Source organism: Pangasianodon hypophthalmus, chromosome 11 (assembly GCF_027358585.1).
Source record: "Pangasianodon hypophthalmus isolate fPanHyp1 chromosome 11, fPanHyp1.pri, whole genome shotgun sequence".
Lineage (NCBI taxonomy): Eukaryota > Metazoa > Chordata > Actinopteri > Siluriformes > Pangasiidae > Pangasianodon > Pangasianodon hypophthalmus.
In genome coordinates this window covers 3641229-3713000 of record NC_069720.1, presented here as the reverse complement: position 1 = coordinate 3713000, position 71772 = coordinate 3641229, and the positions used below count along the sequence as shown (strand labels likewise).

Below are 71772 nucleotides of genomic sequence, written 5' to 3'. Positions count from 1 at the left end.
TATTATTATTATTATTATTATTGTTGTTATTATTATTATTATTATTGTTATTAATTTACCATTAAGTGTATTTACTTTATACTTTTACTTCATAGCTTATGCAATATCCATAGAGTTGCATTTCTCATTCATTATAAATATGGAAAGTGAGCTGTAAGAATTCTCCTCATGAAATTCTACAATTTAATACAAAACTATTTGGGATAGAAAACAAACTTCCCCTTATACAATACTTTTACCTGGTAAAATACAACAATTGCAGCAATTGTTGGGATAATATGATATTAGGATAGTACAGCTTTTGCCCCAGGCCCATTCTTTTCTCTCATTTTTATGGAGAAGCTGATAATTCATTGTAGGGTGGTGTGGTTTCTGTTACACCAAACAAATGCCGGGGGCCTCCTGATATACTGTACATGATAAATGATATAGCATTAATGTGTTAGCTCATTCTTTAAAAAAATGGGTGTGGTTGCTAATTTAACCTGGGTTTTTGGCTCACTATAACAGGTTTTGTTTGTCCAGTTTATCAGCAGCATCATTATTGGATTAAATGTAATAATGGAATGCTTAGCAAAAAAAAAACAAGACATAGTTACGTATTAAAGCTTTCTACTGGGCATTAAAGTGTTGTCCCAGTAGGAGTGAGTCATGTTCTAAAGACTATAAGGGCAACTAAGGATGACAAAAGGGGACTAGAAAAGCAACATAAAAAAGACTTGTTAATTAAAAAGTAACCACTATCACCAAATTATTGTAACTGGAAACTAGGCATTAGGTTTAACAACTAATGTTCATTGAGACCTTTACAACAATGATTTAAGATGCTGGTGCTTCTGAACCTTCTCCAAGACCAAACATGTTGACCTGATGGTATTTCCCCTGCTGGCATTACCTGCCTTTCTCCTCTGGTCACACATCTGTGAGCTCAGACAAAACATCCAGAGCAAACAGCTTAAAAAAAACCCTGTTCATACCTGACATACCTCTCTGTTCCCATGTTAGTGTGCAAGTGGCTGAAATTTCCTCAACAAGATCTGGGTCACTAAGGGTCACCTAGAGGGCTACTGCAATTCAACAAGCTTTAGCTCTTCATTCATCACCTGGCTTAAAGCTGTGTTTGCTTTTTAGTGCAGTGGAAACCTCCTAAATGCTAATCGAGTAAGAGATCAGTGAGAGTTCTACAAAAGATAATGACTACATGCGGCTTTAATGAATGCCATCTAAAGTCATCTAAAGTTATACAGTACAAAGGTAACTGAATAGAAAAAGATGGCTGAGATGAAAATTTGTAATTAGAGGTAGCAGCAAGTATCAAAATACTTTCTGAAAGTTAAAAAGTGCCCACTTAAATTCGTTCAGGTATTTAAAAATAATATTTTAATATTTTAATAAAAATATTTTGCCTAAATCACAAGTCATTTTTTCTTTCCTTTTCAATTTCAATTTAATCAAGTTTTATCTGTATAGAGCTTTTAACAAAAGATATTGTCATAAAGCTGCTTTACAGAAATCTAGATGTGGATTTAGATTTAGATCCCTAAAGAGCAAGACTGTGGTGACAGTGGTGGGGAAAATCTTCCTGAGATGACATGAGGAAGAAATCTTGATAGGAACCTGACTCAAAAAAGGGACCCATCCACTTCTGGGTGACACCATATAATGGGATTATAAATCATTATTCTTCCACATAGAATACTGTAAAGTCAAACAGTACTATGTTGAACGGATGTTCATTACAAACTAGGGGTGTAACGATCGGACAATTTGGATTGATTCATTGTTTTAAAAGGCAATGATTGCAATGAATCAAGGTATTAATCGTAAATTGATTGTCACTGATTGTAAATTGATTATTATTAATTATCATCAATATTAAAGGACAGACAACTGATGTGTAAAAAAGCATCCATATTTGTAAACTGATGTGCAAATAGGCTAGCAAGGTGAGAATAGCAGATACATCAGTATTGTCAAATATTGAATCACTGCCTTAATCTCATTGTATTGTATTGTACAATAGCAGATTCAAATATTAAATTGTTCCCTTATGAATAAAAATAGGAGCTGGGTTAGTGGTGTTAGTATTTGTACCATTTCTTATAATTTTATTAGATTGTCCTCAAACCCAATCCAGCTTCATTTGTTTGAATTGGTACACATTTGTACACATCAGAGTTATTTTGATGTATGAAGAGCAAGTGAGACTAATAGACAGTCTCTGTGCAAAGGTGATTGTGGTATCCATATGAACAAATTAGTATTGGTAATTTATAAGGAATAAAACAATTCGGGGGCATGTTGTTATAAGGAAGTAATCAGTGATGTGGTGGAGTGGTGTGAGCCAATGCCACCTGGAATTATTGTAATCACTCAGAAGTTTTTTTTCCCCAATCATTAAATCCCCAAGTGTTTTATTCCTCTTATACTACAGGAGGTACATAGTTTTTTTTTAATGACTAAGAATTCAACAATGCTATGGTATAAATAAGATTTGACTGTTTGAACTGGTAGCTGGGCAAAAGGAAAAGTAGTTGCTCTTTGTATACAGACTAAATGACTTAAATTAGCACTTTCACAAAAACAAAACAAAACAAAACAAAACAAAAAAAACAAACAAAAAAAAAAAACCCTCCCCAACAGAGTTTTGGACTGATGGTATTCCTAGTTTGTGACCTACCGAGCCAATATCAGAAAGCACTATTGTAAGTCGCTCTGGAAAAGGGCGTCTGCCAAATGCCATAAATGTAAATGTAAATGTAAATGAATGTGTAAGGAACATATTTCATGGAAATCTAATTAAATATTAGAATATAATTAAATATTACAAGTACTAATTTACTGTTATACTCATGTACAGTCTCTATTCTTTAAAATGATACTTTTGAAGTACAATTACTTAAATATTTTCCACCACTGTTGTTGTTGCTTAATGCTCTATTGTAGTAGGACTCCAAAATTCTGTCCAGGAATTTACTGCATATGATATGGTTTATATTCCAGATTCATAGTAGTGTTTCGAGAAGAGTTGCAATCCCACATGCCTGATAAGATAGCATTTCAAGTGCTTTTCTTATCGCGACGTCTGTGTTTCTGTCATTTTTCGAGCTGTTTGAGAGTTCAGAGGTGGAGCAGCTGGTTAATAGAGGGCCCATAAAGCCACTCTGTCTCCAGTGAGCTGAGCAGTCAGTAGCATCTGGCCTTCCAGGGAAGAACTCTGCAGATGCTCCTTTTTTGTGGTAGCCTGCCTGAGATTCATCCATAAAAAGAATAGGTCTGTGCTCACTAAATGCCCATACATGTTTGCCTTGTGATGCTGCCTGGTGTTGATCATAAACCAAACTGTGTGAGTGAATCATCCTTGACAAGTGACGCAGTGCTTTGATTTTGACTGGGCCTGCATTTGTTATGACTTGTGATTTGTCAGTAAGAAAACCACCGGTTTTGAAATATGTAGTGCAAATTAATGAAACCCGTGAGCATTAGTCAGAAAACAAGTGGCATAGTGACTCAGTCACTCGGGGAAAATCCTTTTAAGTGTGCGATTCCAGAAGAATTCTTAGTTTCTGTTACCTCAGGCATAATAGCATGATAAACTAATAAATTAATGTAATGTAATATAATTCAGGATCCATGAAGCTCTAACTTATCAGACCAGATGGATTTCTGATTGAATACATTTCACCAGTGAAGATCTTTAAAGTAGCTGCCAACTGCAGAAACCTGGGCGTTTTTATGGCACAGGACCAGGTTCATTAAGTATTAGATATTTATTTTGGCAGAAATCATTTCCAAGGTTCACTGAAGTCTCCCAAGGGCTTTAGAGATCTGTATTCCAAACTCTGAGTAATGCTTGGAAAAAAGGATAACATTGTTTTTACGAGTAGCTACTCAAAAATTAAACACACAGTCGACCAGAATTTTTGGCACCTTTCAGATTACAAGATGGCAGCATGGATACACACAGCATCCCACCAAGCTGTGTGAGGTTTTTGCTGTTTTCTGTTTTGTTCATCATCTTGCTTGAGAATACTGAAGCTAGTTTTATTACCTTTGATCAATAATCACTTTGCATTTATATGTTTTGCTTTGTTTACTCTTGTGTTTTTTTTTTATTTAAAGTGTGTAATATAGCACTAAAGGGCTCACTACCTCATTTCATTGTGCACTATGCATAATGATAATAAAGCTGACTTTGAGTTTGAAAGAATAGGTAAATATTGTATAATTGTATAAAATGAAATACACTGACTTCAATTTTCTACTCAAACAACCCCACTTTTCCTCAAAAAAAATTCTCGAGAATAAAAAAAAAATTATTTTCTCTGAAAAACATACGCTTACACCTCTGAATATTGAAAAAATTGAAAAAAGTAATTTCATTCATCCTAAGTAATTGCTTTATCCTGGTCAGGGTCATGATGGATTTGGAGTATTAATAAGATGGACATTCATATGTATCTCTGAGGCTGTTAATGTGTAATATGTGCTTAATTATTTCCAAAAGCACTGGAAAGGGAGGCTGCCAAGAGACCAACGGCATCATTAAAGGAGCTGCAGGAATATCTGACAACTACTGATTACTCTCTGCATGTGACAACAATCTCTCATATTCTTCATGTTGGGGCCATGGGGTAAGGTGGCTAGATGGAAGCACTTTCTCACAAAAAACATACATACCCAACTAAATCACCCCCAACCATGGGGGAAAATGTGTTATGGTCTAATGAGATCAATTCCAAAAGATATGTTTGGTGCAAAAAAAAAAAAAGGACATCACCAAAAGAACACCATACCCACGGTGAAGCATGGTGGTGGCAGCATCATGCTTTACAGCAGCTTTTCTTCAGCCAGACCTAGGGCTTTTCTCAAGGTGGAGGGAATCATGAATAGCTACAAATACCATTTGAATTTAGTGCAAAACCTTCAGGTGTCTGCTAGTAAGCTGAAGATGAAAATGAATTTCCCCTTTTAGCATGACAATGACCCAAAGCATACATCCAAATCAACAAAGGAATGTCTTCACCAAGATCAATGTTTCTGAATCACCTAGCCAGAGCCCAGACCTGAATCCAACTGAAAATCTGTGGGGTGACCTGAAGCGGGCTGTGCACAGCAGATGCCCTCACAATATAATGGATCTAAAATGTTTTTGCAAGAAAGAGTGAGAAAATATTGCCAAATCAAGACGTGCCATGCTGATAGACTCTTACTCAAAAAGACTGAGTGGTGTAATATAATCAAAAGGTGCTTCAACAAAGTATTAGTTTAGAGCTGTGCACACTTATGCAACTAGGTTATTGTAAGTTTTTTGGGTTTTTTCATTTTATTTGTATACTTTGCAATTGCATATTAAAGTTGAGAAAAGATCTGACATGATTTATCTTAGTGTCATTCTTTTACTTCACAAAAACCTGAAAAAAATTTTAAGAGAGGTGTGTAGACTTTTTATAACCATTGATATATGCTTATTTGTGGACATTATAGTAAAGGGTTACAAAATATTTAGTCTGATTTGCAGTCTGTATTGAACTACTTGCTGACATAAACTCTAGTGAATCCTGTACTCAAACAGGTCATGTGAATATTAACACTATTCATACGCACCCTTTGATGGCCTATTGTAATCTTTTAGGTGAACTGTTTTACAATACCACACCTCTCTTGCTGTGCATTAATGATTCTCAGAGCAAGGGGCCTTCTTTTGGCCGCCTTCAAGCCTGTCCATGAACAGGATCAAAGTCTGTATTGGCGTTCTGCTGATCACCAAAGCTGTGACTACAAATTCATAAATAGTCACAAAATCTAAGGAAAAGTTACAAACAACAAACAAGACAACAACAGCACCAAGCTTTTGTACCTTTTATTACAAATTCATCCCAACTCCTGCTTGCTTTGTGAGAAATCATGTTGAATGAGCCCTTAGCGTCCATGCTCTAATGAGATGGGGACTTGCTTTAATTCCAACAGACACTCCATCGAGCCCCTTGTCTCTCCGGACTCTCGCACCCCGTGCAGGGAATGTGTCCCCGAGGCTCAGCAGCCCCCATTACAGCCACTGATTTAGGTGAAGTGCACTTGAGTGGGTCAGAACACTGCCATGGCTGATTGGCACCCTGCAGGACTGTGGACGTTTTGGTGAGTTTTTAATGAAAGTCTGTCTCAAGGCCCTGCCTTCATTAGTGACCGAGCAGCCAAGCTTGTGAACAACGAGACACAGCAACACAAAGTGACACATTCCAGGGATTAGCAGAGGGTGAAAGATTACGCTACAAGGAAAAAGGCGATATTACCAAGGGGAGTCAAGTTACACTGAGAATAACAACTTGAAATGGTGCCAAACATGGCCATAGCTGTTCAGATAAACTCTTAAACTAATCATTTGAAAATTCCTGCATTTCTGGTTTGAGATTGCGTCTGTCTTTTGTGGACCTTTATTTTTTCAATCCCCATTTAAGAAAATGTCTGAGCTACTGAAAGAAGACTCTTTTTTACTAAAAATCTAGTTAGCCTAGCTGTACCTCAGAGAAATTTAGCTAGCAACACTACATGCTAAATAGCAAGAGCATTTAATCTACTTACTACTTACTTCTGCTTACTGCAATTTTTTTTTTACAGAACCTGAAATGAACAAGAATTTAGTCTGTTGTTCCTTAGGACTAATTCTGCATAACTGCTATGGAGCTGTTTTCATAAGAAACAGCTTGTTTGTGTTGATTTAGCATCAGTGTTTGTGGTTTTGATGAGGAAAAATGGGTGGCTAACACCAAAATATGCCCATTTTGCGGTTTTTGTTTTTTCTCAGCTCTAGAATCAGAGCAGACATGTTAGTAGCTATTAACCATGTGCTTAGCCAAGTTTCAAGAAGTAGCTTGCATAATTTGGTTTATGAACATATATTATAAATATTTTGTGCATATTAAGGAAAATTGATTATAAATGATAAACTAGTGTGAATGAATCTAGTTGGTTTAAACAGCAGCGATGCCACAATCTTACTTCTGAGCTAACCAATAGTTTTGTTACTTTTAACAAGTTTCATTTGTTCGTTTGTTGGATTTTCTCACATATGACACCTAGTACTGTGCAGTCCTGTGACTTGATGTTTTTACCATAACAAGCATACATAAAATCCACACATACTTAAATTTGTTGGTTTTTATCAGGCACTTCTAGCATATAGATTACACAAGCAATAAAATACACACAGTGTTCTGTTATAGGAAAATAATCAACAACAGGATGGTGTAATGCAGCCCCCAACGTGAAGCAGATTATTTTCCATTAAAATGATGTCCCAAAGTGTTGTATTCTTATACCTTATACCACAGCAATTTGCCATTAAAGAATGACACATCATGCTTTTTATCCATTTGTTGTTACATTTAATGTTGTGGAACAACATGTTTCTGTTATTACTTATGTTATAGCATCTATACACAGTCATTCCCTCGCCAGCCTCTCTTTCCTCTCTCTTGAAATTAATAAGATGTTAAGTTAATAAAAAAAAAAAAAAAAAAAAAAAAAAAAAAAACACAGCGTGCCATATACCAAGAAACCACAAAAAAAACCCTTCTGTACTGAAACCTTAGATTTAGGGCTTTTCCTCTGACAAGTGCCGACACTGGAGACTCCTTCCAAAAATGTTGAATAAAAGGCTTATCTCAGAAAACCTAACAATATCAACAATTACACTTTAAAAAACTATTTATGTTGAGCATCCACAATACACATCCCGGTGTAAATTGTTACTATAGAAATGATAATACATTAGAACAAGCACATTAATATAAACCTTGCAGATGGACCTATTACCAGAACAATCCGACCAATCAGAATCAAGCATTCAACAGCTCTGTGATAAATAAATATGTACATTTCAATGTGAAACAAAAGAATGGGCAAGTTTAGGGAGGCAAGTAGTGCATATTACAACTGACGTTATCACATTCAGGAAGAGGAGTTTAAACCTCCGGACTGCTATTAGGATTATTTTCCCACTGTTAATATCTTAACATATAATATTTGTCCATTTGTGTTACTTGTTAAATCTAAGATGCCAAATGTCTTCTTTAGTTCACCCTTAGTGTATGCAAACTGCTGTATTCAATGATTTAATATATAAAATTATATTCTGCGCTTGAGCGAGTGTATATTTGAGGTCATTTGTGCATTCGGTCTGCAGATTTTCTTTGTTAGGTTAATGTTGTAGAGTTTCAGTAACCCTGTGTATTCCTGCAAGCCCACTAGAGAAGATCTGCTGGAATGTGAAGGGTCCTTTCTGACAAATTCCTCACTGGCTGATTTAATGAGTCTGTCTCCTGGCAGTAACAAGGAAGTATACTCTCTTTTCCAGTTCTGCACCTAACAGCCGTCTCAGCACAGAATTAGTTGCCACTGTATCGGGTGTATATAGCTTGTATTTAGTCTTTTTTTCAGCTACACCTATCATACAGACCTCTTTGTGCATATACAATTACAGCTGCTTTCTACTCCAGCAATCAGTGGACAGGAACCACTAGAGGAACAATGCTGATCACTCTCAATGCTGATCACGCTGATTAACTCTCATATAGTCTCAAAAGTCATATACTGTGTGTGTGTGTGTATGTATATGTATATATATGTATACCCATTTATTTGAGAGTTGATATGTGTAGTGATATCACTGTCAACACTTAAGTATATTTCCTTAAATGAGACATAGTTAAAGAATAAGATTTATGGCTTATTGCCTACACCAATTTTGATGATTTATTGATTCAGATTGCTCAGAAGGCTTTCCTATAACAACAGCTCGAATATTACTGCTGACTGTAATTCAGATCACAGGTTTATATTAATGTGCTTATTATTGTTTCTATATCACCAGCTCATTCACAGGGATTTAATAAAAAATGGGTTAGAAATATGTTGTTTTTAACAAAAAAAAAGTATAATCATGGATACGTTTAAGCTTTTTGTAAGGAGGTGTTTATTTAACATTTATGGGAGGACTCTCGGGCGTCAGTGCTTTGTAACAGTCAGGGACTTTTCCATTATGGGAGAGTCCTCAGGACAGAGGACTTCCTGCTTTCCTGATTTTGTTTATTAATATCAGATAAATATTACTATTATCACTTACAGTGACAGTTAACGTATTGAAAAAATTCTTTATCTTCTGTTATATAACCTACAATGCTTATTACATCACTTCATTTTCTTTATTCGTTGATAATTAGTGTAACGTCAACTGTCTTTATAAAGGATTAAGTAAAATCTGCAGCTATTTGTCAGTAACGAACTGTACGTTTAGCAGAACATAAGACAACAAAACAATATTTCCTGAACGCACAAAGAGTTTTTATTCTTTTCTTAACTGGAAATCCTACTAAATGTCACAGACACATTTGTAACGGCAAAAGCAGCCATAAAAAGCAATCAGTCCCCCTCAGCCTTTCAAAGCACTGTATTGTGAAACATCCTGCTATAACTCATTTTATGCCAAACACACCCTTTATACTCGGCTGCACACACAGAACCCTCCTCTGGCACAAAGACCTGTGTCACACTACCTGACTTCCTCCTGTAACCACATAGTTTTCATTCAGTCCTCCTGTAAGGTGAGAATGTGATGTATAAGCTATCCGGTTTATTCTTGAGGACAGCTTTTCTCTTCCACCTTGTCTATTTTAAATATGTCAGGTATGCTGTGTACACTGTGTGGACTAATCAAGCATTTTTTTTTTCATATACAGTAGACATACACTTGTAGTTTGTTAATAATGAAGTGGCAATCATTCCAAAAATTGGTGACCAATACTGTGTGTAGTTTAAAAGTCTTTCAGGTTTTCAATTTATTATCTAGGATTTTTTTTTAATTAAGTGGAATTTATTCTGATGAGTGCTTTCACATTAAATTAAATTATTAAATAAACCTACATGTGCATTTCCTAATACTATGCCTACAAGGAGCTTAAAGGGCTAGGAAGAAAAAAGAAGGATTTCAAGCTTAAAAAAAGATATGTTGAAAAAAATTTTTTTTCTAAAAACCTGAAAAACCCTATCAGGACTGTCAAAAAACAAGCAATCAACAAGAAAGAAAGCATAGACTTCTAGGCATGGACTTCTTAGGTGAAGCTGCTGTAGCAGTCGTTATGACAGCATCATCTGGCAGTTGGAAATACAATTCTCAAAAATTCAGGAAAGAAAGAAAGAAAGAAAGAAACAAACAAACAAACAAACAAACAAACAAACAAACAAAGGTAGTGTGCAGTTCTACAGGGTGTAAGTTCATGTGAAGCTTCTGATTGGTCAGTTGATGTAACGCTCATTATGATGTCATCTTCTGGCAGATGGAAATACAAATTTTCAGGAAAGAAAGAGAGAAAGAAAGAAAGAATAGGTTGCACTTCTAGGTGTAAACTTGGGTGAAGTTCCTGATTGGTCAGCTTCTGTAACCCTCGTTATGACATCATCATCATCTAGTTGTTGGTAATTCAAATTTCCTGAACTTCTCTCAACGTATTTCATTGTATTTTATTCTGAAAAGTCTAAAAGTTTCAAGTTTACCAGAACTTTAAATACATAACACACCACTCACTGAGTGCCAAATGCAGATTGTAGATGAAGCGAATCAGGTTGTATTAGAAACATTTTGGAAAAGTAAAGGTAAAATATGCTTGCACATAGTTGCATATAGTTCGGTAAGCAAGAAAGCAAATATTTTCTACTGTGCATGTAAGATGAGCATGGTATTGTAATTCCTCATACTTTCTTTTTATCAACACTCTTCTGAAAACTGGAACCAGTGTCAGTTCATTTCTCAAAAGAGTGAGACTTCTCACTTGCACTATTTATTCAGCCGACATGATCTTAGTCTTACTTTTGCAAATTTTAATGAAAGGTTATAAAGGTTAAGGTTACAGTTATGATTTAAAGATAGGTTTAGAGGCAGGGGTAGCATTAAGATCTTTTTTTTTTCAGATTGTTCATGAAATTAGATTCAATCAACTCAGGGTACAATGAAATTAAAACCTGATATATAAATATAATTATGCAATACAAATAGAGATGGGTACTAGGATTTACTCTCAGAGCACATGAGCATGATCATATCATTTCACGAGATCTCTGAAGAGAGAGAGTTGCATTGTAAAAGTCTTATATTATGTCTAGCAATAGATTGGTTTGCTTTACTGGTTCCTGAATTAGTCAGTGTGGCTGTTCTGTGTGACTCATGTGTTTGGCCTTGTCATTCTGAGCTCCTCTATGGCCCACCTCATTCAGATGTATATTTGTTTGGCCCTGCTCTCCTTGTGTTACTAGGCCAGGGAAAAAAACTCACTTTTTGTGTTTGTTTCCCGTAAAAGGAGCTGTGAGTTGTCCAGTCCAAGGATGAAACACACAACACCTCACCAATACCCAGCAATCACAGTCTTACTGAGCTCCACACATGAGCCAGTAGCAAACTTTTAAATTATTATTTTATCAGAAATCAGTAAAGTTCTTTCCTACCATTACTATGGATATAATCCGGGTTTTCACAAAACCCTTGCAGTCATTTGGCCATTGTAGAACAAAGAAAGCTTAGGTCATAGCTAAGAAACTACTAAATGAATAATCAATCATCTGTTCTTTTCTTTTTTTAAATCATATACTGCATTAAAGACTTTAATACAGTGAAGGTAATCATAAAGACAGCACCATAAGTCAAATTATGTTATGTAATTCACTGTGATGCATGTGTGAGTATAGCCACACGTATACCATCTGTGTGATAAATGGTGCAGAGAGATAAAGGGGCCTTTGGGATGTGAGGTTTTGTGTTTGCTCTGTTTAATAGAAGTCTGGACATTGTTCCTGGGGGTCTGCATTAGGCTGTAATGCAGAAAAGAGCACAAAAAGGTCCACACTTACACAATTTTTTTACCTTTAGATCTGAGCTGTATCCTTTGTGTTTTGTGCTTTCTGTACTTTTACCACTGTGAAATGACTGTTAACTCCTAGAGCACTATTATCCAGTTTTCTAGATAATAAAGGGAATAATGTAGGGAGTAACGGCTATTTCTTGGAAATATACACTATTTTCTTTTCCTGTGTTAAATGGCAGAGAATAATGTAGGTAATAATGATTGTTTCTAGGAAATATGGATGTGCTAATCTTTTTCCTGTGATAGGAAGATGAGAATAATGTAAAAGAATGGCCCTTTGCCCTTTTCTCTGTCATACTTTAATGCAGAAACAGTGTCCAGACCTCGCTCAAATGATTAAATCATGTCAAACATGAATGCATGGATTCTGCAGACCTCTTTATCTCACTGTGCTTTTTTTCATTTACAGTATATAGTACATGCATATACACATACATCATGGTAAACTAGTGTGTTCTGTAGACTGGTGTGTGTGTGTGTGTGTGTGTGGGTGTGAGTGTAGTCGAAATATTATTTGATAAGATTTTGAAATGCTGCTTTTCTGATTAATTAGGGAAGAACACAACAGCAGCTAAAGGTCTGGCTGTTTTTTTGTCTTTGACTGGGTTCCTTTCACCAGTGGAGATGTTTATTGTATACTGTGTGTGTGTGTGTGTGTATAGCTGCAGAGCAATGCATAAAATCATGCAGATACAGGTCAAGAGCTAATGTTCACATCAAACATCAGAAAAGGAGAAAAAATGTGATCTCTGTGACGTTAACGATGGCATGGATATTGGTGTCAGATGGGCTGGTTTGAGTATTTGAGAAACTGCTGATCTCCTGGGATTTTCAAACCCAACAGTGTCTAGAGTTTATACAGCTCATCTGGTACCAACAACCATGCCACGGTTAAAGTCACAGAGATCACATTTTTTCTTCATTCTGATGTTTGATGTGAAGATTAACTTTAGCTCTTGACCTGTATCTGCATGATTTTTTGCATTGCGCTGCTGCCAAATGATTGGCTGATTAGATAACATGAGCAGGCATGAATGAGCAGGTGTACAGGTGTTCCTAGTAAAGTGGACAGTGAGTGTATATGGAGATATCGTGCACAGGAGGCGTGGGAATGAGAAAAAAAAATGGGGAAATCCAAACAAATGACTGTTATTATACAAGATACAGAGAGTGTACCTGAAGATCTTATACAACAAAGTCATTCCACTGTTCACCAGGATCTAGTGTCACTGCCTTAACTGTGTATTATATGCCATAGTATAACACCGTATTAAATATAAACTGCTTGGTAATAAGGACTGACCACAGGGGCTCCTCGGGAAGGTGAGGATAATTCCCAAGGTCCGGAGTATACAGGGGAAAAAGCATTAACCTGTCAAGGATATGTACAGTCGAGGATTTTTCCAAATTTCTCCAAGCTATTTCCTAACTACTCTTGGTGTGTTATTTATTGCCTTGATTGAGTATAGAAATTGCAGTTCAGGAACCTGATCAGGGATTATTGGACAGTAAGGCATCTTTCTATTTGGCATGTCGCTCTGCTGCCCCCATGTGGTGGAATATTGAACATTCATCAGTTTTTAAAAAATACTGTCAATTATTGTATTTTAGTATTTTAGAATGCAATTCATTCCTTCAGTCATACTACCCCAGTGAGTGTACCCTAGGGACACTGGGTGTGAGGATGGAATACACCCTGGTTGGGATGCCAGTCCAGCACAGGGCACCACACACACACACACGTTCACGTATCCATTCACTCCTAAGGGCAATTTAGTGTAGCCAATCCACCAGGCAAGTTTTTGAGAGGTAGGAGAAAATCAGGGAACCTGGAGGAAACTCATGGGGACATGGGGAAAGATGTAAAACTGTACACAGACAGTAACCCAAACTCAGGTTTAACCCAGGGATTATAAAATATATCAAATTATATCAAAGAACCAAAAAAGTTACAGCTAACTCCATGGGTATCATACTGCGTTTATCATGCAGTAAAGAACTCTTATGTAGGTGTACAGTTTTTGCACCAGATGAATCACTTTCTTTGCTAAAAACCTATTCTTACATGGGTGCATAAATATTGGGCACCAAATGACACAAATATACCTTTCCTTTGAATAACACAAAAGTATTTTTCAACAAGGAAACCATTTTTCAAGCAAGTGATGTGTCTTTTATGCATTATTAAATATGTGAAATAGTTGTATAGGTAACACTGTTACCAAAATCTGATATGCTAGTTAATCAGCTTAGCTTTGTCAACTATCAACAAGAGGTCCTTACTGCAGCCTATAGCGTGATGACGTATCGGATTAGATCCACTACGTACTGGATGTTGTAAAACGCATGCGCCGTATTAGATTTCGATAACGTCATGAACGTTTAATCACGCATGCGCTTGATCGACAGCAGAGACAGTATGTCAGTAAGTAATTCATCTAGGGTTAGGATTAGGATTAGGGTTACAACATCCAGTACGCAGTGGATCTAATCCAATACGTCACCACGCTACAGGCTGCAGTGAGGACACACTCACTATCAGTCATGGTAACTGGTATAGTCAACTAGACAGTGAACAGATTTCATTTGCATACAAAAATGAATACATTTGAAACTTCAAATCAATTCTCCAGATGAGGAAATTTACTTTCACACCTCAGAATCTGAGTGTAAAAACTACAGTGATTAAGTTGCTGTTCTTTTGCAGGCAGGCAGGGGGTGCTACTGAGCATGTGCAGAGTGAGTGTCACAGCTGGAGATGGTCACTGATTGGAGCAATTGATACACTGGTACAACTGACCCCACTCTCCCCTAGGAGCTATGGAGCAGCTATGACGCAAACACAGTAATATCAGTAATATGTAGACAACTGACTTTTCACCAGTGAACAGTAATTAGGTGGTGTTTTTGCATCTTCTGTGCTACGCCATATCACTGACTCCACTCATTGTTGTGAACTTTAACCGCTTTTTATTTATTCTGTTCCTTTAAACCTTTTTTTTTCCCCTCCATCAACATGTTACCTAAACACTTTCACTTTCCACTGTTCAGCTCTCGCGCCTGTTTGTATTTATGTTATGACTCGGTAACGATGAGAGCCACGAAAACACACTGGACGCGTCCCTGATCCTCGCGACGCCATTGGCTGCCGCGCTCATAACCCGCTCTCTGATTGGTCAGTCAAGCCAAGGCTCGCTCTGTGCTGGCACCGGATTGGTCCGTAAGTAGGTTAGTGGCGCGCTGGTTATTCAAGGCGAATGAGGAAAAGTAGGTCAGTGTAAATATGTCCTGTCCTCTGCCGTCCATGTTACAGTGACTGTACATTCTGCCTTCTTCATGTGAGTACGACTTAAAAAACAACAATAACAACAATAACAACAACGCATCAGTTTTAGCTGTAAATATACATTGATGCTTTTTAGCCATTTGTGCTCGTTTGGTTATGATAAGAAGCTGTAGAGTCGACTTTAAGTAATGTTATGTGTGTAACTTTTCAAACCCGAACAGGTGTGATTGGGATTTAATACAGAGAAATAGCTGTAATGGATAAACAGGGGAATAATGAGTCACATCCTGTCAGCTATGCATCCTAATGCGCAGTGGTTTTTTTTTTTTTTTTTTTGAGATATGCGCATTTTGGACGGAGCCACTGCCACATGACTGTTCACATTACTGATGTGTTTTATCCAGCATTTTAGATCCTCCAGGAATTAAAACGACAGTTGTTCCTGTCCTGTTGTCAGTTGTTCCTGTCCTGTTGTTGTTGTTGTTGTTGTGTTTGTTGTTGTTTTTTGTTTTGTTTTTATATATAAAACACAGAGAAACAATGCGACCCATGCATATGCTGTTCATGATGATATTCCTGGCACGTGCTGGTGCAGCAGGATAACAAAGTAGCTCCTGTTTTCATTCATACAGGTTGCCAGATCTGTGCAATGATAATGATCAGCTATGCAAAGAATGCATCCAAAGCCCCTAAATGGATCACCACTAGAAAAGTAGGTGTGGTGATGCATCCTAGTAGTGGTGGGCGACATGGCAAAAAGATCTCATTACAATCCTTATGCATGATATGATTGTATCACGGTATTTCGTTTTTCTGAAGCAAAATGGGGACACGGTAGTGGCGCGGTGCTACCTCACAGCTCCAGTGGTGTGATCCTGAGCTCAGGTTATTGTCTGGGTGGAGTTTGTTCTTCCCAAGTCTGTGATGGTTTCCTCCAGGTTCTTTGGTTACTTCTTGAAAGCATGGCAGTGGGTGGATTGACAGAGTGTCTGTGTGTGTGTGTGTGTGTGTGTGGTGCCCTGCAAAGGACTGGAGTTCCTTCTATCTGGATAACATCTGCAAATAATGTGGAATGACGAACATGACTACGCTACGACTGCTCTGAAAAGAGCTCAGAGATAACCACAGCACTCCCACGACTAGGAGGGGCGATGTGAACCCTAAGCAAGATTAGAGAATGTAAATGTACAGGGTTATATTTGGATGGATTTGTTTCCAACCAACAGAGTTTATGTGTTGGAAACAGCAATATCTTATAATGCTATATAAAGAAGTCATCATTTTACCATATTGACGGATGATTTTAGTTTAACATACACTGTGTAAATGATTTTGATACATAAATCAGTAGATTGTATTGCCCCATCATTACATAATTGTACATAGAATTAATTTGAATCACTTTCACTGATATAGGCCTCATTTAAACAGTAATGAGGATGAAGTTTGACTTGCATTGTGAATGGATTATCATTAAAACATGCAATTGGATTGATTTTATTGATCCCATTTGAAAATATGTATACACATCTACCAGCAAACTCTGTGCTAGGATTGAGAGGATTGAGTGGAGTGTCTGCTCAACAATGTGTTCTTGAGGACAGAAGGCTCAGCGTGTGTTATTCGTCCATGTGAGTGGACGTCTTAGCTGTTTACCAACTGCTTTGGGACAAGTCCATAGAAACAGACTGCAGAATAATAGGAGAAGATTTCTCTTTGGAAAACTGTTTAGATGCAGTGAGTCAAGCGGAACATTCAATCAGTGCATTTGTAAAGCAACTGAATTGTGAGAAAGTTATTCCTTTATAAATCAAATAATATTTATATATCAATAGTGTCAGATCACCAGATGAATATTTTTTCCTGCCACACCATCCCCTATTACACACATACATAATGGCATAAACGTATGCAGATTCGCAGATATAGAAGTGGCTGCCCTCAGTCTTCATCTGAGTGCTCCATCTGTACATCTGTTATTCATCCTGTCTTACTCATCGCTCTCTGTTACTCATCCGTCATGTCGTAGTCATCACACTGCTGCTTCTCCAAAACTGCACTGCAGTTTAAATATTATCACTGGTATTACCATTTATTTCATTTATATATCATGTGTTCTGTGCTCTCACCATATTAGTGATTAGTGTCATATTAAAAAATGACTATTAATAAAGAAGTCAGCTTCAGCAGGCTCCATGACCTTGTGTTTTTCCCTCTTATCTGTAGGTTTTGTGCCTGGCTGCGTGTGTTGGGAGGTCAAAGGCGTCGCTGAGGACTGGAACCTGGGTAATGTAAGTTTGGCAAGGAATACACACCTTACCCATTTTAATTCATTTTTACTAACAACTCAACATTAAAGATGTATGTAGTCATCAGTTGAATGCAAAAGCCAGTTTTAGACTGCGTTATTACATCAATCTTATAATATTTTGACTTGTCACATTGTACGATAAAACCTTGGAGGAGCTCTATAACAGACTGTGGAATAACGTGTTCTCAGATGAAGATAGAGCTGCAATTAAAGAAAATTACTATGTTCTAGCCCTCGGTATAATAGTAGCAATGTTACGTCTAGAGAAAATATTTAAAAGGCAAAGGAGAGTTTGGAGCCGTTTGTGGCTGGATAAAACAACACTGAATGTCCATTCTTTAAAGTGAGCTTGAGGTATTAAGGATATTATTTTGTCCAATCGCATGTGGGGTAGCTTTGAAACTACAGGCATGTAGGCTGCTAACATGATTAAGTTTTGTGTTGTCCTGTTCCATCATCCTTTTGGTGCCATTTAGACGAGCATTGTAGCTGCGGTCACACTGAGATTTTATTAAAAATATTTCTGACACTGCCAGTACTTTGTTGTTAACTGGCTTTAGTTGCACTGAAACTTAATCGGCTGCCAGATGCTCCAATTTTTCTCTGAATGAAAGCTGTACTGTTTAAAGCTACCTTTAAAGCTCCAGTGGTTCCAGACTTGCATTCCTCACTCTTATAACTTCCTTTCCTATTAGTTTCACTGTAGTTACTGAATAATTCATAACAGTTACTGAATAACACGCTGTAAGATAAATTAGTGAATAATAAGGAGGCAACATTAAGGGCTGTGGTTGTACTTTTTGGCGTGTGTCAGATTACTAATTGCTGTTATAATACACTGCACTGAAAATGTGCTTGCATTTCCTTATTTTACATAACAAACTAATAAACTGGTGTTTTATCAGATGTGATATTCTGGTGCAAAGAGAATAAAATGAAAACAGTAGGTTATTCTGCAAATAAAAATGCTTTCGCTTTATTTGTTTTATCTCAACAATAAGAGGTTTGTCAATAATATTCGAATTGAATCATTAAATATATTAGTTAAAATATTTTTTGGCAAACATTAATACACATGGACTTGAAAAAACACATTAAAATTAAACCTATTGGTAATAGTCAAGGGGTTTCCTTTTTTATTATTATTTTTAGCTTTATTTTATTAAAAACAGTTTAAATAAAACTACAAGAGTTTGATATAAAAAAGATCTTATAGACTACATTATTGACTATGACAATGTTAAGTTGAAAAATTGTATTTAAAAAAAACTGATTTAAAACAGAGTATTATGGAGGTTAAGTTGGTTTACATGTCAGTGTATCACTAATGCACAGCCTCTGGCTGGACTGGTCACTCGCTTACATGTGACAAGTGTATAAATGAACACGGCACAACAGAGAGTAACAGCTAGGTTAGGCTTTAGGTTTGTCTTTAAAAAGGCTGTGTATTAACAGAATTACCCAGCTGACCTACATTCTCCCAGTTTTTGCTTTTCCTTTCTTTCACTTTTGGCTTATGTCCATCTGGCTGGCTTTTATTTCCTCATTGCTAATGCAACCAGCCTTTTTTTTGTCATTGTTTTGTCCACTAGCAGGGCTGTAATGTTGGATAATTTGACTCACACGTCATGTTCTTCCATATTCTTTTATTCACTAGAATAAGGCTGCTATTATAAATTAATTTTCAAAAGACTTCCTGTCACCTGACACGCCACTAGAGCTTGTTCTAATATGATGAGAGTCTCAGCGCCTGAAGTCTCTCATCTGTTGTGATTAGTTTCTTATTGAACAGTTAATGATTAACAGATACTCTGAGGAAAATGCTAGTCCACTTGATTTTGCTTGAGAAAGATTGAGATCTGTATAAAGTAAGTGCAGGATAAAGAGCAGATCTTCTCTACAGAGGTCCTGCTACTGCACAATATATAAGATACTAGAAGACCATAAACCATCATTGGTCATTTCGTTGATGAGATCAGGTCAGATTTGTTTGAAGCAGTGCTATATCTGGTTCTATCTGTCTGTTTGAGCAGAGTGTACTCTCTAGGTGAGAGACCTGGACAGACGAAAGAACTAAAGCGCCGCTGCATGGCTAAGCAGGAAACCCAATGGTAGGAAACCGTTAATTAACGTGAAAATAGAAAGAAGTTTAAACTAAAAAGTCAACTCTTGGACCGTCTTGGACACTATTGAAGATCACATTTTAATTATAAAGATTATTTTGAGTCATTCTGGGTGAAAACACTGAAGGCTCTTATGGGAATACCCGGCCTTTACAGGGCTTGTTGGGGAAGAAGGACAAACCACTTTGAAATGCCAAGGAGACACCCACCACAGTTCTCATCAGGTGGAAGGTTGTTATTTTGTAGCTTTTAACTATAAATAAATAGTAGTTAAAGATATATAGATGAGTAATCTATATATTTATATGCTAAGCTATATGCTATGGGGGTATTTATTTTTGCAGGCATAGTTTGGCTCCACTTATTCCATTAGAGTGACTGCAGATAAGTACAAAGTTCTGCTGACCGATCATCTTTATCCTATGATGAAATATTTCTATCCTGAAAACTTTCAGGATAACCCCACCCCCACCCACAGGCACGAGGATTCATTGAATGGTTTGATGAGGATGAAAATAATAGAAATCATATGTTATGGCCTTCACATTCACCAGATCTCCACCCAGTCAAACACTTATGAGAGGTTTTTGGAATGATTTGTTAAACAGCGTCTCCACCACCATCATCAAATACTGACTCATGGTAGTCCAAAACACATTAATAACAAACTTTAGCCTGTTTTTTTCCTTTAATTTTTTAACTGACTGTTCTTCTCTTTTTCTCTCTTTCTTGAAGTTAATAAGACAAAAAAAAATTGCAGCTTGTCATGTTTCTGGGGAACCAGAAAGTGCAAAGTCCTCTATCAAAACTTGCTGACTGATACAAAGCTATGATTATGGAGACTACTTCCATAAATGTTAAATAAACATCTCCTCACAGAAATCTTCACCATGTCAATGGCTACGTTTACATGCACATCAATATTCTGATATTAATCAGAATCTGGCAATATTCTAATTAGTATTGAGTCATGTAAACTCGGCAATCCGATTGCCCGCTTCAGATTAAGCCCATTTTAATCGGAAATTTGTTGCATGTAAACACCTTATTCACACATGCTCAGTCTGCAAGGAATCGTGGGTGCTAACAGATACTTAGCTGTAGGCTAGATATTTAAGAATTGCAACTCGGACATACTTACAACAACCATGTATACAGCAATATTCCGATGCCTGTACACATATAAACATCGTATTCTGAATATGACTGCAACCCGAATATAGACCTTAAACGGTATTGAGGTGTTTACATGACTCAATACTAAATTAGAATATTGCCAAATTGCGATTGATATTGGAATATTGATGTAAAAGTAGCCACTGGTGGCTTTTCTTTGTTAAATAATACCTCTTTTTTAAATTTTTTTTGTTGTTAGCCTTCGATCATGTAGAGCATTTGCCCTACAAGTCCCTGTGAAGGAGTTATCACTATAGAAACCATAGCATTTTAGAATGAGTGCATTAATATAAATCTATGATTTGATTACCAGTTAGACCTGCTATTATAGAAAATGAATGAATACTTTCTGACCAGTCAGATTCGAGAATTCAGCAGAGCTGTGGTATACAATGAAAAAAGGTGTCATTGAAAGTTAAGCTGTAGGTTTTAGAAGACAGTTACCTGGAGCCTTAAGGCTGATTTATACTTACACGTGCACAAGATGGCCGCCACGCGTATCCCGCGGTCATTTGGCACACAGCTTGTGGCAGTATAGCAGCATGTGCCACTGTGTCCCCAGTGGAATACACAAACTAATGTTGTGTTCTAAGTACTAACACTAATGGTTTTCCTATTACAGTTAGTGTTTGTATTTTAAAAACCTCTTAAATATGCTTTGAGTACCAGTCATCTGAATTTTCTAGATTAGTATATTTTTGATTGTACAGTAAGGGTTTTTGATTTGAGACACAGATCATGACAGCAATTACACTGATGGTAGAAAGTTTTTAAAGAGAAACAAAGCTTGTCCGTCTATTTAACGTTACTGTGCATGAAATTGCTAGACATTACAGTTTGACTTGGAAACCAGATGGACAGACATTTTTTTTCTGACATGCCGTTTACTGGCCACAATGTTTAATCCTCCAGATGTGTATAAGTTACACAAGAGAGTTTGTGAGCAATGCCACTCGGGTAGCAGCTGCATGCGAGCAGGTGCGCGTGGTGAAAGTGAAGTATATTTTACACCCTTAGAGTGGTGTGTGAATGCCGGAAACTACACCTACTGTCATTTTCTGTTTTCAGAGTGAGTTTGATATCGGGTGATCTAATGTAAAAACGTTCATACTAGATCATCTGCACAGTTGCTTCACAGGGAGGAAACCTGTCATCTGTCATCTGTGTGGAACAGTCTGATCTGGATTGGCTGCAACATATTGGGGGAGTAAATGGGAAATAAGCCACTGAAAAATCAATTTTGAGATGACTCACTGCTTCTGACAGCAGTACATAACCTGAGGTCATCTGCTTTTCACACGCCTTCTTGAAGCCTTTAATAAATCAGATAAATCAAATGCTCACATGGGAGAGAAAAGCATTAGCTAAGAGCATGCGATAAACTCCTTTTAAAATGTCAAGGTCACTTGTGTTAATCCTTTGGATATTAATACGATATTAGATGCTTTAAGCAAAGTGATTGTTCGGAAGGTGCTGATTAATTTTCTATAACAGCAGCTCAACAGTAGTTCTGCCTGTAAAGCGAATCACGGGTTTATATTACTGAACTCATTCTAATAGGTTATCATTTCTGTAGGGATTTATATCTCGTATAAACAAACAGAAACAGATTATTTAAAGAAAAAAAAGTGTAATTGTTGATTTGGTGAAGCTTTCTGTGGGGCGATGTTTATTTACCATTTATGAAAGGAGTCTCCAGTGTCAGTACTTTGTAACAGTCAGTAGGTTTTCCACCACAGGAAAGTCTTCAGGAAGGAGGCTTTGTGCTTTACAGTTTCCCTGTAATGTTTTTTTGTCTTTATTAACTTCAGCAGAGACATAAAGAAAGGCTGGTGTGGATATGACTTGTTTTGTGGATGCTCCACAACATAAAATGTACCTACAAATGGAAAAAAAGTACAATATGTCATTATTTAATAAATAAAAAATCTACTTCAAAATGTGCTGCTCTAGGAAAATAATCAACTTTGACCTGACATGAACGACACCATGCATTTTTTTGAATAACAAAAAATGAATGACATTTTTTTTTCCTTTTTCATCACTTCTGTTTGAATCCTGCATCATATTGTTGTGCCTTGATAGATATAATGACTGTGCCATTTATTCCTACATATGTCTGGGTGACAGGCTGATAGTGTTATTAAATGTCCTACTTCCACTCTGTCTTAAGACACCATGCCCACTGTCTCACTCGAGCCTCCGTTCTTTGCAGTTTACGAACAAACGCTTCATGAGATGGTCTGAGAACGACGGTCCTCATGAATCTTTGTGGTGAGTTGTGAAAGCAATTTTTATGATGCCACTTCTGTTTTTCTCCAATTCAGTGCTTCAGTTATCAGACTGGCTCGACTGATTGGTGTGTTTATTTCTGCAGATGATCTCATGGCAGACCAGAGAATGGACATCTCCTCTACGATGAATGAGTTCATGTCTCCCAGCTCCACGGAGCTCATCAGCAGTTCCATCAGCACGTCCTCCATGGACTACACCCGCAAGAGGAAAGGCAGCTCCACCGACTACCAGTAAGTCCAACTCTGAATTACATTCCTGTAGGTCATGTTGTTCTTTATAGCGAAAGTTAAACATGCATGCAGCACTGCTGTCATCAACATGTTCAGGTCAACCACCCTGTTACCACCTCAAGGTTGATTATTTTCCTATAACGGCATGTCCCATGTTTTATTTGCTAAAGATTACATTTTTATGAATTAAAGAACAACACATTTTAACAGTTTATAGTTACATTTAATTTTGTGGATTGTCTATAAAGCAAGTTTCTGTTATCACTTATCTTACAGCAGCTATAAACACCATTCTCTCACCAGCCACTCTTTTTTAATACAGAGTATTAAATATCTGTAGATAATACTTTGTTTTACAGATCTTTAAAATGAGCCGTTATAGTATTTGCATTAAACAGTCGCATGTTGATTCACTAATGAAAAATTATTACATTTAATTAAAGTTGATTTAACTTTTTTTTTGGCTTTTTCTCCATATATGCACCTTTTATATTTAATGTAAACATTTACCGAAATAATTGCTTCAATTTATGCTTTATAATTTGTCAAGGGACAGTATGGATATGGACAAGGACAAGCAAATTGGAAGGTAACTATAAAAGCGTTAACACATTTTAGCAATTAAAATGTTAAATTATAGATTAGGAAACCTGTAGTCTGATTGGATTCAAATTTCATTTTGTAAAATTTTTTTTTTTTTTGCCTGTTAACAGGGATTGTATTGATCAACAAGGCCGGATAAAGAATGCCAGGTAGCATTTCTGCATCTTCACTCCTATGTATGGCTTTAGTCTTGTAAACCATATTGCATAGCAGAATTAATCATGTCAATTCAAAAAGCATATAAGTAAAAAATATACACCTACAACTTGAAGCGCTAGGAGCACGAATACATTCACCGTCCACTTTATTATGAGACCTGTACGCCTGCACATTCATTTATACAGTCAGCCAATCATGAGGCAGCAGCGCAATGCATAAAATCATGCAGATATGCGTAAAATCATGCAGGTAGAAATGAGAGAGGTCAGAGGAGAATGGACAGACTGGTTCAAGCTAACAGGAAGGCGACGGTAGCTCAAATAACCACTCTTTACAACTGTGGTAAGCAGAAAAGCATAACACCTCGAACCTTGAGGCATATGGGCTACAACAGCAGAAGACCACGTTGGGTTCCACTCCTGTCTGCAAAGAACAGGAACCTGAGCCTATAGTGGGCACAGACTGACCCAACCAGGACAGAAAACGATTCTCTGAAATACTCAAACCAGTCGGTTCTGGCACCAACAACCATACCACAGTCACTGAGATCATATTTTCCCCATTCTGATGTTTGATATGAACATTAACTGAAGCTTTTCTTCATTAACTGAAACCTGTCTTCATGATTTTATGCATTGTGTTGCTGCCACATGATTAACTGATTGGACAATTGCATGAATGAGAAGGTGTACAGGTGTTTTTATTTTAAATTGGCCGGTGTGTTTGTTACAATTGAAATCAAATATCTGATGTTACGAACAGTATAGTGAGATATTTCAGTTTTATATATAATATATAATATATATATATATTATTAATGTATTCCACAAATTCCATAAATGAGTAAAATTTCTGAGAACTTCTTTGCAGTGGTAGACTTTTGGACCCTACTACAGGGCTTTGTTGCTTCATGAATCTTATTCCTGTGCCCTTCGCAGGGAGGCTCACAGTCAGATTGAGAAGCGACGCAGGGACAAAATGAACAGCTTCATTGATGAGCTGGCTTCACTAGTGCCTACCTGCAATGCCATGTCCCGCAAACTGGACAAACTGACTGTATTGCGCATGGCCGTCCAGCACATGAAAACGTTACGAGGTAAAAGAGATGCTCTTAAGAATAGAAATGGTCACAAATCAGCTTTTGAGAAATCTACATGTAGATTTCGATCTCTAATGAGCAAGCCATTGGCAACAGTGGCAAGGAAAAACTCCCTGAGATGAAATGAGGGGAAGAGCTTGAGGGGAACCAGACACTGGCTCTGGGTGACATGAGATTATAAATCATTAGAGTAGACAGAAAAAGCAAACAGTAATAAATGTATCGAAAGAATATGGAATGTTTGGTATGATATTATTATGAATAGAGTCTTTGGATGAACATAGGACAACCTTTATGATTATAGCAGCAGCACTTAGGAGGCACAAGTCTACAGGATTCAGGTAAAATTATCCACTGAAGCAGAAAGTTTTAGGCATAAACTGTTTGTGGGAGGAGCAAATTATCAGGGTATTCATGTGTGATTATCCACAATTACTGTAAGTGTGCCACAAGTGCAGAAAGCTCCCAGTGATGAAGCAGAAAGAACAGAGCTGGAGTAGAGCATTAAAATGAGTCAGTCAGGTCTGGAGGGTGAGAAGAGCCAAAGCAGGAGAAATGTGTCAGCATCTGGCACTGGCTCATGGAGAAATGTCTCAGGATCACACCAGGCCGCAGGAGTACGGCATAAGGCAGGTTAGGGCCGACAGCCAGAGAGAACAAATTGTCATGTGTATTTAAGAACATACAGTGGTTTAAAAGGGTGGATATTTTCATTAGAGTGCAAGTGGGGACTCAAGCAGATTTAAGTTTGACAGCGTAGAGCCAGATGTTAGAGCCAGTTTACCATAGCGCTTTATGCTCTCTTAGCTCTCTATGCCAATGAGCAGCCAGATCTGCACCTATACCTAAGAGAAGAGCTATTTATCAAAATGTCTGACTAAATCTCCAGTGTAACAGTCAGAGGTAAATCTGTAACTTTAAGTTTTCCAACATAGGAAAGTCTTCTGGACATAGTAGTTTATGCTTTGTTGTTTCTCAGTGACATGACAAGCTGTGTATTTTTTTGTCCTACTAACTTCAATAGAAAGAGAAAAAGAGATGCTGGTGAGGAAACTTTATAGCCACTATAACATAAGCAATAACATGAACTTCTGTTTTGGAAGCTCCACATGATTAAACGTAACTAGAAGATATACGAGGTGTCGTTCTTTAATAAATAAAAAAAACTGCTCGCATTGCTGTGGTATAAGAAGAATCAAACACTTCAGGATGTGCTGTTACTGGAAAATAATAAAAACCCTGTCATTGATCATTTTGCAGTATCCCGTTGCATATTCATTATGCACTGTTGTAATTGTTCATTTTGTTTATCTGTAAGGTGCTGCAAACCCTTACACCGAAGCTAACTACAAACCAGCCTTTCTGTCAGATGATGAACTGAAACACTTGATACTGAGGGTATGTGCCACTGCTTTGTAAGCTTAAGTCTCTGACTAATGTTGGATTTTGGGTTTTGATTATAATTTCATGTCGGACCCACAGGCTGCTGACGGCTTTCTCTTTGTGGTCGGCTGCGATCGGGGAAAGATTCTTTTCGTTTCTGAGTCTGTGTACAAGATCCTGAACTACAGCCAAGTGAGTTCAACTGCTTAGGCATGGTATGACTTATGTTGTTCTTATTTAAAAGTACAAATTGTGTTGATAAGACTGCTAGCTCATCCGTGTAACCTTCTGTCTCTTGGCAGAATGACCTGATTGGCCAGAGCTTGTTTGATTATTTGCATCCTAAGGACATTGCCAAAGTCAAGGAGCAGCTGTCCTCGTCTGACACGGTGCCAAGGGAGCGACTCATCGATGCCAAAAGTATCTTGGATTTCTGATTTCATTTTGGCCACTAAGGGGTTGGGGATGGAGGTTATAAAGTCATGGTGTACAGGCTTAATGTCTCATAAATATACATCTAATGTAGCTCTAGTTTTGTAGTTAATTAATAAGTCTGGGTTGGAAAACATGTTAATTTGCAGTGAAGATGTGAAGTTTGATTGACAGCCATGCCAGAGTGAAAATCAGAGTGTGTGTTGTGTTTGTCTTTCAGCCGGACTGCCGGTAAAAACGGACATCGCGCCAGGGCCATCCAGGCTGTGCTCTGGGGCCCGTCGCTCCTTCTTCTGCAGAATGAAAAGTAACAGACCTCTCATCAAAATGGAGGACAAGGACTTCGCCTCCACCTGCTCCAAAAAGAAAGGTGAGACAAGATTTCTAAAGTACATTTTTGGGATGCCTGGTATTTAGACCCCCACGTAAAACAGTCTAAATAGTAAATGGTTTCCTATTTACTATATGTGCTTACTACTACTAATAGGGCATGAAAAGTGATGCTCTACAAATTACATAATGCACCATAATGACCAGTAAAAGCCCATTTGAGGTTGAGTCAAACAAAAACAGGACTTTTTTTTGGAGTGAAAAATTAGGAGTGAAAAGAAAAATGGATTCGAATAGGAGATGCTATCCAGCAGTTTTCGATACTGCTGCATTGATTTACGAGCCAAGATCCAGTTTGAATCGAAAAGGAAAGCGGTTAAAACCCAATACTGCCGTCAAAAATCGATGCACACTGCCTGGTTTGTGTGTGTGTGTGTGTGTGTGTGTGTGTGTGTGTGTGTGTGTGTGTTGGAGAGAGAGAGAGAGAGAGAGAGAGAGAGAGTGCACGACAGAATGAGAGAGTTCACATTTCTCCCAGAGCTCAAGGGCAATAGACGTCCCCCAGAATTATTTCCCAGGTGTCCTCTTTGCCTATAGAAGAGGTGATGGAATTAAAGAACAACATGTCATACTTTTTATCCATTTATCGCTACGTTTAATGTTGTGCAATATCTGCAGAACATTTAGTTCCTCTTATATCACTTATGTTATAGCAGTAGGCTGACCTCTTATATCTCTTATGTTATAACACTCTGGTGGAAAACTTAAATTGAATTGAACTGAATCATATTGGCTCGGGCCTGAATCATGTGGATCTGATTGTTACTTGTTTAACTGTATTGTTTTTGTGTCTTACTGTATACTGTATATCATATTGTCTGAAAGAGGGACACTCCCACCCCTGTATGCCTTAAATGCCATGCATTTATTTAATGTGTGTATTCTTTCTCTGCATAAAACATTCAAAGTCCTTTAGCTAAAAAAAGTTTAGCAACTGCAGGAGACCTAAATGCTTGACCTTTAAATATGATTTCCTTTTGCCTTTGTATACATAAATAATTTGAATAGTATTTGAACATTTTATTAGGTACACTGAACTGGCAACTCAGTTTATACCCCAGTAGCAAAGTTTTTGGAATCATAATATTTGTCTATACATTTTCATAGTGTATGTTATTAAAGGGCATAGCATTAAATTATGTATTATGAGGATCACTCTTAGTTTATCAAAAAACAATACAGAAACTTTGTTCTTTAAAAAAGTGGAATTCACTGTTTTAAAGAAGTGCACAGAGAAATATTGTTAGACATATTATAGCTAGAGTATGACTATTTCAGATTGATCATAGTATACTACAATCAGAATCCTGTCATTTCAGTTTCTCAGTTGACTGTCATTGGCGCTTTTGAATCTAATCAATGACCTCAGGCTAAAACCTTGTATCCTGTCGTCTGCAGCCGACCGCAAAAGCTTCTGCACCATCCACAGCACGGGCTATCTGAAGAGCTGGCCACCCATGCAGAAGGGCTTGGACGAGGACAACGAGCCCGATAACGAAGGCTGCAATCTGAGCTGCCTGGTGGCCATCGGCCGTCTCCACCCCCACATCGTCGCTCAGCCAATGAACGGAGACATCCGAGTCAAACCGACCGAGTACGTCTCACGCCACGCCATCGACGGCAAGTTCGTCTTTGTTGATCAGAGGTGAGTGGATAGTTTTGTTTCCAAAGTCTAACTGGCTGAGCTGTGTTCAAAACCATTGTAAAATCCTTGATATGCACACACCTGCAACAGCATCCCAATAACTGAATTCTGTATTAATGTGCAAGTTGTTTTTTTAAATCATTAAAACTTTTGCAGTTTAATGCCCTAAACTTTGTACCTTATGTTGCTTAGCAACCATGACTGTCTGGTGGAAGAATTGTTTATAGTGAATATTATTAATAATAAATGAAATAATTTATTGAAAAGTGGATTTTGTCATATTTTTTTTTAAATAAAAGCAGGTTTTCGGTACTTTTGAAGGGAGTTTTAGGCACTTAGCTTTGTTTCATGCCTAAGAATGTCTTTATCCGTAATAAAATCACTGTAATGCACATTGTCTCATCGCTTAATGCTTTAATTTGAAACAGGATCCAGATCTTTCTTTTATGAAATGACATGGTGAACTGAGCATTCTGAATTGAAATGAAAAAGTAGATTTGGTCAAATAACTGGTTAATCTGGATCAACAAATAATACAAGAATTAGATCATGTGGAAGTCTTAGGCGTACTTTGTTATGTGTGTTAAATGTTTAGACTATTTTGCAAATATTAAAGTCTTATCGTATTAATCGGGACAAAGTATTTTTGGAACGGATTCTAATTAAGCTTAAACCTGCGTCCACACGCTGGCACTGTGGACATGTTTCATGGTGGACGTTTAGGACATGCTGACTTTATTACTAGATTTCTGTGCACTGTTGCCGAGGTGTCCAGTCTGTACAGTGACTACATTTCTCCCCACAAAAACTGTTCCAAGAACATGGGGAAAGTCTGAAGAGACAGCCTGAAGAGAAATTACAATATATAGGACATCCAGTCAGCCTAATAGTGATATCTCTCTGTGTCTCTGGGCCACTGTGTGATACAATGGCACAGTGTTTTTGTGTGTCAGTAGAACATTTGGGATCTTCAGACACTGGCGAGTTTTTATGCAGCCTGGGAAAACCCTTCGCATGGTCAGATGTCGCCGTATTCTATTATATTTTACTTCTGAAAACTACATGATTTCCTGAACTCAAATTGCAGTCATTTATGCAAATCTCATTCACAAGTAAAGTAAAACTAAATTTAAAGTCTGGCTACGCCCATCAATGAAAAAGGAGAAAATTGCATTTAAAGACGCTAACACACTGATTGTCTAAAAGCAGCTTCTGTTTACAGATTTCATTTGCATTTAATTGACTGTGTCATAAATATGATATACAAATAAGTAATAAGACGATAAAATCTATGTCTATCTTGATACAGTGACTTGCATAATTATTCACCCCCGCCTTGAAGATTTCCACATTTTGTAGTGTTACAGCCTGAAACTGAAATGGACTTAATTGGGATTAAATGTCACGCATCTACACAAAATAACCCATAATATTGATGTGGGGAAAAAAAAACAAAAAAAAAAAACAATATAGTTTGCAAATAAAAATCGTAGGCCCCAGAGTTCATTAGAGAACATACCTAAACAAAAAAATATATACGGCTATAAAAAATCTAAGAAACTTTGAACATCCCATGCAGCACCATTAAATCCATTGTTAAAAATTGAAAGAATATGGCGCAACCACAACTCCACCAAGGATGGCATTAGTCAGACAAGCAACCAACAGGCCAGGGGCAACTCTGAAGGAACTGGAAAGCTAGTTTTTTTTTTTCTTTACTGCTGCATTTCTTAAACTGGCTCCTTATCCAACATGCGCAGACTCACATCCCAGACGAGATTAGAAAGTAGCCTAAATAAAAACATTTCATCCATTCATGACAACTTGTATCATTCCAGGGCCACTGCCATTCTCGCCTATCTACCCCAGGAGCTTCTGGGGACATCTTTCTATGAGTATTTTCATCAGGATGACATCGGACACCTCGCTGAATGCCACAGACAAGGTAAAAATATTTGGCATCATACTGTATGAGGCTGGAATGACATACATACTTCAGTGGAGTGACATTTATGGAAATAAATAGATAATTTATGGAAATTAATATACAATTGTCCTTATGTATGTTTTATTTGGAAGAGTATACTTGGTATACCACCACTGGAAATTATTAACAGTATTAAAATGATTAACAATCTCTGAGCATTTCACTGCACGTCGTACTGTATATATGGTTGTGCGTGTGACCAATTGAATTATTTGCTGTTTGTCCTCTGTTCAGTGCTGCAGATGCGAGATAAAATCAACACTAACTGTTACAAGTTCAAGGTTAAAGATGGCTCCTTCATCACTCTGAGAAGTCGCTGGTTCAGTTTCATGAACCCTTGGACCAAGGAAGTCGAGTACATCGTCGCTACAAACACAGTCGTCTCGTAAGTGATCAACGGCCTCCATTAAGGCAGTGTGTATTCTGTCCTTTAGGACAGTGTGAAAGCAAAACCTGCCATAGCGTGATGTATAATTATCTCAGGTATTTAGGAAACCTAAATGCCACGTTAGCTGCTGTTGCTAACTACACCAACACCTCTGCATTACCTCTGCACTACGTTAGCAGTGACAAGAATTGTCCATAAGCAAGTGCCATAGACAAGCCAGCTATAAGTCTATGGAGAGATGCTGGTCATCCCTGATAAAATCAGCTGTAACTCACATTTTGTTCAATTCAGTTTTAAAATATTTGTCTAGGAAATAAAATTTACTGGATATCAGAATAAGAAGTTTACATAAAATTGCATAAAGGTAATAATAATATCTTTACAAAATAAATTGTACAGATAACATAAGGTTTGTTAAAGCTACCATGACAAGCTGCATTTCTTGTATTGTTAACTGCAAATCAGTGACAGGGTGGTGTGATGCAGCCCGACTCAAAGTGACTCTTCAGCAGCACTGTTTGTGTGAAGGAAATGAAACATCCATCTAATGCTATCCTCCTCCCTTTGTGCTGCAGCCAGTCATGCCACAGTCATGTAGCTAAACCACACTTCTACGTTATGAAGAGAAAGATACTGAGGCATGTTAGAAACAGAATCAGAGCATAGGGTAACAGTCAAGCTTGCAGGATCACTGATGCATGGTTTTGTGTTTTTTCAGGGCTGGTACACGTGATGGAGCTGATCCCAGCTATCTCCAGCTCGCTGCCTCCCCCCAGAGCATGGACAGTGTCCTCACAGCTGATGGTGAGATACCAGAACACTCACGGCTGCACCTGCTGTCATTTCTGCTTTAGTGGACAATGAGGTTTATAATCAGCATGTACCACAGAGCACCCTTGGGAAATCCTTTAAACAATAATCTTATAGAGTTGTTTTATTTACAGTTCACTTCAGAATATTTCGCTTCATTGTGAGGAGCAAAACTGATTTTATAAAATAAACATTTCAAAAAATGGTTGAAATTTTCCGGATGAAAAGTAGGAGAAATGATTTTCATTTTATTTAACAAAAAAAACTTTGTTATATGAAAATCTATTTTAAAAAAACAATTTAAGCTTTCTTATACATTACAGAAGAGACTTATTATCTCCAGGGGAGGCTTTACCAAGTAATAATTTGGAGAAAATTTGGAGATACTTAGAGATAATTTTTAAACCATATATTTATAGCCCAAAATATCACTCATTGCATGTTATTCCTTTTAATCAAGGGTGCCAGAAATTCTGGAGTTCACTGCACTTAAGATTGTGTGTTAAAATATTTTTGTATTTATTATTGTTGGCAACATTATTTAAATGTTGTTTTTTCTCTTTTTATTTTTTCAGATTTAATGTTTTAATACATAAAAATTTTTTTTTAGATTTTGTCTCTGTAACACCTACTGTCATTATTTAATTAAATTTTTTTTTTTTTTAAATTATTTAATTATTAGTATTATTATTAATACTTATTATTAAGTATTAGTATTAGTATCTAGTTTGTTTCATATATATATATATATATATATATATATATATATATATATATATATATATATATATATATATATATATATACACAAATTTATTATTTATTTTATTTTATGTGCTCCTTTTAGCTGAACTCTTCTCTTTGGCAACTTGTTGATCGATGTACAGAGATGATGTTTGTGATTAATTCCAGGTTCTGGGAAACGGGCTCTGCAGACAGTGCCTGGCATTCCGGGGGGCACGAGAGCCGGAGCAGGCAAGATCGGCCGCATGATAGCAGACGAGGTGATGGAGATCCAGAGGTGAGCTGCTCGCTTTCCAGTGTGAGGTGCTTAATAAAACACTGGCACTCTTGTCAGAGCCGCTGTTATAGAAAATTAATCTACACCTTTTTATCAGATCTGAGAGTTCAGGAGTGCTGTGGTATAACAAATACAAACAGAATGTAAGTGTGAATAAGTGCATATGAGCCTTGCTGACAGTAAGTCGTGATTGACAGGATAAGAGGCTCGTCACCCTCTAGCTGTGGCTCGAGCCCGCTGAACATCACCAACAGCACACCTCCTCCAGACACATCTTCTCCTGGGGGCAAGAAGGTAAGAGCATGACACAACTACTAATGTGATAAATATATATATATATGTATATATATATATGTATGTATATATTTTACAGGAAATGTGAATCAATTGTTCTGTTTGTATTTTTAAACTGATCAGATTCAGAATGGTGGAACTCCAGACATTCCTTCGGCGGGGATGGTGTCAGGCCAGGACTCCATAGGATACCCTTACTCTAACAACTCACTTTTAAGTAAGTTTAAACGTAACTGTTCAGGGCTTCATACTTAAACAATGATGAGAAAGCACAGAAAGAAGTACGCTGAAATGTTTTTCGGAGAGCAGGGTTCTCTTGCCAGTCTAGGAAGTCTGGAATTTCCAGAACTGCTTCTATTTCTATCTATAGAATTTTTAAAATCAGCTGTGTAGTCACACTACTTTGCTCATCTCCTGCAGGTGATAACTCTCACATCAGCATCGGGGACATCATGGACGAACCCGGCTCCAGCAGCCCCAGTAACGACGAGGCGGCCATGGCTGTCATCATGAGTCTTCTGGAGGCTGACGCAGGACTCGGAGGCCCTGTGGACTTCAGTGATCTGCCATGGCCTCTGTGAGAGGAGAGTATCGCTCTCAGGTGAGGGATTGGGACACAACCGAGGGAGCACAGCTCTCCTTCTTGTGTGTGTCCATCATCAGGCCCAGGTTTTTCCATAAAGTTTCACAGACTAATGATAAGGAAAGTGTTACTAGCGTACAGTCATAATCATTATTCTGACGAACTTTTCAGAAACACTTCCCAGCAACACATCATCTTTCAGGAATTTTCTCAGTATACAGAGTGGAACACTGGAATCATCCACTTTTGTCTACATGGCACAACCTTTGTTGTATTATTTGGCACACTTACACGCAGAAATCTCTAACATACATTGACCCACCACTTTTAACAGGAACACCAGTACACCTGTCAATCATGTGTCAGCAGCGCAGTGTATAAAATCATGCAGGTCAAGAGCTTCAGTTAATGTTCACGTCATTTTCAGACATTTTCAGAACGGGGAAAAATGTGATCACAGTGACTTTGACCCTGGCATGATGCTTGGTGCCGGATGGGTTTTTCACAGAATGGTGTGAAAAAACAAACATCTACTGAGCAACACTTCTGCGCATGGAAACACCTTGTTGATGATTGAGGTCAGAGGAGAATGGCCAGACTGGTTCAAGATGACAGGAAGATTACAGTAACTGAAATTAGCACTCTTTACAACCGTGGTGAGCAGAAAAGCATCTCAGAACATTAAAACCTTGATGCAGCTGGGGTACAGCAACAGAAGACCACATCTTCTGGTCTTTTTTTTTTATTCTTGGCTGAATGTATCTGCATGATTTTATGCATTCTGCTGCTGCTTCATGATTGGCTGAACAGATAATTGCATGAATGAGCATGGGTATAGGTGTACCTATTAAAGTGACCAGTGGGTGTATGAGGTTTTTCACAAAATTATGTATGTATGTATGTATGTAAGTATGTATGTAAGTATGTGTATTGTTTGAGCCGTGATATATTTTTAAAATAAAAATGTTGATGTTCCAGAAATATGACATCTATATGTTTATTATACAGTTTATTAAACTCCAGAATGATTGCACTGCCTAATATTTTGGGATGTTGTATCATTTTAGCTAAAACATGTTTTCTTATGTACTGTGGAGTTTTTTTTTCCCCTGCAGAATACTGGTTTTAAAATTATTGGTTCCATTATAATTAATATTTGCTGAACCCTCCCCTGGAAAGAATAACATCACTGAGATTGTTCCTGTAATGTGTAACAAGGCTGTAGAAAGTTCTTGAGCTCCTCTCTACATAACATTTCAAGCTTCTTTATATTCTTTGCTTTGCTCGCACACACCATTTTCTTCATTTCAGGCTGCAAATGCCCGCTACTACCGATTCTGTATGCCGCACCCATTTCTTGTTGATTTGACTGGTTGTTTGGGCTGATTATCTTCTTGATTACCTATGGCTATGTCTTGACAACCTCTCCACTCGGACTGCTGATTAAATTTCTCTAACAGGAGCTCTGACAATAGTTCAGGCTGTAAGACAAATCACAGGTTTATATTAATGCACTTGTTTTATAATACACACCCTTTCTATAGTAACAAATTAAACCCGTATGGGGGACAGTGTGCACGTTTTCTGTAAGGAGTCATTTATTTGCGGTTTCCCAGTAACATAAGCTGACGGTGGTAATCTGCTTCACGCCAGGTTCCATCACACCACGCTGTCACTGATTGTTTTTCCTTAACAGCACACCCTGTTGTGTACATAACTGATCACAGTAGTCCCTTTCTTTTTTTACATTTTACAAAAGCTACAGTACGTCATTTCCATCCCTTCTCCATTCTTGTGGATAAAACCTTACACGCTACAGCTCGGAATGAGGTTTGGTCTGCAGCTAGATTTCACATCTGGGTAAAATATATATTCAGCATACCGCCCCATAAATTTTATGTTTATGAAGTTTGAGAGTGGATAAACTTCACCAGTTTAGGATGTCAGGCAGTGGTTGCAGTATTGTGAGCGATAGTAAATAAACACATGCTGATGGCCAGCTGACACAGGATTAAAAAAAAAAAAAAAAGGCACCACCTTTGCTATCAAAAGCAGCTGATGTAATGTTTATTTTGGCTTGTGTTACACAAGTGCACAGAATCTCAGGTTTCCGCTTTGGAAGCTTTGAATCTTTGTACGTGCAAAGTCAAGAGGCACATGATATTACACTAACTGCACAACAGCTTAAGGGTTAACACACAAGCCAACACACAAGCCTGTGTGCTATAACTTTATTTATACAATGACTCAAGCTCTGAACAGTGGGATTCTGACCACATAAATGTAACACTGCATCCATTCAACAGGCAAACACAACTCCTTTGGCTACAAAGGAGCTTATGAGGGGAATCATCAACCCGGGATTGACAGAGCTTTTCTGAGTTGAAAAAATATTAGTGATAGTTACACAGTGACACCACCCAGGATACATATCAAAAACCTATCAAATGAGATCAAATATGATGATAAATCAATGCAATAATAATATAATGGAAATGGAAGAGTAATAATAATAATAATAATAACAATAATAATAAGCCCAATTACAAAATAAGTGAGGTTGCTTATTTCATTTCAAACAACAACAACAACAAAAAAAAATATATGAAAAGTTCCTTTGGTCAAGTAACAAAGAAAGAAAAAAAGAAAAAAAAAAAGAAAGAAAGAAAAAAAAAAAAACAGAAGAGCCCTGCCCATGCCAGTATCCCGAGTCCCCTCCTGGGTATTTTTTTATTTATTTATTTGTTTTATTTATTTTTTTTTAACACTTTCATAGTACAGTAGACTAGCTTGTTGAGGCTCTAAGGCTGCGAAAGGAGGTGCAGAAGGCAATCTGGTTAACGGTGTCACTCTCGCGCCATGCTGCAGCATGCTGTGGGAGAGGAGAGGAAGAACAGAGGGGAGGAAGAGGTGTGCATTCAGAGTGCAGGCGAGGCAGCGTCGGCGTCAGGCTCGTAGTTGTTGCTGTAGTGGTGTCCTGGAGCAGGGTGATTGGGCAGAATGTCCAGCTCGTCCACCTGAGGGCCGGGGTGCAGCACCACCAGTTGGTCCTGTGGAATGTCGGCTGCTGCTGCTGCCAGGTTTGTGATGGATTTGCTCTTCACACACTGGAAGTCCACGTGCCGGCTCTTACCCTCCTCCTTCTCCCAGGACATGCGGATGAAGGGCCTCTGCACGTAGTTGTAGATGACCTCAGGCCTGCCACCCGGCCGCTTCTTCACCTTTTCTTTGTAAGTGGGATATCCTATAAAAAAATGAAAATAAATAAAAAAGATTTTCTAGATATAAATTTCTCATTTAAATGTGTAAATGCAAATATGGCATGTTTAAAAAAAAAAAAAAAAAAAAGAGGTTTATTTTTAATAATCACTGATTAGAGATCACAGGTTATCAATGAACACAGGGACTTAATTTACCTGTAAAATACAATTTTTACTGTAAAAAAACATTTAAAAAATATATATATTTTATGCATTTTGATCTTGAAAAGATAAAGGAAAGGCCAAAACTGACACTTTCAGCTTTTGTAACTTGCACTGTTTTCATAATACAGCACTTAACACATCATTTTAATCATAATGAGAAAAAACTAATTTCCACTGGTTTGTCCAGTGTTTCCATATTAGGTTACCTAACAAGCAAAAAACCACAAGTGCATTACATGGTTTACAGCAAACTGGCAATTTTAGCAATTAAGTACGTATCCTTAATTTACTTTCAGCTAAGTTTCATCCAAATGCAGAAATAAATGGTAAATGGAAATTTATGAAGAAAAAAAAAAAAAAGCAAATGGAAGAAAATCAAGCATTTGTTTTTCAGTTTTCAGTTTTGATGTCTGGCGTCTCCTGAATCTCGGTTCTGGTTTCTGACAAAACTTTTAGTTTCAATGCTTTGGTGCAAATAATCAGTCACTGTAATTGTTTTTAAAAAAAAAAAAAAAAAAAAACTTTGCATATCCTAGATGGTTAAGAAGTTGGGGTCAGAGCACAGAGCACTGTTCTCTTTGTAAAATAACAACACACAGATTTAGAGGCCATGCAGGGAAACACTAGTAGGGGTTTAGAGCTCTTCTGTTAAATAATTTCTAAAAAACAAACTGTAATAAAAGGCCATATTTGTTATTGACAACACATTACAAATGAATAATTACAGTATATTTCTTGTTTTTATACAAAGTCCATGAACAATTATGAGCACTACAAATGAAAATGAAGAACCTTACCTTCAATGCCTAGTCTAATTTTCTTGAGTCCTCGTTCTTTTAAAACAGATTTGGCCACGTCTCGGTTTTCAATGTACTTGAAGAAACGGTAGAGTTTTGTACTGTATATTACTGAAACACAAGACACAGGATGATGTATTCAGCCAGGGGAAATGTCATTCTGAAGAAATGCAACAACTTGGTGTGTGTGTGTGTGGGTGTGTGTGTGTGTCTCCACTCACTCTGTGAATACTCCTCTCCCATCTGGGGTGGATACTCCTCATCCCAGTCCACCACGTCATCATCTGTGAGCACAACAATGTGACACTCCCTCTCTCCGCTTTGAGCGCTGGCCACCATCAGCGGCAGCACCATCTCTTCAAGGTAGAACTCAAACTGTCGCCGTGCACCATCATTCGACAGCTCATGCATCAGAGCACCTGAGGACAAACAAAACATCATAAACACACATGTACAAATGAAACGCTACATGCACCTTTCATTTAAAGGAATACACCAGAGTTATTATATCTTTTATGACATCTGTTGTTAATGATGACTATGGGCAAGAATTTCAACACATCCTTATACTTCAGCTTTCAGTCGAAGATATTTGTGAACCAAGATCTAAATTTAAATAATTTGTCCTTCCAGAAATGCTACTACTTTTTCAGACACAAAATTAATGGTTATGTGTGGGGTGGGCGATATGACAAATATCACGATTCTCAAAAGCATTTCTACGATACATGATATGCATCATGATATACAGGTTTGCAAACAAACTGCCAATGACACATTTTTAAGAAAACATGTTCGATGATATGATTAAGTGTGCACAAAAAAAATCTTTTTACTTTTTTGTGTAAAAAGAGTATCTATTTAGATAGATAGATAGATAGATAGATAGATAACCTTGAAATTGAGGGGAAAAAAAGAAAACTAAAAATTAACATTGTACTTAATCTGTAAACTTTAAAAAGTTAACATCGCACTGGCTTCTTCTAGTGAGTCTGTAATTAAATGTATTTTTTAAAAGAATCATAATATTAAAAAAAAAGAACATCCACAATATCTTAGAAAAGTATATTGTGACAGAAGTCATCACGACATCAATATAATATCGTCATATTGTCCCAGCACTAGTACGTGTTACCGATGTATGACGTGTGTATGACGCACACTGATATCACAAAAACGAAGAACGAATTTGGACAATTCCGATAGGACATACTCTTATGTCACATCCTAATGGTCGTATTTATGAACATATTATATAGCATATGTAAAAGGTTACTGACTGGATTCACCTGCTCTTAATAACGCAATTAGTCGCAAAAGTGTCAAACAAGAGCAATAAACAAAATGACATTTTCAGTAGAAAAAGCATTACATTACTGGAATAAATCCAAATAAATAATATTTCTATGTGTAATAGAAAGTGTACTCACTTAGATCCCTGCATTTGATCGTGCTATAGTCAAAAGAGATGCACAAATAGTCGCATGCTTCCCTCAGCTCGGGAATGGAGATCCCATCCGGACAGCGGATTATCCCGGTTTTGTAGTAATCCTAGCATTAGAGGAGAAGCAGCATTCAAACACATCAGTCCCTAAAACCATAATGACATGAGTATCAAGGCTCACAAAGTGCTGACACGTTTATACGGCGCCGGAGAGATGAAGATCACTCGGCTATAGTTAGCTTTTCGGTGGCCACAGGGATACAGTTTCACCTCCCACTCACATGCAAATTACTTTCAACCTACAACGATGTATTACAAGCTAGAAAAATAGCTTCGAAGCAGAAGTCAACTGCAAAATCTACTTCATAAGACTTGTCACAATCAACTGTACTGCAGAAGTGTTGTATTCGGTTTCCTGAATTGTACCTCAATTCTATCATAACCATCAGTAACAGACACCAGAGTGTGATTACAGCCCCAGTTTGGCTGTCAGCTTTGAGACATCAGGGCCACAGTACGAAGCCTGAGCATACTGAGACAAAGCTGATGCAAAGGTTTTAGATCCATTATTACAATGCACATGCGGACAGTGTCGCACAATGTTACCCAAAACGTATTATTATTTTTTTTTTAAGTATATAAACAGGTATAAAAATGCTCTGACGGAATACAGCAACTTTTATTGGTATATCAGGGACAGAAAAATCAGTAACCCAGACGGCTGGAATAAACAGATTTAGTGTCTGTGCTATTCGTGTATTTTTTTATTTTTGTAGTTGCTTTATGGACAAGCAGCTTCAAAAACAAAAAAACAAACAAACAAAAAAAAAGCCTGCTGCACCTACACACATGGGCTGAGACATGATCTGGCGGATGGAAGAACAGTTTATACTAGGCGGATTAATTAGTGCAAAGATGACAGACGACCTTTTCATAAAGCACAGTGCGGTCATATAACTCTCCTGCTAAACGTATGAAGAGAAATTAAAGACACTAGCCAGACTCAAATATTTTACTTTACAGCTCATAGCCAAAACATTCATCATTGACTTGATGACCTTATGTTGAGGTCACAAACACAATATGGTGTATCGAAACCTTTATTATGAAAGGATAAGGACTACGGCCACACATTTATTTCCCTTAGTCTTAAATTAACTAGCTAATTATCTGGCCATACATTACTGCATTATGCTAGCTATCATTTATTTAGCCAAGGCAGCAAACTGGAGCTTCCACTTGCCTGGTAGTCTAGCTAATGAATTTATCATTGGTCCACACCTGCTTATAAAAGTTAGGCAATTATTGTCAGCACACTTTCATTTTGGCTCAAAACTAGCATGGAGTAAGATCAGTGTGGTGTAAGAATACGTGGCGGCAGAGTAGACTTACCAGAATGGCCCTGAACACAGTGGAACTGATGCCTTCTGCCACCTCGTACTCGCCCTTCTCATTGGGCCGTGTGAAGTTGTGTTCTCGTCCTGAACCAAACATTCTGTAAAACAACATGCAAACAAGATTTAATCAACAATTCATCTCGTTATTTCTAAAGTAACATTACATTTTTGCTAATATTTTGCTACATGTGGTTGTTTAACACAAACCTGCCCAGCATGGTATTCGGTTGTGCGGTAAAGATGGAGGGGTCCACCACAAAGCGCGTGTTGTCCACAATGAGCGTGACCCTCTCAGAGGTGCGCATGCTACGAGCTCCTTCCTTGGCGTTTTCGTAAACAAACACCATTTCACCCGTGCCCATGCTCTTAAAGGTGCCCTCCGTGCTGGACAGGCTGCTGTTGCGACTACTGGAGCCACTGGGAGAGACTCTCTGAGGCCTGGGGCTGTTAGGCCGCGATGAGCCACTCTCCCGTTCTGCACAAACACGTGATCAATACAGAAACGAGCAATTATAACAATCAGATTAGTAATCAGATTACACTTATGGTAAACATAATGTTGAGTTGAAATACACTATTTTAAGCTCTTTCCTCAGCTAATGCAAAATGAGATCAAACTAAGATTGCTAGCAAGGGATAATACATATTAGTTTAAAAAGTTTATCTTTAATGGTTTGTGGCTAATATGCAGTTACATTTGTTGCTCAAGAGCAAGAAGAAGAACAGAATTGGCACATGCTATTATAAATACAAGAGATTAATAATTTGAGTCATTATCTTTTATAATTTGAGTCATTATCTCAACAGACAGACCTTCCTGGAAATAAATGCTACACTGAGAATGATGGGCGCCAACAGTTTCCCTTCAGTCTTGATCATGGGTGCAGGTTTCTTGTGTACATCGCATTATTGATGAAACACTTCACAAAGCTAGTGGTCCTCCTGGCACACTGGCATCGACTTGCACACTGGTATCAAGCTGTCACTATCGATTATTTTAATAATCGATTAGATGGCCATTTCCTTCGATTAATAATCGAGCAGTGCATATCATATGGTGCCTTAAAACCTACTTGTACAGATAATTGTTAATATTTGTTTTTTCCTACATAAATGCTACATATAAGTGCTATATAAATATACTTCATTTATCCTAAAATTCTGACTTTTTAAATGAAAAATATTTTTATTGTACTTTTTATAAGGTATAATGTACAGTATATATACAATTTTTTTTTTTTTTATACTGCATGGCTTTCCTGAACATAAATACTACAGGATCTGTACCATTACTGTTTCTTACTGTAAGTGAGACAAAGGAGAGAATTTTAAAAACAGCAAATACTTAATCTCAGTTTAAAATAACTTTATTACAACTTTATTTAAATAATTTGACTGATTTGTTATAGCTACGTTGTTAATGAAAACAAAATGTTGCAAGATGTTGCAATGTTATAAAAACATTTTTTATGTTCATCATAATAACTTACAGTATACTTTTTTATTGTAAGGTGGTTAGAGTATCAAAAATAGTTACTTAAGAAAATACTCAAGTAAAAATAAAAGTTCTCATCCAAATATCTACTTGAGTAAGAGTAACTATTTTTAACCACCTTTTTATTATGAACAGTTATTACAGTTATTATCATGAACATAAAAACGTTTTTATAACATTGCAACATCTTGCAACATTTTGTTTTCATTCACACAGCCACAGCGCTTAAATTATCATTTAATCAAAAACAGTAATGTTTCCGTTTTTGTATCGTGTGATTCTCAGAACTGACCACATTTACTGCCTTTCCATCAATTTGTGATCTACGTCATTCTAGTTATTTGTTTATTTCAAACCGATCTAAACCTTAGGCCTAACCCTGTGCATAACATCTGTCATCAAGCACATGGCTCTATTGTGTCTCTGTTTCTATAAATATTTCATATTGATATAACGAGCTCTTTCCTCCTTGTGCAAAATGAAATAGATCAAACTAAGACTGTAAGCAAGGTATAACTGCATCTATTCTGTCTATTTTATCTATTGTTAAATGGTGATGAAAATATTAAGGGTTAAAATTTACACCTGACTTGTTACTCTACAGAGTGCAGTATCTATCTGCTTCAGTGACTCAGCACTCTGTCACAGCTGGTCCAGTGAATTCCCATTTCCAAAAAATAACCAACTGCTGCAAGTCAGACTGCAAACAGACACAGAGTATCAGTGTGAGGAATAAGAGCAGTGGGATCTTACCACTAGTGTGTTGTCGTGTAGGTGAGGTGACATTTCGGATACAGGGGGTGAGCTGGCCTTCGCCCCGCTCGTGAGAGGAGTCACGTGAGCGGTCACTCGAGCGCCGGCGATCCCTCGAGCGCTCGCAGCCTCCGCTCGCACTGTGTAAGCTCATCTTTACCTGCTCAGCCGCGAGTCCAGACTAGTGGGCCGGGCCACTGAGGAGGAGACGACAAATAAAATATCTGATGATTCTATGTGATTTGACGTAAGCCTGAGGAGACAGGCATTTTTATTTTCACTGCAGCAGTAACCTTAATACTGTTTCCTCAGATAACATTTAAACTTTACCATAATGTGGTCAATCTGCAGAACTTTCATTTGACAATCAAATCAGAGAAGGAGAAATGCTTTAGTTAAACAAAAAAACAATTTGATGTAACATTAAGAGCGATTAAAACGTTTAAAAAGGATTTAAAACAAATCACTGTATAAAATAACATCAGAGGAAATTTGAAAAAGTCTAAAACTATTTGGTTTAAGCTGCCTAAAATGTATTTTGTTGTTGTTTTTTTTAATCAGCTAAATCTAGACTGAACCTAACAATAACCAAAAGACTAAAACTATGTATTTACATCAAACATCTATATCTAAATTAGATGTCAGAATTAACACTGTAATTAAGAAGTCAGAAAAATTTTAAATAAAAAGTGATGTTTTGTTAAACCCTCAGCCACTTCACAATCCTGATGCAGTACACACAGGCCTTGAGCTTTCATTGAAAAACCAGGAAATACCAGAGATGTCTTTCCATCTAGAGGGATTTCTAAATATACACAAACAATGAGAGGAAAAAATAACTGTAGGGTGAAATCCGGGTGCAGGCAATACTTCATAAATCATAATGCAAATGGGATTTGCTTGTTCGAAATATCTGAACGCGATGTACTCATGAGGTATGAGAAGTCTACATTGATGTATGTGAAGTATACAATTTCAATCAGTATGTAACCAATATAAAAACTCAACAATTCAGAAGACAAGAGAAGTTTTAAATCTGTTTGTGACCAATCGCCAGATCACCACTATCTGTCCCATCTGTGTGCTTCTTTTCTGTTTGTTTTCAACTCTCTTTACAAGTAATAAAAGTGAGTTATTCCATCTGTCACCTCACTATCACTGTTTCTTTTGTCTGTGCTCTTAATAGAAATTACAAAGTTTTCAAAATATGTAAATAATTGTTACTGTTTCCTAAATGAGGAAATGGTTTTAGTTCCATGACCAAAAGATGTCTTCTTTCGATACTAAACAAATGATAATATTATTTTCTGTTGTGATAAAACTCTATCCTGTGCATGTAAACAATCGTCCTTTTCATGTAACAGGTCTTGTTATGCAAACGATCAAGGCGGCGTATCAGATTAGTATATGGCACCATCTGGCAACTTCTAGAGCATGCGTTAGCTACTTTCCCAGAAAGGTTTTGGCAACACTGATTGCTCTAGTGTGTTTAAAACTGTAAGCAGTTGATGTGACCTCTGAATGATTGATGCGAATCAAAGCGGGGGCATTTAGTTAATCATTCAAAGCAGAATAAGGAAGTGTGACCTGTTTTCAGGATTAAGTAAACAAGTACTTTTAAGTTTCCTGTTTTGTTTTCTGTGTGTAACTGGAAAGTTTCAGTTGACAAATTTCTTTGTCACCAGTATTGCTCAACTCTCTTTTACAGACCACATGACAGTGATTGCGCTGTCGCTATATTGACTTAACGGATGATGGACCAAAGGCTACGCAATCATCAGATGAACAAGCTCTTACTAACATAATAGTAACAGGTAACTGTACAAACCTGAACTAGGATGACACCACCACGAGAAACGCCCAGTTAGAACTGACTTTCTCACTAGACAGGTAACTATTAGTTAAAGGTGCATTAGGAAAGATTAGCTCCTCTCCCAAAAGATTAGAGGTTCATAACAAATCACACACTTATGCACTTTTCTACCATTTTAGTGTGAGTATTGTGTTCAGATTGAAAATTCCAACAAGAAGAAACGCACTTCAAGTATCCAGATAATGCACTTATTCAATCGAAAAAAAAAAATAAATAAATAAATAAAAATGACGTGTAGAATGTTGGACACTTCACGCACTCAGCGGTCGCAGCTTTGCTTACGTAGAGGAAGAGAGGCGGGGCTACCAGGCGCTCACGCCGGCTCAAATTTGCTCAGAATCAAAAAAGGTCACGTTGGACATAAATGGCAACATCGACATAAATAATAAAATGAAGAAATTCATTTTCGTTGACTCTGGGTATTCTGCTAAAGCTAGCGGCGCCACATTACGTGTGTTTGACGTCATTTGCCATCGAATAGGAAACGGCTTATATTTCCGGTCAGTAAGAACCCTTTAATGTTCGGTTTGAGATGATACTATCCTTCTAAAATTCATACACTAGACGCTAGAGTACATAGTGTAAGGTCTCTAACAGTTAGGTGGGTTTGACATTTGAATGATTTGCTCCCTTGTTCACGAAGCTCCGCCCCCAGGATCTTGTAGAGTGATTGACACTGGGCACACCCAAACACAAACAATCATTCCGGGCCGGAAGTCTGTTTTCCAAACGAGTATTTCTCAACGACTTAATACACTTTTACTTAATCCATTGGTTTTAACAGGTATATAAGTAATACAAGTAATATATCTTCCAGGTTATTTGTACTCGTAAAGAATACAAAAATAAAAATAAATCGCATATTGCACCTTTAATAGTCATCCTCCGTCTCTGATGAGGACATTTCAACGAGATTTCAGCCACATCATGCAAGCATAAAGAAAACATAACGCTATAATAATTTAATCTCCAAAAAGATTTAACTGACAAGAATGCCAAGCGGATAGAGAGCTAGCTAGCTAACAACATGCAGTCTGTTTTCTTCTATAATGTCTGAATAAAACCAAATAAATGCTCTAACTCCAGACAGTGATCTGACAAAACCCTGGTATCATCAGACACCGAGATAAACCAACGCTGGCTTCGTCTCTGCTTAATCCTGAAAGTAGTCACATACCGAGCAGCTAGCTAACAAATAATTATTTACTGTAAAGTTGATTTTCCTTCGTGGTTTAGCCATAGATAATGTTAGCAAACAAAAGACCGCTTTAAACATTAAGCTCGGAAGTTGGCTAATCAGCTAGCTATGTTTCTCCAGTCAGGTAACGTCAGGTAACGTTAGCAACCTAGCTTCAAATACACACACTTACACACAAAGTTAGCCAGGAACTCTGTAGATAGATACAGAAATAAAGTATTAATAATTCACATGACATAACAGACTTATATGTTTAGCCTAACTGCTCTCTAGCCTTCCTGTGGCTAAGAGGAGAGACGAGCTAAAGGCTAGCAAGTTAGCATATATTTTAAAGGAATTCGAGTCACGGCAAAAGTAAAACCTCAAAAGCTAACAATGAAAACTCTTATCATGAAAAAGTAAGCTGTTTCTTACCTTTATAGCGTCATAAGCATTGATATTCGGATCAGTGTTTTTGGTAAAAGAGCCAAGTCATCGACGGGCAAAAATAAAATTATGAAAAATTCCACATACGCGTCTGCATTTTCCAAAAAAATCAATCCTGCCTGACTGCTACTGCTGACAGGAAATAACTGTAGAGCGAGTCAAATCTCGCGAGAACTGGAAACAGCGCCGCATCAGTACAATTTTTAAAAATGTCAACTCTCGCGAGAACTGTAAACTGACGCTCGCACACCTGAGCATTGCCGTGTAGAGCTCTACAGTATTCTTTTACAGTATTTAAAAAAAATACAAACTTTTTGTTGTATTGTAAACCTTTTAAAAAACTTTAAACATAGTCATCAATAATGCAGAACATATTTGATTGGTCCAAGACATTTTAGATACAATTATTATATTTATTTTATTATTTGTAGAATAAATAAATTAAAAAACAAGCAGTATTATTTGGGCTACATCAACATTGCATAATAAAATAATTTTAAAAAATATTTGTTACATATTCTAATAGAAAGTGTAGAGCAGAAGCTGTGCCCTTCCTTGTCCTTGTCCTCTTTACATTTGAACTCATTTGTACAACTAGTCAAACATTTTCCAAGTTATATCACTGAAACTATGAAATAAATTACTACAAAACAATAAATAAAACAAATGGCGAATTAGTGCACTTAATCAACAAAGACTTAACACAGAGACAGGAAAATTTGTCTTATCTCTGTGGCATTAAAACACAATAAGCTTTAAAAAAAAAAAAAAAGACAGTAAGACAAAACAGAAGCAGTTCCCATTGTTAACTTGAGATCCAGACTGGACTGTTCCAGGCTCGGAAATCTGAAGAAAGAGTCCTGGTTTTCCCCTTTTGTCCTTTCTGTGAGTCATTGATACCGGGTATGATTACAGTCTTCAGCTTTACTTGAAGCCAGTCCTGTCTTTCCACTGCTTGTTTGTGTTCTCCGACATTGTGCATCAGCTGGACTTCACTGATGGACCTCTTACTGTGGTGTGAAGTGTGAATAGTTGATCAGTCAACATAACCAAGTAACAAGTAAAATAAAGCTGTCAAAATACACTACAATGAATCAAAACAATAAATCTTCTTACCTGATTGGCAGCCCTTCCAAACGTACTAGACTGCAAAGACTCCAGAACAAAATAATTAAAATAGCTTTATCCATTGCTGGTACTGGAAATATTTTATTGGCTGCAAAGATTAAAGAAGAAATGAAGAATAAAGAATTAGTTACTTGAATCAAAAGCATGACAAAACAATTAACTGTGACTTGGGATATCAGATTGATTATAACATAATCAACTTACAAAACTGTCATTTGCTGTTGCAATTTCCAACGAAGCCCCATGTGTCGGTCACCATTTCAGTTGTGGTGGGTGCTGGTGTCTTTTCTTTTTATTCCCAAGCCCCTCCCCTTGGTCATTGATGAGCAATCCCGATTATTGATGGTGAGGTCACCCCATGCTTTGATGGCAAAAGGCATGTATATGACGACACCTCTAGTCACCCTCCACCACTACCACTTCTGTTTTCAACACCTCGACTAAGACCTCTTGTGATTAAACTGTCATCAAACTGATACAATATATGGATGTTCAGGAAGAGTATGTGCTTCCATTAGATGGAAGGTAGAAGATGGTGGAAGGGAGAAGATCTTACAGAAGATCTTGATTGTATTTGCTTTAAATTTCAGGTTCAGAAGACAAACTTTTATAATAAAAATAAGTATTATTATTATGATAAATAACTTTTTTGGGTAGGTAATTTGTTGTATTCATTGTTTTTTTTCTTGTCCTATAATAATAATAATAATAATAATAATAATAAGTATTATTATTATTATTATTACTAAAAATAACTTTTGTATAGGTAATATGTTGTATTCATTGCCTGGGGTAAGAGAAATTCAAAGAAAAAGCAAGCAAAAAGCAAAAAAAACAAAGTGGGGACAAAAAAAATCACAAAAATTACAATAGTATAGCCTGGCTATTTACAAAACACACTTATACACAAAATACACAGAAAAGGACATGACTCCCATTTTATCCGTGGTACCATAATTTGGATGTCGCAAATTGATTGCCATATTTGCCATATATGCATGGCAAAACAAGGCCTAGCTGATGCTTGCATGATCTATGATGATCTATGGGAAGTGGACAACCTTGTCATACTCTTGTGGGACACATTGGGTAACCATGAGAGAAGTTTTCTAAATGTGGCAGAGGAATGGCTATGTCATGACACAAGTAGTAAGTCCTAGAAAACATCCAAAGTGATATATGGTACAACAAATCTCTTGTATAGTATTGAAACTCTTTTGTCTGAGGTCAGCTGACCACCGAATGGTTGCTTTGTTTCCCAATAGAACATACTATATCTTAAATTTTACTCCTAAATTAGTAAGGGTGAGCTATTTCTTCTAAATCAGGAAGGGAGAGCTTACAGATTGAGGTCGAAAGGACTCCACCCCCGAGGCCACATGGCATAGTGCGTAGCAGGGCATTTTTCGGACAACATTCAGCATCTCTTTCAAAGGGCAAAGATTGATTTGTGTATTGTGTGATATGTAAAAGCATTGGTAGGTCAGTGTGGTGGCATTGAGTGCTACACATCTATTAATAATAGTGGCCTGTTTGGTGTCTGGTCAGCATGACATCATAGTGATCTTTTTCTTTTCTTTGAGTAATTTTGAGTTTGGGGAAGGCAGAGGCACTAAGTCAGGCAGTTTAAGTAAATTAAAACATAGAAATAACCATTATTTAAATTTAATATGAAACTTTATTTGTATAAGGAGGAGTCAAATAAGGCAAATAAACAGCACACAGTACTGCTTCAATAAATAATAATCTTAATAATTCATCTTAAATTTAAGTTAAATTCTTTTACCCATTTCAGCTTAATTTTTTGGCCTTAACTTGTTCGAAGGAGGAGAAGTAGAGGCCATGTATTTTTAGCTTAACTTAGCTTTACTATTTTTGTTTTGTGGGCTTTTTTTTATGAAGGATATATGTAAGAAGAAAAATATTTACATTTTGAATTTTTAATGGAAAGGAGCTGCAAGAAAAAAAAATCTGACTCAGATAGTTACCTTTGCAATTTTCTAAAACTGAACAGCTTTCACATGGATTGCAAAGGATATACCACAGGATTTATTTCGTATGTAAACAGCTCTGCCCTCCCACCTAACGCTGCCCTTGATGAGGCTGAGTACTGATGAGACTGAGCCTGCAGCACAAGTGGAATCCACTGCTAAATTGTTCTCATTACCTCATGCAAGTACGATGTGTGTCATCCCACTAATGGTATGTCGCTGCAGTAGTGTGCACAGGAACCTGGCAGGGATTAAGGTGAAGAATTGCTTACAAACCATTAACTGGGGTCACCCCCATGTGGTAGTGACAGCCATGCAGCAATAAAATCATACAGGTCTCCCTCTAAAGGTGGAACAGTGAGTTTGTTATACAAAATAAATCTATATATAACCTTTTGTTCAACTTGTGCTTGGTATGGTCCTTTGTTAATAGACAATATTCTATTTATATCTGTAAGAATGTGAAATTTTTCACATGTGAGAAAGAGGCATCCTCCCAAGCATTTCAGTTATTCTCAGCAAGTCATAAATTCTGTATGTCTGCATTATTTACTGCACTGACTACCTCTTAGACCAGAAAGTGACAGTGTAAGCATGTGCTATGATATCACCCATGCCTTATGCGATCACACTTTTTTTTATTAAATGTGAACATTTGCATTTTATTTTAATAACATTTTCGCCCCTTTGAGGATCAAGAACTTGTTGTGGTGAAGTGGCTTGGGTAGTTCAGTGAACCTCAGGGCTATGTCACTTTGAGCCACCCTTGATGAACAAACACAGAAGGGAGTTTGAACAGACACAGAAGGGAAAAGCGATCTTAAAGGCCTTCCTGAAAGGTACGAAAAAAAAAAAGACAAGTGTGCCCTGTCCGGTTTAGGGTTACCGGGACTTACGCCTGGAGCCAGGCCCAGGAGCATCCGATGACAGGGCCACCCATGCAACCTGGTCTGGCTCAGCCTGATGTGGGTGTGGTATCATCCATCATTTGGGTCAATGGACAGTGGGCAGGAGGCATGTTATAGACAGTTTTAGAAGGTCTAGACTTTTGCAGTTGAAACTGGCTTTGAGAATGTGGAATGTCACTTTGCTGACAGAGAAGGAGCCTGCAAAGGAATTGACTACATATAGTCAGCTTTATATCCATACATGGTATGGATTCCAGTGCTAAACTTTAATCAATTTTGTGGTTGTGTCATCAGATTTGAGGCCATATGTTTAGGACAGTCAGGTAAAGAGATGGGCAGAGCTGTCATCTGATCATCCCTTGGTAGTGAGTTGGATTCACAGAGAACCAGCAAGATTTATGTGGTAAACCAAGGAGAGTTTCTGAGTTGCTTGGAGACATCTGTGAGAGCTTCTGTGAGAGATGATTTCATCTCCTACCACCAAAAACTTTCTCGCTTGTACCGAGAGAGGTCAGGGTCATTGAGTCTGAAACTGGACCATGTACAAGCTGCAAGAAGCTGTGGTCAGAAGGCTACCACTGCCTATCATTGCCAGTAATCCTAGGATGCGCTGGTGGACACCAGTGATTTGGGAAGTCATCAAGTTGAAGGAGGGGGCCTTCAGTATAATGATTAGATTTAGTGGTATAGGAGAGCCAGAAAGGATGCAGCAAAAGAAGTTACAGAAGCAAAAGTTTGGACTTGGGGAGGAGTGTGTCTGGTCATGGGAAAAACACTTTCTGGTGGCCCCACAGCTGTTCTGGTAAAATGTTCGGTATCACAGAAGATGGAGACAAGGCCATGCACAAGCTCTGCTGAGCAAGTGCAGGGGAGTATTGACCGCTACTGGGAATATTGTTGAGTGAAGGAAGAAGCACTTTTAAGAATTAATCTAGCTCTGTGAATACTACGGTGGTCAGAATCCTTCACAGCAACATGGCTGTAGGGGTGGATGAGATTTGACCAGATGTCCTGAAGGCACTAAACAAGGATGAGTTGTGTGGTTAAAGCCAGTGTTCAGGTGAGGAGACTTTGTCAAATAGTTGAACTGAGGATTCTGGAGAAACTATGGAGATGCTCTTCATTGTTGCACATTTTTGATAAGGGTCATGGGTGTATGTTAATCCAGTGATGTGTCTTGTGGATTTGCAGAAGGCTTACAGAAGACATTGTACTTACTTGTCAATCTCTGATCCATCCTATTTTCACCTGTAGTCACAAGCTTTGAGTAGTGGCCAAAAGACTAAGGTCACAAGTAGAAGCAGTGGAAATGCAGTTCCTCCACAGGCTTGCTGGAGGAATTTATTCTCCATGATAGGTTGAGGAGCTTCACAATCTGTGACACCATCTGAGTATAGCTACTGCTCCTCCAAATTCAGAGGAGGTAGTTATAGTGGTGCGGGCAGTTGTATCGGGTATGTCCCACAGGATGGACACCCTGGGGCAGGCCGAGAACCCACTGGAGACATCATACACTATATGGCCAAAAGTATGTGGACACCTGACCATTCACACTCATATGTGTTTGTTGAACATAACATTCTGGATTTAGCCATCTTTGGTGTTATAATAACCTCCACTTTTCTGGGAAGGCTTTACACTAGATTGTGGAGCTTGGATGTGGGAATTTGGGCCCATTCAGTCACAAAAGCATTAGTGAGGTCAGACACTGATATTGAGCGAGAAGGCCTGGCGCACAGTCAGCAGTCCAATTCATCCCAAACGTGTTCACTGGGGTTGAGGTCAGGGCTCTGTGCAGGCCACTTGAGTTCTTCCACACCAACCTTAGCAAACCATATCTTTATGGACCTCGCTTTATGCACATGGGCATTGTCATGCTGTAACAGGTTTGGGGATACCTAGTTCCAATGAAGGGAAATCTTAATTCTACAGCGTACAAAGACATTCTAGACAGTTATAAGCTTCAAACTATGTGGCAACAGTTTGGAGGAGTCCAAAATATGGGTGTGATGGTCAGGTGTTCATAAACTATTGGCCCATACAGAACACCCCACAAGACCTGCCATTTTGGAGATGCTCTGACCCAGTCGTCTAGCCATCACAATCGGCCCTTGTCAAAGTCGCTCAGATCCTTACACTTGCCATTTTTTCCTGCTTCCAACATATTAACTTCGCGAACTGACTGTTCACGTGCTGCCTAATATATCCCACTCCTTGACAGGTGCCACTGTAACGAGACAATCAATGTTATTCACTTCACCTATCAGTGGTTTTAATGTTATGGATGATCAGTGTATTTCTGTATATTGATTGTTTCAAAGCAAATACGGTGAGGTAAGGTTAGAAGATAAGAAGCCCTTCTTTGCATACTGCTGATGCTCTGCGCGTCCATGTTGATTTGATGTCACTTGCTGAACTCGGAGGTGAGAAGACCATATATCCCAAGTTCCCAAGAGATGAGGGGGTGTTTCCTTTGGCTTTTTCCTGGTCGGAGGTCGGGAATTACGTGCTCTAGTTGAATGCAGCATACTGTACGTACAGAAGAGATAGATGTAGTAACAATTTGAAAACAGATGAAGGCAGCAATGAGCAACAGCACCGTCTAACCTGCCAGTGAAAGAAGAAGACATCCATCTTCGCGGTTCATTCTCATTTCTGCCCTCTAGTGGTTGCTTAAGGGATTGACAGGAGGTATGATATTTGTTCACGTCACTTTCTCTTCTTACTTTCTACCGAAATAGAAGCCAGAAATAGCTCAAATTCAGTCTGTAGTGGTAGTAAAAAAATCTCCAAAGTGTCTTCTACGTACAGAACCGAGTTTTGGAGTGTGGTAAGTTACCCAATCGATCGTTATTGTTATTTGAGGTAAAATGAAACTAATGTAGTTGTCCTGAGCGACCGGAGCAGTCCCATGGCAACTCCAATTCTTTCTGTAAAATATTTTCCATTCTGAACCGCAAGAATCTTTCTCTGTGTATTATTACAAAGCCAAAATGCCCCATTTTTCATTTTACTTCCACATCCTGGAGGCGAGTGGACGGTGTTGGATGGAGTGGAAAAAGCAGGCCACACTCGCCCTGTCCTCTCAGTGCTACCTACCGCGCTGCTAGGCTGAGCTAGCATAAACAAGTGCACAAAACAGAGAAATATCTCAACATAGTTTTCATTTCGAAAAGTTTCCGCGTTAGAGTCGCCGTTTTTGGTGGTCAAACTGGTCATTTGAGCATTATTTTTGTAGTCAGAGCTCTAACAGAATGTTAAAGTAACCCAGTCAGGCTAATAGCTGTACATTTGTTTGGGGTTTGCTGTGATTTGTTGACAAAATGGATTTATGGAATGAGCAAATGCACAGAAATTTCTGTCATCATCAGCCTTTTGAGCTTTCAGAAACACTCAGTAAACAATTACAGAAATATATTGAACTAAAAAAAAAAAAGTCAGTTTTTTTTTTTTAATCCAAAATGAAATCTACACAGAGTGAAACCATCTCCAGTAGCAGTCAGTTAGCTATTAAAGTGAAATCAAAATTAGTATTTTTTTTTTTTTGTGTGTGTGTGTGTCTGCCTCATATTGTTGGCCACTAACAAGAAGAAAAGTACAATTGTTTTGGAGATAATCTCATTTTAATTTGATACCTTATCTCTTCTGGGAAAACAATTCATATTTTTTGATGACTCATCCTGTACCAGTCTTGTGTTTATCCAATTAAATGCTCTCTAAAAGATATATGTCCCGCCTCCGGAGGCGGGTCTTGCGCTCCAGTAGCAGCTTGTTAGCAGCAAATGTGGTATGTTGGTGCATTTCTGGCTGTGTATCTTTCCAGAGTTTAGTCATTTTGATGAGGATGGAATTTGTGTAAGGTGTTTTGTTTTGTTTTTGTTTTTTTTAAAGGGGGAACTGTTTTATCACCTCTACCTCGTATTTCTACCTCGGACTGATCAAGAATTATGATACAGTCTTTATACACTATACACTAGGCTTTATTGTTAGTAAGAGTAAATAATATCATTTTATCAAGTAGCATAATATTAAAAATGAATGATGTTAAATATTCTGTTTATTTACATTTAGTGCATTATTATTATTTTTTTTTTAACTATTATCCAGAAATGACAGATGCTAGTACAGCCATAGCCAATGTACCTGGCACCTTGAACAAGGTTTGATCTAACGGCATATAACAACCGAGATAAATGTATATACTGATAATGATAATTCTATAGCTATAGAACTACCACTCAGACGTGTTAGACACCTCCTAGTGACAATCCTGTGGCTCTCCATCGCAATCATTGTCACTGACGGTTGACCTTGACTTAAGTACATATGGTCCAACCCCAAAACCACATGGCATCTTGATGTCTAGGATGTTGTTCTTGTTAAATTCAGCAGGCGTGGCTAAAAGAGGCTTTGAGAAGTGGAAAAAAGTCTCTTGACATCTGTATAATATTTACGAATGCCAAAGATTTCTCAAATCGTCTGATAAAATGATTAAAAGAGAAGTTTGTGTCAGCAGTGTGACAGGAGACAAAACTCCAAGAGTGGGAATGAACCAGCTTCCCAGCCATGTACAGATTCTGGACTGTTTTTCATTAAATTAACCAGCGTACATATTAGCTTCATTTTTAATAAAGAACTGTAATTAATAGATATTTTTTTTTTTTTTTTTAAAGCAATATCCAGCTGTACGTTATGATGGTCTGTTCGGTTAAATTTCAGGTTGGCCACGTGCGCTATTTGGCACAGGGATGAAGCCTTGCATTTTACAGAGAAAGAGGATTATTGTAATGATACTTTGGAGTCATTTTGTATTGCTAAACTGGTTTAGTGGATGAGAAGTATTTGTGAAAAATAAGTGCCAGTTAGGAGTTCTGTCTTTCTGTAGAGAAGTTTCCTGATTGGGTAATGCAATTGGATCATGTTGGAATTTTTATTTGTTGAGGCCAGGAAAGAGTTCAAAACGTTCACAGGGTTTTTTTCCCATCAGATCATTCACTTTAGTGGTTGCTATCAGGCCAAGACAGTGTTTTAGCCTAGGCATTCTTAAACAAATTGCTAACAGTAGCTTTAAACCCTGTCAACTTATTTCTGTAATTAGCTTCTTGCTGTTATAGCTTCTGGGTCATATATATTATTTCATATATAAATCAGAATAATATAGTTTTAATGAATGAGCAGTTTTACCACAAAGTTTGAGTCCTTTCCCAGTCGGTGATTGGTCCAGATATCATGTTTGTTTGCGCAGAATGCCAGTTCCCAGATCCTGCGTATTTGCCCACAATTATGGAACACGTTGGTACGACCAGTTGATGTGAAAGCCCTGCGATGGAACTGGGACATTGTTGGATTTATTATTGTTGTTGTTGTTGTTGTTGATTGAGGATCCTTTGTCATTGGTGCAACAGATTTTGTTGACCCACTACGATATTCTCCAAACTGACACCAAACTCGCTACATGCTGCTCAGTTGGTCCTTCGGCTGTATCCGCTTATACAGCGTGTTCATCATAGAAGAATACAAATGAGTGAAGGTTTTTTAAGAAACATATATAAACAAAAGAACCTGATACTGAAGATGATGCACACAAAATAACTAGATAGTGAGAAACAAGAACACGCAGTGACTTGGAACATGATTAAGTAGAAACAAGACAGTTGATGGAGATAACTCATGAAAACCAGTGAACTAGTAGAGGAGGATGAAACAAAGTCAGAACAATAACAAAAACACATCAAAAAGTTAGAACAAAACACATGATGTGTGCTGAGAAGGGAAATTCTTGACAAATGTTTACAATTTTATCATCCACCGTAGGCAAAACTTCTTGTGGCAGAAGAACCCCACTATATAAAATACCTTCCTTGATGATCTTTCATGATAAGTGGCTTCATGTTGTTAGATGTGTATATTTATATATATATATATATATATATATATATATATATATATATATATATATATATATATATATATTGTTATAAATAAATTATAGGTGTGAGAATGAATGAATGAAACCAATTAATTGATGCTATGGCCAAAAGTATGTGGCCACCTGAGCAGTCACACCGATATGTGCCATTTGAACATCCCATCTCAGATTTAGTTCCCTCTTTGCTATTATAATATAGCACTCTTCTGGGAAGGCTTTCCAATAGATTTTGAAACATGGCTGTGGAGATTTGTCCATTCACCCGTTAGAGTATTAGTGAGGTCAGGCACTGGTGTCAGATGAGAAAGCCTGGTGTGCAACTGACCCTCCAGTTTATCCCAGACATGCTCAGGGCATTGTGCAGGCCACTCGAGTGCTTCCAACCCCAACCTCGGCAAATCATGTCTTCGTGGACCTTTTGGGACCTTATGGGGCATCGTCATGCTGGAATAGGTTTGGAGCCCATAGTTCCAATAAAGAGAAATCCTAATGCTACATTCTAGACAATTGTGTTGTTCTAACTTGGGGGGGGTCACATTCGGGTGTGAGGATCAGCTGTCCACATACGTGTGGCCATAGAGTGGTGCGTGCAGTTATGAATGCATATACAGAGATAATGTTGACAAACTGCAGACAAAACATTTAACCCGTGATAGTAGTTCAATTTGTCTGCAGCAAAGCCTGCCAAGTGCAGTGGCTCAGCTCTCAGCCCCATCAAAAACACTCAATGCAGTGTGGCCAAGAAAGTAGTAAAGTGTCAGCTTAAATCTCCTGTCAGCTCATTTTCACAATTAGCTTCTTGCTGTTGTATAGATCCATCCATATAAAGAAATAAAGAAAGAAAGAAATAAAGAACATTGGGTTATTTTCTGTTAAGAGATTTCTGAAATTATTTTTTTCACCCATTTTCATCTAGACGATTTGAGTTGGGTGTGATGATATTTAGCATACAGAAAGAAAGGGTCTTTTTTTAGGAACAATTTCAGCCCCCTCAAATCTAGAATTGAATGGAAAGCACCATCCTTCTTGAATGGAAATATGTTGTAGAACCTTTTGTTTTGAACCATGGTCTACCTTTTTGATCATGCCTCTCTCCAAGAGAACTTCTTGGGTCAGAGCGACATCAATGTTTGATATCAACGAGACCCCGAGTCCCATGTGAGACTGGAGTTTGTATCCAGGCAACATTTTCAGGGACCTTTTAGTGATGAGAGGGCCTGGCCCACGAGATGGATGGGGGTGCTGAGGCACCTGCTAGGGACTTTAGGCTGGGCCTTTCCCTGCCTAAGACTTGCGAAAGGCAGGCAGAACCTCTGTGGACACTGGAACACAGAACTGGGTTGCGGTGACCTGAAAGTGTTGTGTGGATGGTCTATATGTCCATACTAAGTTGTGATCCTGAAACTTGCCCGCTTCTCTCCACAGCCTGTTTGGCAGGCCCAGAGAGTGACCCTGGCACACAGGGAATATATCTCATGATTGATTTGTACACATCCACTAGAGCAGTTTGTGCTAACCATTCTTTGCACTGTGCAATAACCAGGGTGGTGGAGAGTCGCCATATATCCTGGCCTACATGGGTCAGCTCCTTCACAGAGGAATCAGGCTTCTGCAGTTAAGCAACTGTCTGAATCCTAGCAGTAAAACAGTTAAGACCACCAAGGATGCGATACAGTCGTCAACAGCAGGCATGTGGCTCATCATTGTAGCTTGAATGCATGCCACGGAGCCCTGGTGTAGTGAAGTCAGCTGTGGCTGTGAGCTGCCCACAAGGATCTCTCGATTTAATTGGCTATAGACATACCATCCTTGCACTCCTCCAGGTAAAGCAATAATGCTAGTGCTACTCAAGCAGAGCCAAAGTGGTTTCTTCTCAAGGTGCTTCTTCATCCCGAAGAAGGGAACTCGGGCCCTTAGGAACATTCTCAAATTCGTTGTCTGTTTTAAGGATGGACGATGTCACAATAGTGGCACATATCAACCTGCAAAGATGGCTAATCTTGTGGAGACGTACACACTTTTATCTCTGGAAGCCATGCATGCAGAGGGGGTATTGACCTGGTGGGGGGGCTTGCTGTTCCTTTGCGGAGAGTGGAACATTAACACTGTATCAAGAGAAAAGGCACAGTGCCCACTGTTGTTCTCTTTATGACCATAGAGGACTGGGGATGGATGTATAAGTACACAGATGTGAATGTTTAATGGCAGAGGAAGTACTGGCTTGGGGAGATTATGCAGTTCTGCTAGGGGTGTGCATAGATAAAAATACCTGATTAACTAGATTAACTAGAGATGCCAGTATTCCAATACTGTAATCACTGTTTCGTTACTCATTGTGCATAGTATCCACAAGAAGTGTGCAGGTTAGTCCAGGTGTGCATCTGGACTTAAGTTTTTGGAAGCAGGTGGCTTCTCCGTAGCTTCGACACAACATGTTTTGCCCCATTCTGTTGTGCAGGGACCTGCTCAGCCAGGTATGGGCAGAAATTTATGATTCACATCCAGCGCAGTAGATCCCTTGATGGATACCAGTGGTAAGTGTATGAACAGTGGTGCACAGATAAGCACAAGCAGCCTTTTCAGTGCTCCAATTGTGGTGATGTTATCTTTCCTCCAGGAGTTGATGAATAAGGGAAACTCATTCTGAACAACCAGTTTCCGAACAGTTTTCCCCATCCTCAGCTGAAGCTGTGACTAAGTGCGAATAACATTTGCCTGGCGAAAGAACCCAAAACGTGCATTTGCTTCTGGTAGCAGATAGTTTCACTTTGCATCATTATCTAGGTGATGTTTGACTAGGTGAATTTGCAAACCAGGGTCTTGTGAGCAAACAGAAAACAAGAAGGTGGTGATGTGGTGTCTCTGCTCTGGTACACATCTACAGGAAAAAGTTACTCCTACATATTCTGTTAAATCGTACCAGCCTGAACCAACCAACAATCTGACTGGCAATGATTGGTTGACTGTCTAAATCGGGTAATGTTTGGATCATTAGTGTGCATGTAAAGGCACTGTGTGTGTCTGTGTGACACTACACACTGTCCTCTACTGTGTGTGACTAATAAATCGTTAGAGGGTTCACTCATTTTCTAGCATGTCTCCTTATTTTCAGAATGTGAACCTGACTTGGATCTGAGACTGTGATTTTTAAAACTTAATCAAAGTACTTGCAATCAGAATCTGTCTCTCATGTCTCTATTTTCTCTTTCCTGTCTCACTCCCTGCCCTCCCTTTCTCTCTCTCACTCTCTCTCTGTCTCCCTCACTCTGTCACTCCTCATTCTCTTTCTCTTTCTATCTCTTGCACTCTTTCTCTCTCTCTCTCTCCCCCCCTCCCTCATTCGTCCTCTCACTCCCTTTCTTCTGTCTCCCTTTCTGTCTGTCTGTCTGTCTGTCTGTCTTTCTCTCTCTCTCTCTCTCACTCGCTCTCTCTCCCCTCCCTCGGTCATTCTGTTTATCTCCTCCCCTCTCTTTCTTGCTCTCTCTCTATTTGTTCTTTCCTTCTCCCTCCCTCTTTCCCTCTCTCTCTCTCTCTCTGTCCCTCTCTCTCTCTCTCCCTCCCTCTCCCTCACTGAAAAAGACTTCTCCTCCCTCATCCCTCCATTTTCTTGTCTTCCTGAATACCTCTCTCTCAGCCATTTTCTCCTGAGGTGTAACCACTACAATTCTAAAATGCCCCCCAAATGAAAATGGGTTTATATACGTACAGTACGTTGTAGCATTATATCATATATTGACTGTGATCAAATAAACAAACTGTGTTGTGACATGTCTAGTGTCCAGGCAGTTTATTGTTCCAGTTAAAGATTAGAATATTAAACATTTTATTTCTAAACAGCAGTTCAATCAGCCAAAATAACAAAGTTAGCGAAATGAAAAGCATGTACATGTTTAGTTAGTGATGTTTGAACTTTATTAAGTTTTTGTTTTTATCTGTATTATATTTGGATATATATTTGGACCATTACTAGACTTGGGTATACACTGAAGATTTGCGTATTCGAATTATGACACTCTGACTTTGTGGCCAGTGCAGATTTCTTACTGCCATATCTCTCTCTTTTTCATCTCTCATTTCATTCATTATTCTTTTGTACATGATTATATATATGTTTCTTTTAATTTACTATGTTTGCTTAGTCACTCTCTCCCTCTCTCCCTCTCTCCCTCTCTCTCTCTCTCTCTCTCTCTCTCTCTCCCCCCTTTATATCTCTCTCTCTCTTTTTTTTTTTTCTCTTTCCCCTTCATCTCTGTCTCTCTCTCTCCCCCTTCATATCTCTCACTCTTTCTCTCTCTCCCACTTCATCTCTGTCTATCTCTCTTTCTTTCTCTTTCCCCTTCCTCTCTGTCTCTCTCTCTCTCTCCCCCTTCATATCTCTCTCTCTTTCTCTCTCTCTCTCCCTTCATATCTCTCTCTCTCCCTTTTATTCTTTGTTTCAACTCCTCTCAATCTAGTAGTGATTTGGGGTGTTTATATCTAATATGTTTTTCTTTGGGGCATAAAAGAGAATATCGTGTGTGTGTGTGTGTGTGTGTGTGCGTGTGTGTGTGCATGCTTGCAGCAGTAAGAAAGAGAGAAAAAGAAAGAGAGAGAGAGACAGGGAGAAAGAGAGAGATGGGGGAGGGGAAAGAGGAAAATTAGAGCGAGCACATACGAGAGAGAGAGAGAGAGAGAGAGAGAGAGAGAGACAGTCTGACAGAAAGGGAGGGGAGAGAGAGGAATAAGAACAAGCTCACATACAGAGAGAACAGAGACAGTGTGTATCTGTGTGTGTGTTTGTGTGTAGCTATAGACAGCAGTAGAGTGTGGAGCAAAAGGGGCAAGCAGGTAAACGTGAACTTTTGACTAAAGATGAGATCGCTCAAACATCTAAAACCTCAAACCAAGAGAAATTTGGTAAGTTTCTATTAGAGGGTGTGTGTGTGTATGTGTGTGTGTGTGTGTGTGTGTGTGTGTGTGTGTGTGTGTTCACTTATTCTTTACTGTGTACAATACAGATTTTAATGATTTAAGAGCTATGTTGTTTTAACCAAACGTTTTTTTCACATTTGAGATGCTATGCTGTTATTTCTTTCTCTGCTGTACATTTAAATAAAATTTTTTTTTGTATATGCTTTTCATTTTATTCTTTTTTTTCCCCTCTCTTTCTCTCTCTGCCTCTTTTCTCTTGCTCTCTTTCACTCACCCACTCTCTTGTTCACTCACACAGTCAACCCCTCCTCTTTTTTTCCTCTCCCTCCATCACTCGCCTAATCTGTCTTTTCTGTCAGTCGAGCTTCCTTTCATGCACTCTTTCCCTCACTGTGCATATTCATGATTTTTTTTGTTGGTATCTCTCTCTTTTTTACTTATTTTGGGAAGAGTATAGTGTTCACAAATGGGGAAAAAAGAGGGCTAGGCGAGCAGAATTCACAGCTATCAGTGTATCGTTTTTATGTGCAATTAAATTAGTTGATTGAATTACATTGAAATTACCTGACATAATCTTCAGTTCTATCCCAAATAAAGCATTTTAATTCCTCCTGAGATGAATCGAGTGGCTCTGTGGTTTAAATGGTGAACAGGCAATGCAATCCAACAAATCTTTTTAGTTGTATTTTACTTGAAGACTAGGTTGCACATTTATCCACTCTGAGGTATTTTATTGTGTGTCTGTGTGGCAGGAGGAGAAGACCCAGCAGCTGGTTCGATGTTACGCTGAAGCCATGCACCAGCAGATGGATGTGGGGACACAGACAGACCCAGTGGTGGTCTTGTCTCTGGCCCAGGCTGCTGTGTTGGGACTTATATCCCAGAACGAGGTCTTCGGTGCCACCATTGCACCCAACGGCTTTTATACCGGCGAGCCCAAAGAATCTCCTGCTCCGTCCATCGAGCGGATGGACTACGAGTATGCTGACCAGCTCATTGGTGCCAATGGAGACTACCTGGGTGTGAACCTCGGAGAAGAAGGTCAGGTTCACCCAAGCTGCGCTGAAAGGAGGTGGCAGGGGACACCTGAAAACACAAAGCCTCTTGTAGGGCACCAGAACTCGGGTTCACATGTCAAAGGTGAGTCCGTGACCCCGGGACTACCTTCCTGCAACCACATGATGAGCATGATGCCTAGAGAGAGCATGCAGATGGTGGACAGCTCTGGTTACCGCCTTGCATCCAAACCTCACCCCAACAACTGCTGCTCTACCTGTGTCCGGGAACCCAAGAGCACACATCCACCACCTAACCACCATGTTCATAACCACCCCAACACTCACACATCTAATGAGGTTCATTCTCATGGCAGAAACCATACACTGGAGAAAAGAGGAAATGAGGACGTACAAGAGGAAGGGAATGATGCAAGGATGGGTAAGGCCGGCGGTGGAGGGGAAGAGATCAGCAGCTACTTCCGTGCTAATGAGGTTGGCTATGAGGGTGGCGATATGGATGGGGTCGGGGAGTTTGATGAGAGCAACCAAGGCCTCTTCTGGGGGGAGCCTGTGGAAGGGGAGGCACCGCGGGGGCGCCGCATTGACCGATTGGACATCAACATTCAGATCAACGAGTCATATTGTGTGGACGTTGGCGAAGGCTTGAAGCGCTGGAAGTGCCGCATGTGTGAAAAGTCATACACTTCTAAATATAACCTTGTAACACATATCTTGGGTCACAATGGCATTAAACCCCATGCCTGCCCACATTGTGGTAAGCTCTTCAAGCAGCCAAGCCACCTGCAGACACACCTCCTGACGCACCAAGGCACACGGCCGCACAAGTGCACTGTCTGCAAAAAGGGTTTTACTCAGACCAGCCACCTAAAACGCCACATGTTGCAACACTCAGATGTCAAGCCCTTCAGCTGTCGCTTCTGTCGCCGAGGCTTCGCCTACCCCAGTGAGCTGCGAGCCCATGAGGTAAAGCATGAGCGAGGCCGCTGCCACATCTGCACGCAGTGCTCCATGGAGTTCCCCACCTATGCCCACCTCAAACGCCATCAGGTCAGCCACCAAGGGCCAGCCACCTTCCAGTGTAGCCACTGCAGTAAGACATTTGCTTACCGTAGTCAGTTGCAGAACCATATGCTGAAGCATCAGGCCCAACGCTCTTTTTCCTGCAGCCAGTGCGGCCTGCAGTTCCTGCAGCTCCACCAGCTACGTCAGCACTCTCTCACACACAAAGTGCTCAAGCCTCAGGCACGTGCCTCTAAGGTAAAAATGACTTTGTTTCAGTATGTTTGTGTGTGTATGGAGCTTCTAGCACAGTAGTAACAAACTCATTTACATTGTAAGCACAGATACAAAAGTAGGCGTACATATGCTTTTCATGTGTTACAAGACTAATTCCAAGATAGTTGGACGAAAAACCTTGGCTTAGGACAAATACCAGTGCCAGAAATACAAGGTTTCCAAATACATTTTCATTTATAATGTTTAACTGAGAGAATTTATTTGTAGCAAAAAATATCTTTACACCTTGTACAATAAAATATATACAGAGAGCCCAGTTTCTTAGGTACCTTATTAAAAATGTTTTTGTGTGTTTAATAAACTGCAAACCCAGCGTGTCCTTCGTTTTAATTTTAAATACATGAGTAGTGCTCCATTAGTGGCTAATTCAGCTAGGTTGCATAGAATATATTGGAGAGTGGGAGAGTGGGATTGTGGGATTTATCTGCCATCTGGCAAGAGCTATCTGTTTACATCGAATGTTTGCAATGAGCTGATCATGCCAAAGACGTCTTTTGGTTTGGTCGTGACAGAAAACACTGCATGTCATGGTTAGAGCTTGCATATGACTTTATAGAAATAGCCTACACTTTTAGAGGACGTGAAAGTGCAACATGTTAAAAAGAGCAAGTCTAATGAACGATGTTGGTCTATGAAAAGTAAACGGATGCTGATGATGTAAGGTGGTACATCTTATTTTATAATTTATTGTTGTGTGGTTATGGTGATTATTGTGGTTATTAGTAATGATTTTTTGAGAAATTGCTGGACTGTGGTTGCAGTCAGTAATTAGAAATAAAGTAGGAAATTTATGCTTGGAGAATAATTTTTTTTTTCCCCCTCTGATTGGTCAGTTGTCAGGTATACAGCTAGCAGAAGAATCAATATTGGAATCTCAATATTATCTTCTCTGCTCCCAACTCCAGGCTCATATGAATTATTACTGGAGTTAATGCCATAACTCTTGCATGCTCTTCCCTAATGTAGCAAGTAATTCCTAGCTATCTTAATCTCAGTTTCTGTAAATGTGATGAACTATGCAATTATGCTATCCAGATGCTTGCTTTTTAATTGAGATCTCTCATTTTCTGTTTTTCTTTTCACATCTAACTCTATTACCTATCCATTCTCCATTTTTTTGGTCTTTCCTGCTCATTTACTATTGAAGACCACCCTGCAGTTCCTTTTTTTTCGGGTTGTCCATCTGTCCGTTTATTTTCCTCATTATGTTTTTGGGTTGTCCATCCGTCTTTCATTATCTTTAGTGCGATATCTCAAGAACGAGTGGTTGAATGTTTGTCGGCTTTATATGGAATTATCATTGTAACCAGCAGATGAACAGATTTTGCAAGTGATCCAAATAGGGTCAAGGTCACAGCAAGGTCAAATGTATAAAATAGTTTTTTTCTTCAATAGCTTCCTTCGTGATTGTCCTGTAGAGATGTTACTTACACCTTCATGTTCAAGAGCTCCAGGCCCATTTTTAGCTAGCTATGATTTTTGCCAGCGGTTATCTGTGTATCTGATTGTCCATGCGTCTGTCCGAGATCCTCGTTGTAACCAGTAGATGAACTGTTCAGGTTTTGGAATTAATCTAAACAGGATCAGCAAGGTCAAATGTCTGAAATAGTTTTTCTTCAATAGTTTCCTTCATGATTAAAGTATATTTTAAGGGTAATTCTGGCATACAAATTAGTAGCAAGAAGGACTAGACTTGATGGTGGTGGAGACATCGCCATCCGCACTGTTGGCATCAGGTTTGACTTGTTCTCTTTGCCTCACTCTCTTTCCTCTAACATACCAGATACAACTCATTGTTTGTTTTGTGTTCCCAAGGCCTTCATGGGATGAATTTGGTGTGGTAAAAGAGGGTAAACTCAAATATCTGTAGGGTCTTGGCTCTCCAGGACCTGACTTCGACACCCCTGTAGATTCACCTAAAAATGTATCCCCTGAGTTTCCAGACTATTATTGACCCTTATCTAGTAGTGGTGTGCTTGGTTAGATGTAATTTATTTGGCCAGGATAAGATTCAAACAGATGTTGAGATGTGTTGCACAAGAATGTTGTACCACAACACAAAAGCATTTGCCTTATTGCTGGGAGACCAAAAGTTTGAATCCTGATGATGCTACAGCTGTCCATGTCGCACAACTGGCCATGCTCTTTGGGGTGGGAGGTTGCCGTTGCGCTTGCCCTTGCGCTTGTCCTTTTATTAACCAATCACTGCCATCTATGAGTTTGTGTATGTGGAAGAGGGCAGTTAGCGCTTTCCCCTAAGTGTGTTCAGCTGTCCTGTGACATAGCATGAGCAGCAGTTCGGAAAGATGCACGTGTCTCAGAGGAAGCACATGCTAGACTTCACCACTTCCAATTGGTAGCTGTTGTGCAATAGGGGATTCTTAGCGTGTAGTTCAGTGGAACCATTCAGCGTGTCATGGTGCATTATCATGCTGGAAGTGTCCTATAAAATGTGGACAAACTGTAGCCATGGAGGGCTGAATTTGATCAATTCCATGGTCATATTCATATCCTCTTTGGTTGGTATCAGTATATCAAGCCTTGTATTGTTAACCTCAAAAAGTATTGTACCATGGATCCATGCTGCTTGAACCAAATTCTAATCTTTTCTGCAGCATGGAATACAAATCTTGATTTGTCCTACCAGGCACATTTTTTTCTCCTCAACAGTACAATTGTGATGTCCTGTGTCTGCTGGAGAGATTCTTTCTCTAAGAAAACACCTGTTATGGAGATGCTACAATGATTGTGCCCAGTCTTATCCGCAAAGGTGCTGCTGTGGTTGCAGTGTTTCCTTCCAACCAAGCAGGTACCGAACCTGACTGAAGACCAAGATCAGCTGATTAAACAAAGTGGGATCAGTGGTTCCCGCTTGGTTGGAATGAAAAACTACTGCAGTTGCACCAGCTTTTTACAGACTTTTTAAAAAAAGAAAAAGGAAAAAAAAAAAAAAAAAAGCTCATCTGCTCAACTCATTTGTAAGTTTGCTTTTTAAAAGTGTCTGCCAAAGGTTTAAATGTAGAACTAGCTAACACCAGCTATCATACCATAAACTAACTGTTCTCTCATTTTACCCATTCTAACAATCAGTTTAACGCTCATGCTAGAAACACTGGTTTACTTAATTAATACTATATGATGCAGTTATGTCCCGCTCATTGGAATGTACTGACAATAAACTACCAACTCAGTGTATGTAAACTATCCTTTTTCAATACATCACCCAAAACAAAAAGAAATTATTGTTATTTGAATGAGATGAATGATAAATACTCTTACACTGATGTCTATTGTAAATCATTCCTTGAGATGTCACCAGTCTTTATTGCTTCCTGTTGATCCTCAGGGAACAAAAGGCTTCAAGTGTGACGTATGTGCTCGCGAGTTCACATTGTCTGCAAACCTGAGGAGGCACATGCTGATCCACGCCAGCGTCAGGCCCTTTCAGTGTCACGTCTGCTTCAAGTCCTTCGTCCAGAAGCAGACTCTAAAAACTCACATGATCGTCCACCTTCCTGTGAAACCCTTTAAGTGCAAGGTAAGGCTCCAGAATGTCAGAGCACCACAGACTTGACTAGCAAATCATATTCACTTAAACAGTTCTGGAATTTGCTAAGGCGGTATTGGTTAACATTGATACCATGAAGAATTTGGACCCATCTGGTTGACTGTACACAACCCATTGTTGCTGACGTAGTGGATTTGCCGCTAGACTTGGTGACTTTTTAAACCCCTTAGTGATTTTATTTCAAAAAAGAAGCCTAGTGACAAATCTAGTAACTTTTTTTGAACTGATCTTGGTGACTTTCCTGCACACAGTACGGTTGTCCAGCTAACATACGATACAACTACTCACTACCACTGCTTGCTTTGTCTGATTTCTTGATAAAAATGATAGCATTTTGTAAATACGTAAATTGTTGCTTTGAATATTTTGAAAATACTTTTTGGTGCCACGATCAAAGACGACTTCTTTCTATAATAAATATGTTATAATCTATTATTTCCTATTCTGATAGAACTCATCTCTATTCTCATTTCTTCCATTCTTTTCTATTCTTTACTATCTTCACATTTGATATGCAAATGATCCTGACAAATCAGTGAATATGCAAATTAGTCTCTGACATCATCTGGTGACGTTTTGAGCATACAATAGCTACTTTTCCCTGAAAGGCGTTGGCACCACTGTCACAAGATCCAGCTATCTATCCAGCAATAAATGTTCAGTCCCTTGTAGGCAAATCAGAAATAAATACGGCATCTTTCAAACCTCATGCAATTATACTTAACACTTTTTTTTTCTTTTTTTTCTTTTTTTAACAGGTGTGTGGGAAATCATTTAACCGAATGTATAATCTTCTGGGTCACATGCATCTCCATGCTGGCAGCAAGCCATTTAAATGTGCATACTGCTCCAGCCGATTCAACCTGAAGGGAAACCTCAGTCGACACATGAAGGTCAAACATGGCATGGATGTATCCCCAGAGGGACAAGGTGAGGAAGATCTAACCAAATCTATTCAAGGCTGAAATTCACATATCAACAATATCGTTGCTTCATTTTTGACCTCTTATTTGTCTCTCAGATGCTCCTCCAGATCTGGAACCTCATGAGGATTATGAAGAGGATAACTTTAACTTCGCTGCCCCTGAAAATATGGATGCTAACGATGCGCCTAATCTCACCAAGCTCTCTGAGGTTGCTATACAGGAGCTGGACTATTATAACTTTGGAAAGGATGTGGGCAACTACAACACAGCATGAGCCCTATGAATAAGACTAAAGCTGAAATACCGTTGAGTATCCATTGAACTAATTCGGCACTTATCAGCCATATGCCGGTCATTACGTATGTCCATGAGAACCAAGACTTCTCTATTATTACTGATGGACAGATGGCCATCTTGGTTTCACTCATGTTGTAACTATTCTGATCCTGTTTCCTAAGAACCACTAAATTTGCTAAGAGTCTTTTGAACAGTTGTAAGTTTACCCTGTGCTGCGGTGTGGCGTTTCTGCAGTACGTTATTAATTAAAGGTCCACTCAGCATTTTCATGACCAAAAATTAACAACATGCATATATAAAAGTGATTACTTACAGTCTTTATATAATGTACACTGACATGAGGTGAAGGGTTAAATTTCTTTGTTGACTATAAGATGGTGCAGTGGGTAGCGTTGCCACCTCACACCTCCAGGGTCCCTGATTCGATCCTGAGTTCGGGTTACTGTCGGTGCAGAGTTCCTGTGCATGTTCTCCCTCCCAAAAACATGACTCTAGGTGGAACGGCTGTGCTAAATTGCCCCTAGGTGTGAATGTGTGTGTAAATGTGTGTGTGCAGTTTGCCTGTGATGGATTGGCATTACCATCAAGGGTGTAGCCCTACCTCGTACCCAGTGTTGATTGAGGCAGTTTATTGTACGTAGCCCAAGTTTCCTTGCCATGGTTAAGATCATGTGTCCACAAAGCCTAAGTGTGGGTGAAGATGCCATCAAAGATGTTTTGCACCCTCATTGAGTGCAGTTGTGCAGTTTTAGATGTCGGAAGCCCTGTGATCATCCTCCAGGTCTGCACTCTGGGGATGTCGGACTGCAGCCAATGAGGGCATAAATTCAGACCATACAAAGCAATTTAATTATTCATCTCATGCAAGTGTATGTAATGTAGGGAAAAAAAAATAAAGATCATAAATAAAGAGTGCTATATACACACCAGTGACAAATTTAAGGAAATAACACTGTAAAGTGTGTTAGTAAGGTTTTAGGCCACCATGAGCCACCAGAACAGTTTCAGTGTGCCTTGGGATAAAAGTCTCTGGAACTGTACTAGAGATGAACACCATTCTTCCAAAAGATGTGCTCTCGGTTGGTGTTTCGACGATGGTAGTACAGAGCCCCGTCCAACAGGTCGCTTCAGAATCTCCCATTGTCTGGTGACTACAATGGCCATAGCATGACTTACAATACTTTCATCCTCATCAAATCATTTAGTGAGCCCTCGTGCCCTGTGGATGGGGGTGGGGTCATCCCGGGATAGAATAGTTTCATCATAAGCAAAAGATGATCAGACAGAAGAACTTTGTACTGATTTGCAGTGACTGTCCACTGTATGGGGACAAATGGACTCATGTCATGTAAGCAAAAATAAATGCCCCCGATATCCACTGTTTTTTCTTTTAATTTGTGACCCATCTGTGTATTTATCTGTTTTTGATCACTGACTGGACCTTTAAAAACAGCCTAACTAATATCACTTAAGTTTCTTTGCCTCTACTTACTGTTGTTTATATATGAGGGAACGTAAAAGCGTGCCCATTATATTTGTGCTCAGTGGAGCAGTGTACTAGTGAGTGTACATACATGAGAGTGTGTGTTTGGGCCCCATTACCAAAGTCACTGCATGACCATCCACCCTTAGGCACCACTACAATGTCCAGAAATCAATACCTTCACCAACAACCAGTTATTTGTAGAGAATAATTGTTCCCGTATATTAGTTTGATATTTATTTTGCACCTTTTGATTAAAAATGCATTTAATATCTTTTGAGGAGAAACCTGGTTTATCACTGACAGTTAAAGCTCTTGTCTAATCTTCATCTCATAGAAGATAGATAGGGCAACATTGCCAGTTGTGTTAGTTTCTTTAAATAAAGCATTTTCAAAGTGAAGTAATTTCTTTAGTCTTTCCTTAACCAGGTCACTTTCTTCACGTCTTTGATTTGATGCTGAAACATTTATTACATCATAACTGGTGCTCTTCCACACCCACTTGTTTTCAAGATAAACAAACAAACAAAAAAGCTCAACATAAAGTTAACACTGACACTGGGACACTTTCGTAGCTCAGCTTCCAGCTCCAGGAAGTGTTAGGTAAGGTTCTCTCTCTCTCCCTCACTGTAACACACAGGGCATATAAATCAGCCATCATTAACAGCAACAGTGGAAAATACTTGAGTAGCTGAACTTTGTCACTGTACTTAAGTACTATTTTGGAAGAGTTTTACTTTACCCAAGTATTACCTAAAATGAATATTTCTATTCAAGTGAATCTTCCAGAGAGAAAAACGTGCAGCAAACCTATGAAGAAGTATGTTAACTCTAAAATTTGTAATTTAGTTAGTAAATAAATTAGCTACCGAGTTAGGTTTTGTAAATTCGCTTGTTAAATTAGCTAGCTAGTAAAGTTTTGTAAACTGGCTTGTTGAATTAGCTCGCTAGTTTAGGTTTTGTATTTGTTACTAATGTGCCTTAGCATTCATTCCAAAAAATGAGAGCGAGAGACAGAGAGAGAGAGTGCTATTGCATATTAACTAACCAGCAAGCCAAATTCTAGGTATGTTTGAATTAGCATATTATTTTCCTTATGACTGTTTGCTTAGCACTTTTCATCAGTTAGAAATTTTTGCTTACTCTTGTCTTGAATATGTTTAAATGTAGGAACTTTTTGACTTTCAGTCACTTTCTGTGTCATCTGTTTCCACCCTTATTGACAACGGGTGCTTGATCATGCAGCCACTGTGCAATATTTTACATCTAAAACTCTTTATATTGCTAATAAGTCTTTTAAAGCAGGAATGTATTTTAACCCTTTCTAGCAGTACACTGGCATTCCATTCTGCAGGGTGGAATGGAAATCGACTTACTGGAC

At 38.4% G+C, this 71772-nt stretch overlaps 4 protein-coding genes across 7 annotated transcripts; 2 read left to right on the top strand and 2 right to left on the bottom strand.

Moving 5' to 3' along the window:
* The first annotated feature begins 15098 nt into the window (after window positions 1-15098).
* On the top strand, window positions 15099-35108 carry bmal1b (basic helix-loop-helix ARNT like 1b). Of its 2 annotated transcripts, XM_026930850.3 has the most exons (20): window positions 15099-15250; window positions 17425-17489; window positions 23024-23082; window positions 23186-23333; window positions 23884-23922; window positions 24047-24085; window positions 25034-25191; window positions 26513-26592; window positions 26677-26769; window positions 26880-26997; window positions 27230-27379; window positions 28798-29044; window positions 30883-30989; window positions 31266-31416; window positions 32138-32223; window positions 33142-33250; window positions 33448-33544; window positions 33668-33761; window positions 33965-34145; window positions 34299-35108. In XM_026930850.3, the coding sequence occupies exons 3-19, from the start codon at window positions 23070-23072 to the stop codon at window positions 34123-34125; spliced, it is 1890 nt and encodes a 629-aa protein (XP_026786651.1). In that variant the 5' UTR covers window positions 15099-15250; window positions 17425-17489; window positions 23024-23069; the 3' UTR covers window positions 34126-34145; window positions 34299-35108. The 2 variants fall into 2 exon arrangements, with proteins under 2 accessions (XP_026786651.1, XP_026786649.1); XM_026930848.3 differs by having other exon boundaries at window positions 33965-35108.
* A 1057-nt stretch (window positions 35109-36165) lies between these two features.
* On the bottom strand, window positions 36166-47095 carry btbd10b (BTB (POZ) domain containing 10b). The gene is made up of 8 exons (XM_026930804.3): window positions 46924-47095; window positions 43439-43635; window positions 41398-41665; window positions 41186-41288; window positions 39780-39900; window positions 38571-38768; window positions 38350-38460; window positions 36166-37371 (listed from the first exon to the last, which is right to left on the bottom strand). Exons 2-8 carry the CDS (start codon window positions 43590-43592, stop codon window positions 37046-37048), a joined length of 1281 nt encoding a protein of 426 aa, XP_026786605.1. The 5' UTR covers window positions 43593-43635; window positions 46924-47095; the 3' UTR covers window positions 36166-37045.
* Window positions 47096-47340: 245 nt separating this feature from the next.
* Window positions 47341-48421, bottom strand: pth1b (parathyroid hormone 1b). Its single transcript, XM_026930845.3, has 3 exons — window positions 48268-48421; window positions 48052-48151; window positions 47341-47945 (listed from the first exon to the last, which is right to left on the bottom strand). Exons 2-3 carry the CDS (start codon window positions 48123-48125, stop codon window positions 47741-47743), a joined length of 279 nt encoding a protein of 92 aa, XP_026786646.1. The 5' UTR covers window positions 48126-48151; window positions 48268-48421; the 3' UTR covers window positions 47341-47740.
* A 5134-nt stretch (window positions 48422-53555) lies between these two features.
* znf710b (zinc finger protein 710b) lies at window positions 53556-70792 on the top strand. 3 transcript variants are annotated; one of them, XM_034308797.2, is made up of 5 exons: window positions 53556-53653; window positions 62555-64078; window positions 67464-67655; window positions 68444-68615; window positions 68707-70792. In XM_034308797.2, the coding sequence occupies exons 2-5, from the start codon at window positions 62597-62599 to the stop codon at window positions 68883-68885; spliced, it is 2025 nt and encodes a 674-aa protein (XP_034164688.1). In that variant the 5' UTR covers window positions 53556-53653; window positions 62555-62596; the 3' UTR covers window positions 68886-70792. The 3 variants fall into 3 exon arrangements, with proteins under 3 accessions (XP_034164688.1, XP_026786486.2, XP_026786485.2); XM_026930685.3 differs by having other exon boundaries at window positions 53628-53792; XM_026930684.3 differs by lacking the exon at window positions 53556-53653 and adding an exon at window positions 61557-61787.
* Window positions 70793-71772: the final 980 nt, after the last annotated feature.

What these genes read in the sequence shown, in the direction of transcription:
- bmal1b (XM_026930850.3), top strand. An exon ending in AAGGACAAGCAAATTGGAAG is followed by an intron (nt 23,923 to 24,046) that starts GTAACTATAAAA and finishes GCCTGTTAACAG; the next exon opens with GGATTGTATTGATCAACAAG. An exon ending in GCTACAAACACAGTCGTCTC is followed by an intron (nt 31,417 to 32,137) that starts GTAAGTGATCAA and finishes GTGTTTTTTCAG; the next exon opens with GGCTGGTACACGTGATGGAG.
- btbd10b (XM_026930804.3), bottom strand. Translation starts at nt 43,592, where the DNA reads ATGAGCTTACACAGTGCGAGCGGAGGCTGCGAGCGCTCGAGGGATCGC. An exon ending in TACACGACAACACACTAGTG is followed by an intron (nt 41,666 to 43,438) that starts GTAAGATCCCAC and finishes GTGTTTGTGCAG; the next exon opens with AACGGGAGAGTGGCTCATCG. An exon ending in GGGAGAGGAGTATTCACAGA is followed by an intron (nt 38,461 to 38,570) that starts GTGAGTGGAGAC and finishes CTTGTGTTTCAG; the next exon opens with TAATATACAGTACAAAACTC.
- pth1b (XM_026930845.3), bottom strand. Translation starts at nt 48,125, where the DNA reads ATGGATAAAGCTATTTTAATTATTTTGTTCTGGAGTCTTTGCAGTCTA. An exon ending in TTGGAAGGGCTGCCAATCAG is followed by an intron (nt 47,946 to 48,051) that starts GTAAGAAGATTT and finishes TTCACACCACAG; the next exon opens with TAAGAGGTCCATCAGTGAAG.
- znf710b (XM_026930684.3), top strand. Translation starts at nt 61,743, where the DNA reads ATGAGATCGCTCAAACATCTAAAACCTCAAACCAAGAGAAATTTG. An exon ending in CTCAGGCACGTGCCTCTAAG is followed by an intron (nt 64,079 to 67,463) that starts GTAAAAATGACT and finishes GTTGATCCTCAG; the next exon opens with GGAACAAAAGGCTTCAAGTG. An exon ending in TGTATCCCCAGAGGGACAAG is followed by an intron (nt 68,616 to 68,706) that starts GTGAGGAAGATC and finishes TTTGTCTCTCAG; the next exon opens with ATGCTCCTCCAGATCTGGAA.